Raw genomic sequence first — 72,089 nt, 5'->3', positions numbered from 1 at the left:
CGGATCCGGATATTCGGATATCCGAATTTTCAGATATCCGAATTTTTCGGATCGGATACGGATCCTTACTTTAGGTATCCGAAATTTTCTGATATCCGAAAATTCGGATCGGATAATATCTTATATCCGATAATGAACACCCCTAATCATAACCCATTTAAGGACTTAGATTAGCTAATAGGGTCAAAAGACTCTTTTGTTATAGAATGATGCAAATAGTGGTGGATCATAGTGGGACTAAAATGCTATCCAGTGAAGTTGTTGAAGTTATCAGGCATTTTCTCTCCAATCATTAATCCTCTTCGTTTGTATGTATAATTTTCTCTAGCAGATTCTTAGTTTCTTACTTTTACTTTGTAATTATGTTTTTACACTTGTTTCTAATGAAGCTTGACATTAGTTTTACTGGTCATCCTCAATCATCTGCAAGGCATGTTTACACGCATAATTCGACTTCTTAAAGTCAGGATGCAACCTATAATGTGAATTATATTGATTTTTTCCTTAGTTATGAATTTGTACTGCATATATGTTGAAACGTCAAGTGGCAAGTGGCCAACTTGTTGCAAACTTTAGGTGAAATTTTCGGTGCAACAAGTTGGCAACCGAAATTGTTGAAAAATGGCATGGTAAAATCTCTTAACTAGTTCATGTACTTTAGGGTATTTACTAGATTAGTCCTTAAGCTTCAACTATAAATATCTTAACTCATTTAGCTTCAAGATCATCCCAAATCATTATAGCTTTATCCCAATACTAGAGAATTTAGAGAATTTTCTTGAGAGTTGTTTTCTCTTATTTATCAAGAGATAATTGTTATTGTTTTCTCCTTGTTAGATCGAGAGAAGTTATAATTCCTATTTTCTTATAGTGAAATTCTTCTACCGTTGCCCGTGGTTTTTACCCTATATTATTTAAGGGTTTTCCGCGTAAAATTTGTGTCTTCTTTATGTTCTTCTTTATTTTCTCAAATTATCAGTTGCGATTTTGCTCTATCCGATAATGTATTCCGCAACAATTGGTATCAGAGCCAGATTTTATCGTGTAATATCTACTTACTGTATTTGTGGTTGTCACCAAAAGGTGGATATTCCAACATAAGAAATTAAGAAGGTCTTACTCATTCTTTGAAGGTTCCAGAGAACTATTCATGATAGTGAAATAGTGGGAGCTATCCGTAATAGAAGTTATGACAACGAAATTTGATATTGAAAAGTCCAATGGGAGAAATTTCTCATTGTGGAAATTGAAGATGAAGGCCATCATGAGGAAAGATGGTTGTCTAGCGGCTATTAGTAAAAGGTCGGTAGATTTCACAGATGATAGCAAATGGAACGAGATAGACAGGAATGTTATGATAAACTTTCATCTAGCATTAGCAAATGAAGTATTCTCTAGCATTGAGGAAAAGAAGACAAGTAAGGAGATATGGGATCATCTCACCAAATTGTACGAGGCCACATCGTTGCATAATAAAATTTTCCTTAAGAGGAAATTGTACACTCTCCGGATGCCAGAATCTACTTCAGTGACTGAGCACTTAAACACACTGAACACTTTATTTTATCAGCTTACATCCTTAAGTTGTACAATAGGAGAACAAGAACGTTGTAGCTATTGTTCTACAAGAAGAAAATCGGCGCAAGAACAAGGAATATAGACAAGTAAATCTGCAACAAGCAAAAGCGTTGATAACGATGAGAGGGAGATCAATAGAATGTGGCCAAAACAACAATCACAAACATGGTAGATCAAAGTCGAGAAGCAAAAAGAATTTAAAGTGCTACAACTGTGGAAAAATGGTCACTTGAAGAAGGATTGTTGGAGTCTAGGTAAAAACTTCAATCCACAAGGTAATACCGCAAACACTTCAGATGATGGAGATGCTCTATGTTGTGAAGCGTCAACCACCGTGGAATGTAGAAAGAGATTTGCAGATATATGGCTCATTGATTCAGGAGCAACATATAACATGACCTCAATAAGAGAATGGTTCCATCATTATGAACCTGTCTTAGGAGGATCTGTGTATAGTTACAATGATCATGCCTTAGAGATCGTTAGCATGGAAACCATCAAATTGAAGATGTATGATGGAACAATTAAAGTTGTTCAAGATGTGCGGCATGTGAAAGACCTGAAGAAAAAATTATTATCCTACGGATTGTTGGATAATAATGCAAGCAAGATTAAAACACGGAAAGAAATCATGAAGGTGTTCCGTGGAGCGCTTGTGGTGATGAGAGGCAAAAAGATAGCAGCAAACTTTACATGCTGAAGGGAGAGACTTTGCTAGAAGCAGAAGCCTCTGTTGCCTCATGTAGTTCAGATTCTACAATGCTATGGTATTAGAAACTTGGAAACATGTCAGAACAAGGAATGAAAGTCCATGTGGAGCAAAAGCTACTTCCAGGCTTAACAAATATATCAATTTCTTTGTGTGAGTATTTCATAACAAGTAAGCAGCACCGGTTGAAATTCAACACGTCAAATTCTAGAGGCAAAAGTTTTCTAGAATTGGTTCATTCTGACGTATGGCAAGCATCAGTTACATCCCTAGGTGAAACAAAATACTTTGTCTAATTTATTGATGACTACTCCAGGAGATGTTGAGTGTACTATATTAAGAAGAAGTCAGATGTGTTTTCAACTTTCAAAAAACTTCAAAGCGCGGGTAGAACTTGATTCTGGAAATAAGATCAAGTGTTTCAGAACAGATAATGGAGGAGAATACACAAGTGAAGAATTTGATGACTTTTGCAGGAAAGAATGCATCAAAAGACAGTTCGCAATGGTGAACACTCCTCAACAAAATTGAGTGATAGAACGGATGAACATCACCTTGTTAGAAAGAACAAGAGCAATGTTGAGGGCTACAGGCCTAGAAAATTTATTTTGGGCAGAAGCAATCAATATCGCCTGTTATTTGGTGAATCGAGCTCCATCAACTGCAATAGAGCTAAAGACACTAATGGAGATGTGGACCAGTAAATCAGTTGATTATTCAAACCTCAATGTATTTGGAAGTATTATGTGCGTGATGTACAACTCCCAATAAATTTCAAAGTTAGATCCAAAATCCAATAAATGTAAATTCTTGGGGTATGCTGATGGAGTAAAGGGGTATCGTTTGTAGGATCTCACTGCCCAAAAAGTAATCATCAGTAGGGATGTTATCTTTGTAGAAGATAAACTACAAAGAAAATAAGACGATGATAGCACTGAAAAGTCAGAGACTACACAGATATATGTGGAAAAATAGGTTGAACAAGGAGATTCTTTTGAAGCATAACCAACACATGATGAACAAGAACCAGAGAGTTTGAAGCTCCAAAAACTCGTCAATTAGATTGTGTGAGAAGACATCCCAATTTGCACTCAGATTATGTTATAGAAGGAAATATTGCATACTGCCTTTTAACAGAGGACAGTGAGCCATCAACATACCAAAAGGCAATAAACAACTCAGATGCTTCACTGTGGATGATGGCGATACAAGAAAAAATTGAAGCCCTTCATAAAAATAATACATGGGACCTTGTGTCACTACCACAAGGAAGGAAGCCAATTGGTAACAAATGGGTCTTTAAAATCAAGCGAAATGGTAACGATCAAGTGGAGAGGTATCGTGCAAGACTGGTGGTCAAAGGATATGCTAAAAAAGAAGGTATTGATTTCAAATAAATCTTTTTTCCTATGGTTCGACTAACACCAGTTCGAGTAGTCTTGGAAATGTGTGCTACATTGAACTTACATCTAGAGCAGCTAGATGTTAAAACATCTTTTCTTCATGAAAATCTTGAAGAAGAGATTTACATGCTCTAGCCTGAAGGTTTTGAAGAAAAAGAAAAGAAGAACTTGGTTTACAGATTGAACAAATCTCTGTACAGTCTAAAGCAGACGTCGAGGTATTGGTATAAGAGATTTTATTCCTTTATTATGTGCCTTGGATACAACAGACTTAATGCAGACCCTTGTGTTTATTTCAAGATGTTTGGTGATAACAATTTTGTTATATTACTATTGTATGTGGATGGCATGTTGGTTGCAGGACCCAACAATGATCATATTGAAGAATTGAAGGAACAACTGGCTAGAGAATTTGAAATGAAGAACTTTGGATTAGCAAACAAGATTCTAGGGATGAAAATTCACTGAGACAGAAGTAATAGGAAGATTTGGCTTTCACAAAAGAATTACTTGAATAAGATCTTGTCACGATTCAACATGCAAGATTGTAAGCCAATTTCTACCCCTCTTCCTATTAACTTCAAATTATCCTCCAGTATGAGTCCTAGCATTGAAGAAGAGAGGATGTAGATGTCTCGAGTGTCGTATGCATTGGCAGTGGGAAGTTTAATGTTCGCTATGATATACACAAGACCAGACATTGCACAAGCAGTGAGAGTGGTTAGTCGGTACATGGCAAATCCATGAAAAGAGCATTGAAATTTAGTAAAGAGGATTTTGAGATACATTAAAGGGACCTCAAATGTTGCATTATGTTACGAAGGATCAAACTTACTAATCAATGGGTATATAGATTCTGACTATGTAGGGGATTTGGATAAAAGCAAATCTACTACAGGATATGTGTTCAAAATTGCTGGTGGAGCTATAAGCTGGTTACATCCACAACAGAGGGAGAATATGTAGCAGCTGCACAAGCCAGTAAATGAGCAATTTGGTTGAAGATGCTATTAGAGGAGCTTGGGCACAATCAAGAGTATGTATCTCTGTTTTGAGACAGTCAAAGAACCTTGCATCTAGCAAGGAATCCAACATTTCATTCAAGGACAAAACACATACGAGTTCAGTACCATTTCATTCGTGAAAAAGAAGAAGAAGGGACGGTAGTCATACCAAAGACAACATAGCATATTTCATGAAAAAGGCGATTAATGTTGATAAATTTACTTGGTGTCGATCATGTTATGGCCTGTCAGAAATGTAAGTAACATGAAGGTACAAGGTAGAAAGATTGGTGTGAAGATATGATTATTCCAATCAAATCTTCAAGTGGGAGATTGTTGAAAAGTCAAGTGACAAGTGGCCAAATTGTTGCAAACTTTCGGTGAAATTTTCGGTGCAACAAGTTGGCAACCGAAATTGTTGAAATATGGCATGGTAAAATCTCTCAACTAGTCTATGTACTTTAGGGTATTTACAAGATTGGTCCTTAAACTTCAACTATAAATACCCTAACCCATTTAGCTTCAAGATCATCCTAAATCATTCTAGCTATATCCAAATACTAGAGAATTTAGTGAGTTTTCTTGAGAGTTGTTTTCTCCTTTTTATCAAGAGAGAATTGTTATTGTTTTCTCCTTGTTAGATCGAGAGTTGTAATTCTTATTTTCTCATAGTGAAATTCTTTTACCGTTGCCTGTGGTTTTTACCCTATATTATTTAGGGGTTTTCCACGTAAAATTTGTGTCTTCTTTATCTTAATCTTTATTTTCTCAAATTATCAGTTGCGATTTTGCTCTATCCGATAGCCGTATTCCGCAACAATAAAACCATTTTCATATCTGTCATAATTTAGGGCTAACGAGATTACAATGAAAAAAAATAAACAAAGCCTTTATTCTCTGTTATGCTTCGAAGATCATCATGTTTTAGAGTTTTATTATTTACGAATTTTTTTCTTTAGATTGCAGTTACAAAAAGTGTTTTGCAATTTTAATTTGCAGGTAATTTTGTTAATTCTCTTTTTCTTCGTTTTTATAAATTCCCTTGTTTTGGTGATTGCATTCTATTACATTTATATGTTTTGAATTCCCTTATTTATTTTGGGATCATTTCATTGAACTAATATTATATCTATTTAAGCTCTACTTTCTGAACAAGAGATGACTATTACATAGGGATTTAAAAATCATTTATATTTTTCTTCATCAGTACATAACTATTCAATTTGTACATACTTATATTTATTTTCATGTTTCTTTTCTATTCTTTTGGTATTTATCAGGCTATATGACTATGCGTGCATATTGTGAATTTACACAGCTTGTTAAATAAGTACAATCATCAATTCTTGTGTATGTACAACAATGTATTATTTGTATTTTAAATTATCTAAATAGATATAGATGACAGTGTTGTGCATTCATTTCATGTATCACTCTTTAATGCATTTTATTCTCAGGTGTAGACTATCATGACTTTAATATGTTTGCACTAATCACGTTCTTTGATATATTTTTGTATGATTGTACTTGGCGTGTTGTTTGTATATGAAAGAATGCCTTTTAAGTTGCAATGTCATATGCTTTTATTATCTTCCATAACGATGAGGATGTGTCTCATACTCTAGTTCATGTTGTCACATCATTTCTTTTGTTAATGAGCTGAAATAACATATTCATCCAGTTTAGCATTTTAAAATTTTCAGGCATTATCAAGCATTAGGTTTTATTTTCCCAAATTAGTTATCATCTCTTATAATTTATATGATGTATCATATTTTATAATTGATATGATGTAAATAATGTCAGGTAGATTTAGTTGAGATACATTGTCTCTCTAGAGAAAATCAACATTTTCTAAGAGGTTATCGGTTTGGGACAGTGGTGAATGTAATGCCCCAAATATCAGGTCAGTGACTTTATTAAAAAGATTTAAAATGTGAGGATTTATTTAATTAAATGATAAAAAATGAGAAATGATTTGAAATAGTAGTTTAGACTAAATTGTAACAATGGCTGATTAAAAGGGCATTTTGGTCATTTGGAATAAAATGAATTTAAAATACATATCCTTATTAGGGATTTAATAGGGAAAAAGGGGAAAGGGAAGTTAATTACTCATCTTCTTCTTGTTCACGTGGGTGATACTCTTCTTCATAGAAAAAGGTAACTCTCATTTAATTAGTTTTTCCTTTCGATTATGGTTTGTTATTACAACCTTAAGTGATATGTAAGCTTAAGGAAGGGTTAAATGAGGTTAAAACTATGAGATGGATGAGTTATTAGAGATTAGTGAAAATGGGTTTTTGAAGGATATGTTGGAATATGAGTTTTTAATGATGTTTATTAGTATATTTGATATGTCAAAGAAGTAAATGAGAGATTATAAGCATTAGATATGAATAAAAACATGTATGAAAAAGTGGTGTGATTCTTAGATTAAAATGTTATTAGGAGATTTTAGATGTTTTAAGAAGCTAAATGAAGGAAAGTTAGTAAGGATAAGTAAAGAGGAGTTTAATAGTATTGTTGGGTGTAAACCTAAGGAAATTTGACTAAATTTGGGTAAGAATCGGGTTGAAAAATGGAAAATTTGGGTAAAGGTATCGGTATTGATAGAATAGTACCGATACTATAGGCTTAAATGGGTAGAAATGTGACGAACAGTATCGGTACCGATACAAGTGGTATCGATATTGATGGGGTACCGATACTACAAAGGAAAGTATCAATACCATGGATAATAGAATGTCAAAATGGTATTGATACTGAAAAGGATTATCAGTACCATAGTGTAGTAGTATCGATACTAATAGAAAGGTATCGATACCATAGTATAGAAGTATCGATACCATGGTAGGGGTACCGATACTATTGAGCTTGAAACTATAAGATAGGCTGAAATTGTTATAGAAATGTAAATAATAGTACTTGTGAATATTATTAAAGTATAAATGTTAGGAAATATACTAACATTTGATATTGTATATATCTTTAATGGATGCTTGAGTAGATCAAAATCAAACTCCTGAATCAAGCAAATCGAAAGACAAAAGTGAAGTAGCTGAGTAATCAGATTTGCGTTCTGGATATAATCACGAGGCAAGCCAGGTGAGTACATTTATTGGTATCAGAGCTACAGGTTTAGCCAATTCTCCACCGAAATTGAGTTTTATTGAATTGAGCAAAAGGATTACATGTCATTAAGATTGGCAAAGTTATTGATATGGTGTCAATTAGAGTGTGATTGATGTCACTCTTTATTAACTTGAGTGTTATTCTTATGTATGTCTTAATAGATGTCAGAAACTAAGGACAAATGTAAGAAACTATATGATATTGAAAAGAAGGTCGAAATTAAAATCGACCCAAGAGAATCTGACATGATTTCAGTATCATGTCATAGAAGGGTAGAAGCTATTAACGACGTTTAACGACGTTTCTGCATTTGAGGAATCTATTAACTTGAGCGTTTAACTATGTTTCTTCATTTGAGGAATCTATTAAAAAGTTTGAATGGTTTACAAGAGAAGTTGAATCGGATGAGGATCCAGAGGAGATTTCTGAATCTAGTGATGATTCTGAGATTTCTTCAGGTAAGCTTAAATAATTGAGAAAATTTAAGTGAAGCACTAAATTGTTTAAAGTATTATTAAATTGAGTAAGAGAAAATGAGTAAGCGGTAAATACATTGACCGCTAAAAGCTTATAGAAAGATGAGTTATTAGTGGATCAATTGATTATGAGTTTGTTTAAGAATAAATGTTAAGTTTTATAGACCTAATAGAGTTACTTTTGGAAGGTAATTTGTGAAAATAGATTTTCAATCCATTTTAAACTTCAATGAATTATTATTTAAAAAGCGAGATTAATTCTCGAGAACTGGAAAAAGTGTCAAGTTCGTAATGATAGGAAAAGAAGTAAATTTATTTACTAATGTAATTTTAGCATTAACTGCTATGAAGTTATTGCTACAAAGTTGTCAATTCTTCTTATTAAATGATGTGGATAATTAGACTTTCGTAGTTGAGAGAGAAAATGTTTCAATTGTTTGAGAATATTTTAAATGGATCCGGAAAAGTTACACGAATTTCCTCAAGAAGGAAATGAAAGATTTTTAAAAATAAAAGTATTATATTCAAATTAATCTCGAGTGAGATGATAGTGGTAAACCCTAGTGGGTCATAGTGCAAGTGTGAGCGGGGTAGGTAGTAAACATTTGATAAAGATTCCAGGGGCAATGTTTATCTCGAGTGTGAACATTTGATAGTGCAAGTGTAAGATCATATTGGGTATAGGTTGTTTATCTCCAAAGACGATTAATTCTGAAAAATACAGAGGGTATGGAAATTATAGTTTGTGGTGAGAAAGTAAAATCATCGCTCAAGGTTATATCGATAATGATTGTGAAGAAAATGATGTCAAAATTATATATATATAGTTTTTCTGGCTAATGTGATAGATACTCAATTAATTAAAGTAGAATTGTTTGTTAATTCCACAAAATTGGGAATTTATAGATTTCGTTTCAGATAAATTCTTGTGGTTACCTCCAGATTGAGAGGTAGAAATTTAAGGTTGATGGTTATTAAGGTATTGAACATGGTTTTATGATTTAATAGCTAATGATTTAAGTGAGTCAAGAGAATTAGGGGCTCAATTATAAGAGTTGGTTGATCAAAGTTTTATCAGCCCGAGTATTTCATCTTGGGAAGTAATTGTGTTATTAGAAAAAAGAAAGATAAATTGATATGGTTAGGCATAGATTTTTGGAAGTTAAATAAGACTCTTCGAGAGAAGAACTTGGATGCCAAACTATTCCGTTATTGGAAGGTAAATGGAGGGCATGTGTAATTGATTCCAATGGATCATGGGAAAATAGTTGTTTTTAGAAGAATTGCTTGCAATAACAGTTATTAATCGAATATCAAGATGGTTTTATATGAAGCTTTATATGGGAGAAAGGGTTAAACACCATTAGATTAGTTTGAGTTAAAAGATCGAAATGTAGTTGGCTCTAATCTAATGAAATAAATGGATTATAAAATGAAAGTTGCACAAGATAATTTTTTTTAGATCACTTCCGATTGAGAAAAGTCTTATGTTGATCTAAAGATAAAAGAGATTGAATAGAAAGAAGATGATAAAGGTTTTATGAAAGTATCGCATTAGGAGGAAGTATTGCAGTTTGGACGGAGTCCGAGAATTTTTTAACCTTATGAGATTTTATCAGCTAGCTTTTGCCTCCCAAAATGGACAAGACCTATAATATTTTCATGTGTCATTGCTTATTAATTATCGATCATATTTGAAGTATGAAAAAAGAACCAATGCAGATCTGGACTCAAGAAATCTAGAAACCGTGTAACAAAACGATTACTCTAGTTAAAGTGTTGTGGTAAAAGCATAAAATCTTTAAATTCGAGGACGAATTTTCTTGAGGGGGAGAATTTTAATACCTTAAATATCAGGTAAGTGACTTTATTGACAAGATTTAAAATGTGAGGATTTATTTGATTAAATGATAAAACATGAGAAATGATTTGGAATAGTAGTTTAAACTAAATTGTAACAATGGATGATTAAAAGGGCATTTTGGTCATTTGGAATAAAATGAATTTAAAATTCCTTATTAGGGATTTAATAGGGAAAAAGAGGAAAGGGAAGTTAATTACTCTTCTTCTTTTTTCTTCCCGTGGGTGGTACTCTTCGCCATAGCACAAGGTAAATCTCATTTAATTAGTTTTTCCTTTCGATTATAGTTTGTTATTACAACCTTAAGTGACATATAAGCTTAAGGAAGGGTTAAATGAGGTTAACACTAGTAGATGGATGAGTTATTAGAGATTAGAGAAAATCGGTTTTTGAATGATATGTTGGAATATGAGTTTTTAATGATGTTTATTAGTATATTTGACTTGTCAAATAAGTAAATAAGATATTAGAAGCTTTAGATATGAATAAAAACATGTTAAAAAAAGTGATGTGATTCTTAGATTGAAATGTTTTTGGGAGATTTTAGATGTTTTAAGAAGCTAAATGAAGGAAAGTTAGTAAGGATAAGTAAAGAAGAGTTTAATAGTATTATTGGGTGTAAACCTAAGGAAATTTGACCAAATTTGGGTAAGAATCGGGCTGAAAAATAGAAAATCTGGGTAAGGGTATCGGTACTGATAGAACAGTACCGATATTATAGGCTTAAATGGGTATAAATGTGGCGAACAATATCGATATTGATGCAAGTGATATCGATACTGATGCAAGTGATATCGATACTGATGGGGTATCAATACTACAAAGGAAAGTATCGATACCATGGATAATAGAATGTCAAAATGGTATCGATACTGAAAGGGAGTATCGATACCATAGTGTAGTAGTATCGATACTAATACAAAGGTATCAGTATCATAGTATAGAAGTATCAATACCATGGTAGGGGTATCGATACTATTGAGCATGGAACTATAAGATAGGTTGAAATTGTTATAAAAATGTAAATAATAGTACTTGTGAATATTATTAAAGTATAAAATGTTAGGAAATATACTAACATTTGATATTGTATGTATCTTTAATGGATGCTTGAGTAGATCGAAATCAAACTCTCGAGTCAAGCAAAACGAAAGACAAAAACGAAGTAGCTGAGTAATCAGATTTGCGTTATGGATATAATCACGAGGCAAGCCATGTGAGTACATTTATTGTAATTATTTGAGATGTTTGAGATGAATAAGATTCACAATGATTCAAATTAGAACATTTTAAGTTAATGTATGTTTTATTGTATTTAATATGTTATCATTATATGTATGGAAAGTATATTATGAATGAGTTTTTGAGTATGAACTGCTCTAAAAGCAATTAATAAATGAAATGCATGAAATGATGCATTAAGGCATGAAAGGATGGCCTAAATGAAATGCATGAAAGGATGCATTAAGGCATGAAAGGATGCATTAAGGCATGAAAGGATGCCACAAATGAAATGCATGAAAGGATGCCATAAATGAAATACATGAAAGGATGCATTAAGGCATAAAAGGATGCCATAAATGAAATTAACAAATAATTACTAAAGAAAAATGTATAAGAAAAAAATGTATGTTGGACATACTAAGGATGTTTATGATAATAGTATGAAATAAGTTTGGTTTCAATAATAGGGACTTATCTAATCCTTATGGATTATATGAATTAATTCAAAAACTAAGAAATTCATAATAAGTTTATGAATTTCTATATTGGTAGTGGGTGTGCATGGTTGTGGGTGTGCAACCCATGTAAATTATAGTAATGTTTGGGGAATGATTGTTTTGGCAGTACAGTTGTAAACTATAGAATTTATAATGAAATTAAATAGTTAATTGATAATATGAATAATTACTAGAGTAGGATCTGTTCTAAAATAAAAGATTAATGGCCTAGTTGTGTATTTGACAGAAATGTGTCAATCATGCCAGTTAGATGAAAGGTTAAATACATTTGAGTAAAAGACTAAAAGTCTAACTGTGCCTTTGGCAGAAAGGTGTCAATCATGCCAGTTAGATGAAATGTTAAATACCTTTGGGTAAAAGACTAAATGTCTAATGGTATATTTGGCAGAAAGATGGCAATAATACAAGTTGGATGAAGGACTAATTGCTTACTCGTGCTAATTGATATGAAAGGATATCATAAATGGAAATGTATAACCACACATAATTGGTATGGAAGAATACCATAAATGAATATATATATATATATAAGTGTATAATTGGCATGAAAGGATGCCACAAATGAAAATAAATAACGATATATTAATGGTGTATAAGGTGCCACTCATGATAATTATAAAAGATAAAGGATTAATTGGCACTTTGGTGCAATACATGTGCATTACTTTCTCATTTAACGTACATAAGGCAAATAAAGAATAATTGGGAAGAATATACGAAATGATAGGTAGGTTGGACCTACTAAGAATAAATTTGATGAGTGTATAAAAGAAACTTGGTTGAACTGAGAAGGATTTATTTGATCCTTATGGAATATGCGATTTAATTCGTCATTTAATAGTCATGAGATACGTATGTATAAATTTCAGTTTCTTTATAATATAATGCCTCACTAAGTAAATACTTAACATGTGTTGATTTCACGCGTAGGTAAAAGCAAAGACTAGTTGGATACGGGGTGCAGTAGCAGCTATCATAAATATAAGGTTGACTCTCATCAGTAAAGGTAGGACAATCATTTTTATTTTGAACATTGTTAGCATGTAATCAAAATTAAGAAAAATGCTCTAGAAAGCGTGCAAAGTGAAAATTTTGGTAGTATAGTTCAAAAACTATTTTATGATGGTACTAAAATGTTTTAGTTTAAATTTCAAAACAAAATTTTATGTGATTTAAAATGAAAAACTATTTTAAAAGTGATGTGATATATATATCTCGTATACGGAAAAGTATATGAGTGATGGGCGTTACAGTAAATGTTTTAATAAAGTGTTATTTAATGGTAATAATGAATGATGTTTAAGGATTTGGAAACAGTGATCAACAATTGTGGTTGAGATGTAATAGATCGAGAAAGGTACTTGAAGGCTAGCATGAAAGCTTAAGAATTGTGGCCAAGACATGGCAACTGGTTTTTGGCGGTTTAGAGGGAAAGAATCAAATTGCAAGGATCATATACTTTTAGAACATTAATGTAATTTGTAAAAATATTAGGTTTTATTGTAATTTTTAAATTGTATAGGCCTATATTGTAATTTGTAAAACTTTTGCATCATTGTTATAATTCGTAAATGTTTTGACCATTATTGTAATTTGTAAATGTTTTGGGTAATTAATGTAATTTTTAAACTTTTGGGTAATTAATGTAATTTTTAAAATTTTTGGCTAATTATTGGAATTTATAAAAGTTACGGATAACTGTTATAGTTCATATAAAGTTTGGGTGATGTTATTATTGACTTTTATACTATTCTTTAACGACGATATAAAATGTCACTAACAATGTGACGATAATTCTTTCGTCACTTATAAAATAAAATTATTGTATTATTGGTGACAATATGAACAATCAATAATAAAATTGTATTATTTGGTGATGTAATTTGTTGTCACTTAATACAAATTATAAGGTGACAATATATATTATCGTCACTATAAGCTTGATAATATGTGACGGAAATAAGTACATCATCAGTCTTGGCATTTAGTGACACACCTAGAGTGATGTTCGTCATGACGTCAAATTTTTCGTCACAAAATACAATTAATGACATAAATATAAGTTTTGGTGACAATATTTTAGATGCCACATATAACCAAATTTGTTGTAGTGATTTTTCTATCTTTTCATTATACCACACCTGTGAGCTACAGTGTTAATTTTGCTCAAGCGTGATTTAGGTGAGTGCTAAATTTATGCAAACATATTTGTCTTATGAGGTTTTCTTATTTGTTTTCTTTATTTGTATTTACTCTTTCAAAGAGTGTGTGTTCAAGGTTTTAGGGTATAAACCTTGAAGTGTTTGTAAGGTTACACCTTGTTCTGAAAAGTAAACAAATCTAGTGGATTTAAGAAATCCTTAGTGTGGATGCTAGGATAGTGGATGTAGACTTCGTTTAGAAGTCAAACCACTTTAAATCGATGTGCAAAATTTTCCTATTTTTTGATTATTTCCACAAAATTTCTTAAAAGGTTAATTCACCTCCTCTTGGCTTATTTTGGTTGTTAGTAATAGCTAACAATTGGTATCAGAGTGGTCTCTATTGATGGTCTAACAACCTTGAAAAGGTCTTAGGAGAGGTCTATCAAATTCTACAATCAATCAATAAAGATGTCTTCGACTTCCGATTCGTACTTTATCACTAGGCCACCCTACTTCAATGGACAAAATTATTCCTATTGGAAGAATAGGATGATGTTGGTCATCCAAACCACCAACCTTACAGTTTGGGATGTCATTATTGAAGGTTCTACCATTCCTTTAAGTAATTGATCGTAATGAACAAGTGAAAATAGGAAGTTTGCCCAAATCAATACCAAAACCATGCACATTCTATTTTGTGCTCTTGGTCCGGGAGAATATAGTAGAGTATCTTCATGCTCTAATGCTAATGAGATTTGGGACAAGTTGGAGGTGACTCATGAAGCAATAAGCCAAGTGAAGAAGTCCAAGATTGATATTCTCACTCTCAACTATGAGAACTTCAAGATGAAGCTTGATAAAGAAATAAAGACGATGTTTTATTGGTTCACTTCAATCATAAATGAGTTAAAGAACTTTGGAAAGGTTTATCCCAATTAAGAAGTAGTGAGAAAGATGATTGCCTCATTACCTACATCTTGGGGAGGCAAAACTACAGTCATCGAAGAAGTTAAGGATTTGGAATTGTATACCCTCGATGCGCTCATCGAATTATTACTCACTCACGAGGTGAGACTCCAAAATAAGAAAGAAAGAATAAGATAAGAAAGAAAACAAAAAACAAGTTGGTGTTGTTTTAATATCATCTGCATACAAAGGATGTAATTTCAATGAACATGATAATGAAAAAAATGAAGAGATGGCCAAGCTCTTCAAGAGATTCAAATGATTTATGTCATCCAAATATAAAGGGATGAAGCATGAATCGAAAAAGGAGAAGGATTCCATCATATGCTACAGTTACCAAAAACTGAGACATGTGAAGTATGATTGTCCCTAATTGAAGAAGAAATGATAAAGTAAGCCAAAGAAGAAGGCTTTTGTTGCCACTTCGAGTGACGAGGACATCACCGAAGATGAAGAAGATAAATTAGTCAACCTTTTCCTTATGGCCATCCAAGAAAATCCAAATGTATCTTCTAACTCAAATTAATTAAATTCATATTCTTTTGATGAGTTAAAAGATGCTTACGAAGAATTGATATTGGAATTGTAGACCATGAATTCCAAATATGATAAAATAATTTCTAAATTCAAAAACAAAAATTATTCTCTTTTGAAAATTAAATTGGATTTTGAAAGCAAAAATGAAGTTTTGAAAAAATATTTGGAGCTTTCAAAATTGAAAAATAAAAATTTTGAAAAAGAATTTTTTTATTTGAAAATGAAGATTGATAGCTTAATAAAAAAATTATTTCTCACAATTCATCAAAGTCAATAATGGCAAAATGTTCACATTGTCATTATCATGGTCATAATTCTAATACTTATCCTATAAAGAAAAGAAAATTTTATAGAAAAGATAAGTATGGGTTTTTAAGGGAACTAGAAGCATTGAAACTAATAATCAAGGACCCAAAGCAATTTGGGTGCCAAAAATCAATTAAATGTTTCTTGTAGGTGTGTTGGAGCAATGGTGTGCAAAATCAAGCTATTTGGAGGCTCTAAAACACACTAAGGAATGACACTTGAAAAAAGGGAGACCTAAGAAATCAACCCTAATTCAAGTGGTAACAATTTTTAATTTCATGGAATTCTATGCTTTATATGATTTTATATGTTTATATGCATGATTGAGTGTCCTCATATAGTGCTTAATTTCAATTAGCTATGGGGAGTTATTTTTTTACTTGCATATTTATGGTTTCATATGTTTATGTTGATAATTTTCGGCCTTAATTTTGCAATGTTGGTTATTGGTGTGAAATCATATTCTACAGGTTTTATTTTGATCATATATGTTGATTTTGAGAATATGTTGTTTAATGTAGCAAAATTAAAAATATGCATGTTTAGGATCTTTAGACCATTGTACGTTTGTATGACTTGATTTGGACTTTATTTGTGCAAATTATGGACTAAATTGGTCAATAATAAAAATTTACATAATTTGATATTTCAAATTGACATTCATGCACATTTAGTATCCTTCAAGTCATTAAAATTGAATTCTTATTAATAATATGACTTGGGTTGCATCCAATTAGAGTTTAGTGTCATCCAATTTGTTCATTGGAATAAAAATACAATTTCCAAAAAAGTATTGATTCCTTTGATAAAAGGACTGGTACCTTGCATGTTTTAGAAAAAATGGATCAATCCTTTTGCAAAATGGATCCATACCTTTAAGCCAAATGTGTGGGGAAATGTTGTTTTAAGCTTATTTACACGCATATCTTCCTTTTCACCCTTATTTCAAACCCAAACCTCCTAAACTCCAATTTTAATAAAAAATTCTTCAACTTGAATTCGTTCCTTCAACGTATCATTCTTCATCCTTCGAAGAAATCAATATTTAGGTTAGATTTAAAAAAACTTAACTTTTCAATTTTTAAATTCACTAAAATTGGGTTGAATTAGGTGGTTAGAGAACACATTTTATATTGTTTATTACTTATTTTGTTGCAGGTAGCATTACCCATAACTAAAATCTTTCAAAAATTTCAAATTTTTATCATACACCCACAAGGTGTTTGATAAAAGTCCCCAACAAAAACCACCTTCAAAACCATTCAGCTATAACCTTTTTCCAAGTCCAAAATGTGTTTTTAATTCTTCCTAAATTAGTTTAAACACACATTTTCTTCAAATCTTTCAAAAATGCCAAAAAGAAAAACCATGGCTTCAAAGGGGAAATCCACAAGTAACACTCAATTTTTTTAAAAAAAGTAGGGAAATTTATTTACTTAAAACATGGTAGAAATCATTATGGGAGCAACACTCAAATTGATTGTTGGATTGACCAATGTTTAAATCCACCAAAGCTCGTTAGTGTTTTGACTCATTTTTTTCATACCGATCGATTAAGGAAACCTGAAAAATTGATTTTAACTTTTTAGAAAAATTGGATATTTCTGATTAGTAAAATTTAAAAGACATGAAGCTTTTTTACTTTTCTTAATTTTCATGTCCCTACTTACCCTTCTTTGGTTCAAGTCTTTTACTCAAATTCCCATGTGTCACCTGTTTCTCATGATGACACTACTTATCGAACCATTGTTTCTTAACTTATGGGTCATTCCGTCACCATTTACGTCGACTTCATCGCCCAAACCTTTGACTTCCCCTTTACATGCGATGATAATGAAAAAGGCATTTTCCTCCTAATATGTGCCTTTTAAACAATAAAGCCACCTTTTTTTTCTCTTAATGATCGTTTGCTTCATCTTATCATAACTCATTGCATATGTGCTCATAGCTAGGGCTGTAAATGAGACGAGACTGATCGCGAGCTACTCGAGATCGACTCGATCAAGGCTCAATAAATACTCAGATAGAGCTCAAGCTCGACTCGAGTTCTAAACGAGCAAAAATGAGCTACTTGATATTCAACTCGAAAAGCTCATGAGTAACTCGAAAGTATAATATATTAAGATTTTATTTTTTAAAAAATAAATTATTAATAGTATTAAAATTTATGTGTTGATTTTTTTAAAAATAATATACAATAAAATTTTCATGTATTTAAGGTCCAAGTTCGAGTTTGGTTTAAGAATTTTTTTTTCATTTTGAGCCTTCTCGAATTGTTCACGAGCTTCAGTTCAGGATTTTAAGTTCGATTCGAACTTGAAAATTTTATGCTCATGAGTTTTTAGGTCGAGTCGAGCCCCATTTTAGAGTTTTTGAGTCGAGTCGAGCTCAGCAATTCTCGAGCTTGACTCAGCTCACTCGTGGCACAAAATTTTCCACCGTCCACGAGAGCGACTATTGTGGATATTTTGCATCCAACAATAGTTTGCTAGTATAACTTCAACAATATCGTGAGTATCATCAAATCGAAGGCTTGACTGAACCTTGTCTATGGAATGTATCTCAGTCACTTGTTTGAGCTAGTTGATATCGATACATCTTGCGATCCTAACATATTTTCTTCCGATGAGAGCACCATTGGTCATTGCACTATGGTGAAGATCAACTACATGTAAGAGGCCGAGGGATCCATGCGTTGCGTATGTAGTAGCCATGGAGAGGATATGGATGATGACTACGATGGAGACGAGCATATGGATGATTCAAGTGATGAAGATGTTAGCAAGAAACTCGAGGGAACGACTCACGTAGACCCGGTACCTCATGTGGATTTCTTTCGAGGTTTAGAGGAGAGGATACTTCAATCTATCGGTTCTCTCCAAGCCTATGTCGACTCCTGTTTTGATACCCTTGAGTGTCGTAGGGATGCTTTAGAGGCTCGTATGATCGAGGATTTTGAGCGATCCAGTGTCAGCTTGACGGATTTTCCTTCCCTCATTCATCACAATCTTAGTTCATGCATGCATACCATATTATTTTTACGTCATTACACTTTGCTACATTTATGATGTTTGGATCTTTGATTTTTATTTGGTACTTGAATATTTTTATTTTGTTATTTGGATTTTTTATGACTTTGGTACTTTATACTTTGTATGGATTTATCTATTTATGTTAAATTACTTTGATGCTTCATATACATAATTGTTCCTATGTGTTTAACTGGTTCTATCTTTATTTTATATCCTTTGTTATATGATTGAATTATTTTTGATATAACAAAAAGGGGGAGAAGTATAAAATGAAAAATGATTTTCCAAACTTAAAAATTGGAGCTTAAATTTTTCACAAATTCTCAAATTGTTTTATTATTTTTCAAAGGGGGAGCATTTTCAAAAAAACAATTTTTCCAAAGAATTTTTTATATCAAAAAGGGGGAGATTGTTGAATTAAGATTTTGATATAATAAAAAATTACAAAATTAATTTTAAACTTAATCAATTTTTTCAAAAAAATAATTCAAAGCCCAAATTAACTTGAAAAAAATATGTTTTAAATGTTTTCCAGCTTAGTCAAACCTTTTAAAAAATATAGTCGATCGTTTTCACACTTTAAAGTTAAGTTTCCAAGGATTTTTGGCCCAATGGATTGATCCCTTTGACCAAAGGATCAATCCCCTTGAAAAATGACTGATCTCATGGATTCTAGTAGGTTTTGGATCGATCCCTTCACCAAAAAAATTGATCCCTCGATGAAAGGGTAGATCCCTTTCCATAAAGGATCGATCCCTTTCTTGCAACAATCGAATTATTTGGAAAAGGATCGATCCCTTTCACTAAAGGAATGAAACGATCCCTTGTGCATTAAATGATATTTTTGGTTGTAGGTAACGGCTATAATGATCCCCAATGACTCCAAACTGATATAATTGATGGTGAAGATATAAAATTGAAGGTTAAAGCTTCCTAAAGTCAACAAGAACAATATTGAACAAATATACGAACATCAAAGAAGTCTTGTATGCTTAATTTTTCTATCTTTTCATTGTAACACACTAGTGAGCTACATTGTTAATTTTGCTCAAGTATGATTTGGGTGAGTGTTAAATTTGTGCAAACATATTTGTATTGTGAGGTTTTCTCATTTTTTTGCTTTATTTGTATTTACTCTTTGGGAGAGTGTGTATTCAAGGTTTTGGGGTGTAAATCTTGAAGTGTTTGTAAGGTTACATATTATCCTTAAAGGTAAGCAAATTTAGTGCATTTGAGAAATCCTTAGTGTGGATGATAAGGTAGTGGATGTAGACTTGGTTTAGAAGTCGAATCACTCTAAATCGTTGTGCAAATAATTTTATTTTTCAGTTGCTTACACAAAATTTCTTAAAAGACCAATTCACATTTTATTAGCTTATTTTGGTTGTTCATAAGAGCTTAAAGATTATAAATGATGTTTAGAGGTTGAATTCATGCTTGAATCAAGATGGAAATCAAGAATATATCAACACTTCATATTTGGCCATTGTAGGAAAAATAGGGAAAATATGGAAAAATTTCCCTAATTCTGGAAATGATGTATGAATGATTCTACAAATTTTAAAATGTTGTTTGGCTCAATTTATAAGTTTGTAAAGTGTTGAGGACCAAATCATATGTTAGGAGAAATATGGGACATAAATGGAAATTGACTAGAAGTTGATGTATAATGTTTAAATGAATTGTTGTAATGCTTGAAAATGTTGTTAGGTTCTTGAATTTGAAGTTAAATAGCAAGGGATCATTTTGAATATTTGTAAATATTGAGATTAATTTTAAAAGAATTCATTTTAATGATTGAAATGTAAAATTGGAAACGTCATGTGAACTAGTGATGGATGTGAATAGTAAGGGAATTGAAGTTTCATTTTAAAGTATTAAGGTCAATGTCCATGTTATGAAAAGGAATTAGTATCGAAAAAATCTTTATGAATTTATTTTTAGTATACACTACTTATGTTAGTATGATACTAACATATGATTTGAAATTGTATATGTTATGTAAATGATGTTCATATAGATTGTGATTGAAATCAAATCAAAGCAAGCTTAAAGCTAAGGAAAAAGTTCAAGAGTGAAACTTAAATTGATAAGAAATGTTTGCAAGCTAAGTATACTAGGTGAGTGCATTTTTTTACCTATTTTATATATATGATATGAGGAAGACTTGCGATGAGTCAACCTCGAATGATTTGGAAAGAAAAGAATTTAAATCATATTTTAATCTATTTTCATATTGTTTTACAGAATGTCATTCAGATAATTTTGGATATGAACTGTCAATGCAATTTATATGATAATTTACTAAATGATTTATGAATACTTTCGGGTATGAATTGTTCAATGTACCTTTTTATGATATATTGATATGTTGGTATCTATGAATACTTTTGATAAATGAATAATGTGTGTTTCTGATAAAAAAACCATTGTATGTGCATTAATAGTCTTAGGTACAATTGGCATGCCATGAGGTGAAGTTATATAGAACATATTTGTATTTCCTACGAGGTACACTCGTGTACATTTTATACGACACCTATGGTGCAAATTAGGGGTGTAAACGAGCCGAGTCGAGCTCGAGTAGTGCTGAGCTCGACTCGATTTGAAAACTCTGAAATAAAGCTCGATTCGACTCGAAAACTTGCGAGCTTAAAATTTTCAAGCTCGACTCGAACTCGTAATCTTGAACTGAAGCTCGTGAGCAGCTCGAAAAGGCTCGAAATGAAGAAAAAAATTCTTAAACTTAACTCGATTGAAGCCTCAAATTCAAACTCGAACCTGAACCTTAAATACATGAAAATCTTATTGTATTTTTAAAAAAAAATCAATATATAAATGTAAATATTATTAATAACTTTTTTTTAAAAAAATAAAATCTTAATATATTATGTTTTCGAGCTGCTCACGAGCTTTTCGAGTCGAATATCAAGTAGCTCGTTTCGGCTCATTAAGAACTCGAGTCGAGTCCATTCGATTTGAGTATTTATCTAGCCTTGATCGAGTCGATCTCGAGTAACTCGCGATCTATCTCGTCTCATTTACAGCCCTAGTGCAAATTATCTGCTACGCACTTTCAAGTGCAATTTATCAATGAGACACTTTCGAGTGCATATTGCGCACATTCGACAAGACTCACGTACCTTACATTCTCATTAATAAACATTGGGTTATGATTTAAATGAATTGAAATTGAAAAGTGTAGGTGACCGATTCAGATGAAAGTAAACCTTTTAATGATTATTATACGGTAACGTGTGATTTGTTTATAATATATATATATATATATATATATATATATATATAGAATTTTCATTCCAGCAAAACATTTTGTAAAAATGCCGTTATTAACTATTAAAAGGCGACATTTTTAAAATAAACACCACAATAGTCATGCACTTTAGTGGTATTTTTGTAATAAATATTATAATAGTCATGCACTTTAGCAGCTTTTTGGATGAACGTCGAAATAATCATGTACTTTGGTGGCTTTTTTTAATAAACGCCGCAATAATCATGAACTTCAGCGAAGATTTTAGTAAATGAGCAATAGCCATGCATTTTAGTGACGTTTCTGGAATAAACGTTGCGATAATCATGCACTTTATCGATATTTTTTTAATAAACGTTGCAATAATCATGCACTTTAACGACGTTTTTTAATAAACGTCAATATAATCATGCACCTAGCCGCGTTTTTATAATAAACACCGCGTACACTCCTTTTAACCCACTGGTTCCAAATCCCTAATTTTTCATTCCCATTTTTTTCTAATTTTCCTCTAATGCCCAACCATCACAGTGAAGCCACCACCGTGCAGCCATCACCACAACTGCAACATCAATCTGCCGTCGTTGATTTTCGGTCACCAATATGTACGTCTTTCTTCTGCTTCGCACTCTGAAAACCCAAATCAATGTCGGCCTCCCTTGTTCCTGAGGCTATTTTCTATTTGGGGGGAAGCCGAAGCCAACGGTTATCTTTCAAATTACATGTTCAAGAAAGAAAGAGATTCAAAAAAAAAAATTGATCGATAATGAAACAGCACAAGGATTTAACGCCGAAGCGAAGAAAATCAAGCAAAAGGGAAACACCAACGGCGGACAAGGTAGTGACCGTACTTTCATCGACGGAGAAAGATACGAACTTAAAGAAACCGACGCGAAGGGGGAGAACAAGGACGATCTGGTGGATGAGAGTCATTTGAGATCTATTTTTTGTTTGAAAAAGATCGTCGTCATGAAGCGCGTTAAGGAGACCGATGATTGCTTTATTCTTGATTTTAACCCTTTCAATCCCGTTGACGTTGCCAAGCTCTCCGCCGCCAATGACGGCGATGTTGATGAAGAACTCTCCGTGGTCGCCGAGCGTGGCCAGGTTTTTGTTATTTAAACTCAATTTTTCGCTAATATATTTGCTGAGGAAATTCACACTTTTTAAAAAGTAAAACTTCCTTGGAATTGGACCAAAGGCTTCAAAATTAGTTTAATTCAGCTCACTGGGTATTGTTATTTTCCCGGAAAATTGACACTGAAGGAATCAAAATAGAATTTTGATTTAACTTCAATTCATTGTACAGAGGAAATTCACAGTTTTTAGACTTGAATTGAACTAGAAGTTGAAAATTAATTTAATCTAATTCTGTTATTTTAATTGGGTTATGAGAAGTTATGATTGCATTTCTTAGCTCGAGTTGCTTTTACTTTTTTAAAATAAAATATGTTTAGGCATTTCCCCCCAAGTAGAATTTTGTTTATGGGTTTGTCGTATGCATTTTTTTTTATGAGAATAGTTCTCAAGTCTTTTTGTGATTATGTTGATTTCATAAGCTTTTGAAACTAAACTTCTAAAATAATTTTAAGCCTGCTCCTCACTTTACTACTAGAACATCCTAATGCTTTTATATGATTTTTTCCCCAGGAAACATGCAACTTCAAAAACAGAGAAAAGTCCCAAATTTGGCATTTGATTCCAGTTCATGCCTTAATGATACTAGAGACCAGGATCATGTGCGCTGGTTTCTTTGTTTCCGTGATTTTACAATACGATTTACAGTTAGATACTCTGCAGCTTTAGATTCTCCTGAGTATTTATTTAATGCAAAATATAGTTCTGGTTGTCATAGTTAATGTTTGATTTCGATTGGAGATCGTAGAAGAAAACAACTGGAACCCCAATGAAGAAGTTAGCACGAGAGATGTCAAAAGAAAATGAATCTACAAAACAATTATCAAGTGTTACAGCGAGATTAATGGGCCTTGATGGGTTACCACCTCAACAGTATGGCCACAAGCAGCAGAAACAGTCTGAGTATTAGTCAAGGGAAAGTTCAAAAGGATGGTTCATTCTATAGTCAGTAGTCTTCTAGGTAAAACTCGAAGGAGGAGCCAGAGTTTAAAGTCGTTTTTGAAGATTTAGATGCATCTAAAATTGAGAGTGGTTATTACTCTTCACAAGGAACTGCAAACTCGAAGCTTTCTGATGCTGAGGTTCCTTTATCCAACAGAAGATTATAAAGGCTAAACGTCTTTCAAATGATGAAAAGCTGTTGGATTCCGAGGAATTCAATTATGCCCTTGTGGTGCTAAACTCAAACACGGATCTTCTGCTGAAATTCCTTGAGCAACCAGATTTGGTAGTGTTATTTTCCTTGAAATTGTACCAAAAAACAACCATCTTTAGTTTTTTTGTTATTTTAATTATGTTCTTGAAGTTGTTTTAGGTGGCCTGCAGAGATTATCCACATTCAAGGAATCTTTATCTGCAATTTCCATTTGATACGACACCTCTAACAGACACTGTGATTTGGTATGCAAAAAGATAATTATTTACTTGTTGGCGAATTAGCTTCTGGGATGATTGGGATTGAGATGAGAGGAAATTGTAATGAATTTTGTTTGGATTTGATGCAGTGTTACTGTTATGTTTGCGATTCGGCTGCTCCATGTGAGTGTTGGACAACATATTGCCATACGGCAGAGCATGCGGCGGACTGCGATCACAAAGGCTTGTGAAGATTCGGCCTAGAACGCTGTGAACAAACTCTCCGGAAATCCAATCTGAAACTCATGCTTAGAGTTGGGTTTTTACTAATCAAACAGTTGAATTTGTTGCTTCAAAAGAGTACATGATTATTTGAAATTTATAAATTCGTAAATTTCCAATTGATACATGTTTATTTCTATTTTATTTAACTCTGGTTACATCTCTTTCTCGTTTATTCTTAAATGCTTTCGTAGAAATTTTTAATGCACACATCTTTGGATAATGTACGGATAACATGATTACTTAACATTTGGTTAAAGCATATTTTAGCGGCATTTTGTGAGTAAAATTGTCACGATAAGTCATGACTTTTAATGGCATTTGGGTGAAAAATGCCACTATACATTATTACTATTAGTCGTGTTTATTTTAAAATGCCGCTAATTGACCTAATCTATTGCGGCGTTTGTAGAATAAACGCTGCTAAAAAGCATAACATTTAGCGGCGTTTATTTTAAAATGCAAACTTTTACCGTGTTTGTTTAAGTGGCGCTTTTTACGGCATTTGTTTTTGTGCCAGAAATGCTTTTAATAACTAAAAAACGTCGTCAAAAACCTGTTTTGTTGTAGTGTTGATACATATCGATATTTTACTTTAGTATTGTTAATGTCTCACTAAGTGTATACTTAGCGTGTGATGATTTCACGTGTAGGTAAAAAAGAAAGCAAGTGAAGTAAGGAGCTAAGCTTGACATTAAACATAAAAAACTATTTGTCGATACCAATAATGACATTATATGTTGTTTGAATTCTAGTTGACATGTATACTTATAATAAATGCATGTAGTATTTTACTATGGATTAAATATGATTTGATATGTATATAATGTTTAGATGGTTTTTAATAGTTTAGATAGTAACGAATGTGTAGCTATAAAAATGGGTTTTAGTTTTATATAATCGGTAAAAATTTATTTTACTAGCATAAAGATGAATTTTTATTTAGGCAGTTTTTAGATAATTTGACTAATTATACGTAACAGTATTAAAATGTCATATTGTTACCTAAAATTGAATATGAAAAATATTTTTAAATATTACTTTTTGATTTTATACGATTAAATAGTTTTTGGTTAATTGATTGTTTGATGATTGATGTAAAAAACAAAATTTTATTAAACTTCCAATAAGGATTATTTGAAATTGTCATGTGACATCTCTAACTCATATTCGGTGATGGATATGAGTAAGGGATGTTATACGAGATGGTAATTGGTGATGGGTGATGATGGTTGCCCTGTTAGTTTGGGTTAAACACTAAATTATATAAGTTAAAAAATTTAATTCTAATCAAATTAAACTACATAAATTAATTATTATTTTAATTAAAAAAAAATATAATTTAATCATAATTCTATTAAAATTAAAATTAAATATTTAACTAATTTTAAATAAACCATTATATTTTTATATAATAAAGACAATTTTATTAATTAATTAATTAATTAATTTTAAATAAACCATTGTACATTTTTACATAATAAAGACAATTTTATTAGTGATGTGTTTTAATATGTCTCTTTAGAAGTGGTATACGACGTACACTATAAATTCATCCATCATATAATTATGTTGTAATTTTCAAACACAAATTTATTTCGATGAGATATGTAGATAATTCAAGGGTAAACTAATTTATAAGAGTGTTTTTTCTTATTAATTCAGGGTAAGTACAAGTTAGTGTCCGTTCAAAGATCTCTCAATCATTTGATATTGAACGCTCATATCCTGATATTCAAAGTGTTCGAACCCAAGATCTAAAGAAATAACAACAACCCCTCTACCATCAAGGTTGTGTAGTTTGAGCTCTATAAGAGTGGTCTTATTCTGACTATTAAACTAAAATTTCTATTAGTTAGATCATTTAACTATTCAAATGATAAAAATCTAGACACCGACTGTTTAACAATTTAAAGACTTTATGAGTAGTTTACACATTTTATCAGTTTGGCGTGATTACAAGGTAATATTTGTCCTAAAGACTCTCAACTATTTAGTAATGAACTTTCAAACACATCTATAAACATCATACTTGAACTCAAGACCTTTAAATATAATAATAACACTTTTATCTAATCAGATCGATCGGTTCATGTAGTTTATCCATATTTTAAATTGTCAAAAGTTCTGCAACTATGAACAATAATGGGCATGGTTCGAGTTGGGTTTAGTTTTCGGTCAACTCGACTTGACACCCAACCCTACTTGACCGAAATATGCATCCTCACCTAAAATCTGACTTGATCTGTTTTTTGAGATAAAACTCAAGCCTAACCTGACCCAAAATAATATAAAGATCTAATTGTTTAAAATAATATAGAAAGAGATATTATTGTAATATCCCTAAATATATGATATATATAATTATATTATTTTTTTTAAATTAAATTGTGTCGGATATTTTCAACTTAAATCCAAACCCGACTTAAACTCATCTTTAAAGATCTCGACACAATAAAATCACATAAGATCGAAACTCTCGAGATCGGGTTTGTGCTCATTCCTAAGTATGAATAAAATGCGGGGGGTCTAAACATTTTCTTAATAGTCTAAACACTTTGTATTTTCTATTTCCAACCTATATGCGCTGTTTTTCTATTTCCGATGGTATGCAATATAATCAAAGCCCAAAAGCCCATAAACTCGAGTAAGCCCCCTCAAAAACTAAAACCCTAACTCGAACAATCTCCGCTTATATGATCCTAACCCTAGCCGCTTCGGTTTTCTCCTTCCACCAGTTATCTATATCCCTCGATAACCCTAATCAAAGGAAAATGGCAGAAAGAGGCGGAGGTGAACGCGGCACTTTCAGGCGTGGCTTTGGTGGTGGAAGAGGCGACCGTGGTCCAAGAGGCAGGCGCCGCGGCCGCAAGGAAGAAGAGGAGAAATGGGTGCCGGTGACGAAACTCGGCCGCTTGGTCAGAGCCGGCAAAATCACATCCCTCGAACAAATATACCTCCATTCTCTCCCCATCAAAGAGTACCAAATTATAGATCAACTTGTCGGCCCTTCACTTAAAGACGAGGTCATGAAGATCACTCCAGTCCAGAAACAAACTCGCGCCGGTCAGCGCACGCGCTTCAAGGCCTTCGTTGTCGTCGGCGATGGAAACGGACACGTTGGACTCGGCGTCAAGTGCAGCAAAGAAGTTGCGACGGCTATAAGAGGGGCGATAATATTGGCCAAGTTATCGGTGATACCGGTAAGAAGAGGTTACTGGGGAAATAAGATCGGGAAACCCCATACAGTGCCTTGCAAGGTTACCGGAAAATGTGGTTCCGTCACGGTGAGGATGGTACCGGCTCCGAGAGGTGCTGGTATCGTTGCTGCTAGGGTTCCCAAAAAGGTGCTTCAGTTTGCTGGTATTGAGGATGTCTTCACTTCTTCAAGGGGTTCAACCAAAACTCTTGGAAACTTTGTTAAGGTATTTTCTTTTTCTCCCCAATATTTCTTAATCCGATTCGGTTTTGTTGTAACTTGACATTGTTTATGGGTTTATTTAGATCTATTTGTATATGTTTTTTTAGAATGTTTTACTATCAGTTTTTTGGATTGTTGATTTGGGTCATTGAAATATCCCAAGGTTTATGTTAAATTAATTAGTTGAATAAAATTTTGATCGAGGATAGATGGTGACAGATGCATATTTTATTTCTTTGCATCTTTTGAATGTGTTTTTGCATTTGTGTATGCATATAAATGTATTCAAATAATCTTTAGGAGACCTAAACATGATAATAAACTTAAGGAGTATCGGTTTATCTACTAAATATGCATTTTTTATGATCCCAAATCTGTTGTAGATCAAACTTTTAAGAAGCAGGGAGTCTGCTGTGTTGTAAACTTCTTGTAGCATCTACAAAATGTGTGTTTTTGTATTCATTGAACTAAGCTTAAGATCTATGAACATGATTGCAAACATTAAAGAATAGTTCAGTTTATCGATTGCAAACACTAAAGAATAGTTCAGTTCAACAAATTATGCTATTTTTATGATCTCTTTTAAGTACATCTATGAAATATGTGATTTAGAGAATCCTGATTACCTGTTGTTCTTGCCAATGTAAAATTACAGGCCACCTTCGAGTGTCTTCTGAAAACATACGGTTTCTTGACCCCGGATTTCTGGAGAGAGACTCGCTTCACAAGGTCTCCTTTCCAAGAGTATACCGATCTGCTGGGAAAGCCATCAAAGACTCTTGTACTTGAGGATGTCGAGAGGGTTGATATCTAATAAGGACATCGACAATGTCATTCGCTTCGGGTAGTAATATGAAGTTCCATTTTAGGTGGCTACTTTCACTTGTGTTTTTGGTTGTCATAAGTCAGTAATGGTTCAGTTTTGTTGCTTTTGTGTCTGGATTCTGTTTAAGATTTGTGGTTTATATATGATGAATTAAAGACTTGTTTTTTTATTTGCTGCTTGCTTGTGAAATCATATTCCATGATATACCACTAGTAGATGGGGTTGAGTCTAAAATTTGAACCTGGCATTGAAAAATCCGATCCCTCTCGTAGATTTTATTGCTAAAAAATTTGCAACTGATGAACTCGTTTTATGTGTAGTATAGGTTAGTCAAATCCATTTTTTAATCAAATGGATTAACACTTCATTTTTTTTTCATATTTTGATTGATTAAACTAATTGATTCGATGTTTTTATTCTATGAACAACTCGGTCCTCTAATTTCATGAAAGTAAATCTTGAGGTTTGGAAATTATTTATTTGTAAATTATATTTTTTAATAATTTTGGTAAAAATCAGCTACATTTATTTGATTATCTCGTTTTTTTAATTAAAAGAGAAAATATAAACATAATTTCTTTTAGGCTTAATTGTACTATTGTACCCCTAACCTATGCATTCTGTATTGAGTTGACTTTTAAAGTATTTTTTGAAATGTTTAACCCCTTAAAGCGTATTTTTAGAACGTTTTGCCCTAATATCATTTTAATCGTTAACTCTTTTTAGTTACTAAATTATTTTAATATTTTAATTTTAGTCACTCAACTATTTATTTTTTAAAGTCATTTTTAAATTAATTTTTTTCTGTTTTACTCACCTGATTCGAATTATTTTATTTTTAAAATTTATAATGTAAAAAATCATTTATATTACATAATTTTTTATTCACCCTATCTCTCAGTTTTATTGGAAATTGTTCTGTAAATTCATTATATGTTAGATTCATTTTAAAGATTGCAGGCAATGAACACCCATTTACAGTTTGCCACGTTACGAAGTCTTGTGGGTTCTCTTCAGAATCTGTTTTATCGGTTTCTAGAAGAATATTCTTTGAATCTTCCGAAAGGGCCGACTCTGTGCCTTAATTCCAATTTCATTTTTTACAAGTATCCTAGGTGTATGATCTTTTCCGAGCATATTTAGTGAGATAGTCGGTTACTAAAATTATACAATTAAGCTCTTGTGGTAAAAATGCAACACGAAGATTTAACAAAATTCAATAAAATAACCTTTAACCATTAAATTATTTAACAAAAATAATATGTTATAAGTTTAAATAAACATTACTTATTATTATAAATTAAATTTACGTGTCAAATAAAAAATATGCTATATAAATAAATTACTATATACAGTAAAATATGCCCATGATCATTTATTTATTTATTTACCCCTTTTATTTTTATTATCGATCTTTCAATTTTGTCAATCAAATCATCTAACTATTTAAATGTTGTCAATCAAATCATTTGCAGTTAATATTTGACGAAAGTGTTCACGATGGACAGTTAAAAAATTTGTATATTTACATATTTGGTCATCGTTATTCACCACGTGATAGATTTTTTTAATTTTAATTAATTTCATTTTTTCCTCAAAAGATGACACGTGTCACCATCTAATTGCGTGAAAAACAGGGGTGTTCAAAGGGTTAATTCGGTCACCGACCGAACCGAATTTTTATTAACCAAATTAACCGAACTTTTTTCTTTGACCTTTAACCAAAACGAACCGAAATTTCTTTTGAAAATATTAATCGAACCGAATAAAATTCGGTTATTATGTTGCTTAACCTAATTAACTGAATTTTTAATACTTTCTTTAATTAGATTAATTTGAATATAATACAAGTATTTTTTTTTTATTTGGATTAAAATTTAATTAGATACTGATAATTTAATGAGACAAGTATAATTAAAAAATAATTAGGTCTCAATTTTTAATGGATTTGAGTTTAAAATATGTATTAAATACATAATATATTTAATATTTAGTAATTTTGATTAATTCAGTTAATTAACCGATTTTGAATCGAAATAATCGTTAATCGAATATTAAAAAAATATTCATCGATTCTTGATTGAACTAATTCGGTAACCGATCGAATTAATCGAATTAATTCAGTTCGATCGATTAATTCGATTAAAACCGAAAAATCAGAAATAAATGAAAGAATGAATGCACGGTGAAATCAAGCATGGGGGCTTGTAGATTGATTAATGCGGGGGTAAACCACGGGGTCAAACCCAAATTTTGGTGATGAGAGACAACATTTATTTTATAGCTTATTTTAGTTAGTGGCAGTGAAAAAGAAACTAAAGTAATAAAAAAAGTATTTCAACAAAAGATTAAAGAGAGGTTTTAGCATACTTCAACCATCAAACCAATTCTCATATTTAATAAATTATTACATCCATTTGTATATATATCTTTCATTTTACTTAATGACAGAAAAAATAAAAATTTAAATAATTAAAATATAAATTTCTAGATAATGAAATAGGAGAAAAAAAAGCTTTTTAAAAAACATATATACGTAACATTTTTTTAAAAATATAAAATTGTTACTGTAGACACTAATTTTGTTTGTGCCTGATTATTAGGCTTGAATCCAATTACCAATCCAAAAAACTCAAGTCAAATCCGTCCAAAAGCGCGCACACACGTATCGCAACCATTTTCCCAAACCCCTGAAAATCCGACAAAAATCTTATTTATAATCATTAAAGTTGTGTCTACAATAGAGAAATAAATGCGTATTTATAGTGTTCAAGGTTAGAATTGAAAAGTCACAATAATTGTCGAAACGGTTTTCCGAAATAAAGGAAGGGGTCTTGTATCGAATGACCTTTTAATGATAAAAGGTGTTCGAGGAGTCCCCAATATTTTATTGTTAAGATGTGATTGGGCACTCAAAAAATATTTATTATTTTTAAAAAATTATTTTAATTAAAATAACAAATTTACGGTATGCGTTACAAAAATTTGAGTTCGGGAGTCAATTACGTATGAGGAAGGATTAGCACCCCACAGTGCCCTAAATTGGTACCTAGCCGATTAATTAGTTGTATTTGTAATACAATTTAAGAATTCAAATCTAATTTAATTTAAGATCCCCTACAAGTATTATTCTTTTGAATTTCAGGACGAAATATAATAATATTTAATTATTTCTTATTGAGAAAGATCGACCTTCTATACCTAAGAGCAGCCGATTCATGCTCCAATCGAAATAAGAAAATATTAAAATTACATTCTAAATTTCATTAATAATTCAAGATAAAAACACCCAAAATAATTTTAAGAGAGAAAACGATAATATCTAATTATTTCCAATCGAAAATAAATGACATTTCATTTCTTAAAGCAATCATTTATTACTTCAATCGAAATGAAGAGATATTACTATTTCATATTAGAATTCAATATTGATTCGAGTGAAAACGATAATATCTAATGATTTCATGTCGAGAATATATGACCTCTCATACCTTAAAGCGATCATTTATTGTTCCAATCGAAATGAAGAGATATCATTGTTCCATCTTAAAAATCAATATTGATTCAAGAGAAAACTGTAATATCGAATTATTTCCAATCGAGAATAAAGGACCTTTCATGCCTTAATGCAGTCATTTATTACTCCAACCGAAATGAAAAGATATTACTATTCTCAATATCGATTCGAGTGTTGCTATTTTGAAAGCTCGTTGGAAAACACATGAAAAACTAAATCACATTAGAAGCATATCCCAAGCAAATACAATTAATTATTTATTTTACCAATATTTTATGGGAATAAGAATGTTCAATTATTTAAATACCTAGAAATGAAACCTTAGATTCAATCTAACAGTCTTTTCTCGGTGAATTTAATTAAAAGAACACGATCTTCTTCCTAATCCCTAAATTTTAAAATAGATTCAATTTAATTCGTGTCACTAAATTTTAATTGGACTTATCATCTTGCTCGAAAGACTTATAGATGTCTCGAAGGATTTAATCATGCTTGAAAGCCTTATTGATGGCCCAAAGGATTACTAAGTAAGAAACTTTGGAAATCGTTTTCTTACTTTTTAACTTATAAAATAACTTAATGGTCGGGCAACATGTCCTACTTCAAAGTAATGCTTCCTTTATGGATTGGGCCCACCATGTTCTTCAGGTTCTGCCTCCTTAAATATGATTCCTTGCATTTGAGGTTTGAATTCTAGCTTCAACTTGTTGGGATTTTAATACCATTAATCTTTTATTTTCATTGGAATATCTATAAAAACCATACGTTTATGCGTGAAATGCGAATGCAATGCAATGCAATGCTTTTTCTTTTATGTAAATAATGTTCTCATGCAAGCATAAATGCTTATTCAATTTTCCTTTGACTCCAAAGTGGGGAACTAGGTCTTCTTCCACTTGATCACTCCTCTCTCGGGTTTATATAAATATAAGTGTAGCAACTTATGATTTCAAGCTTGCATTTTTGGAAGACCTATCTAATCATCTTATGTCTTTGTGTCTTCTTTGCTGATTCCAAAGAGTTGCTCATCTTATGTCTTTGTGTTCTATTGAATTCTTGATGTGGTCCGTAATATGATCTTGATGCCCCTTTCTGTCGTTGACTCAATCGCGCTATCAGAGTTGTTTTTCCAGGACTTTACCGTTAATTGATGATCGACTGATTTTCTTTAGAAGGTAAGCTCTTCTCAAATTCATGGTTTTCCTTGGCACCCTAAGTTGTGAGACTTGAGACTCATTCTTAATGTTGTTTCGGTTTGAGCCTTGTTATCTCCATGTGATCTGGGTTTTTGATAATGCCCCAAAGTGGGTATTTTCATGACTTATCCCTATTTGGGTGCCAAATTTTCATCCTTGACTGATCTCACTTTTGCATTTGTGCTATGAGTTGGGATATGTGTCCCTTTCAAATAAAAAGATCATCTGCTTCTTGACAGGTTACCGACAACGTCACGAGGAAGTGTTACAAGTTTTATCCTACCATCCTTTTGATCTCTCAGACCATTTACTTTGAAGAATGTGGAATGCTTCATCATTCTGGGATCATTTATTCTTTTTCTCCAATAGGGGCAGAATGGGTCTCACCAGCTTCAAGGATCGTTTATTCTGGGATCCTTTATGCTTCGAGTATTTATCGAACCTTGATCGAGTCGATGTCGAGTAGCTCGCGATCTGTCTCGTCTCATTTACAGCCCTGTTCAAAACCTTCCTTCTACATGCACCTAGAATTTGCCCAAGGTTGCCACGAATGATGATTCTTGACCATGCAACTTTTGATGCAAATAATACATGGGCGTAAAAATTGATCTTTACAACTAACTGAGGAGGAGCTCACCATCGAACCATGGGGGAGTCGAGAGTATTTCCCAATCAAGCGTTGGCAGTGGAAAAATCGTTGCATTGGGAATGAATCAAGGTAAGAATATCTTCATTTCTTAACATTTTTCCTTGATATAAATGTACATTATGGGCATACCACAAGGCCCATATTGACACCTAAATCTCTGCATGTTTAGTACTGATATTGTTAGAAAATAGCCGCCTCAGCCACTCCTCCAAATTAGATTGCGAAATCACCCCTGATCATGAATAATTTAAATCCCTCCATACTGATTTTGCAAGGACGCCATCCCTGACCACATGTAAACCCGATTCCACTTCCATAGCACATCTCGTGCATATTGGACTCTGAATCAAACACCTAAAGTGTAAATTCTGAGTAGTTGGAATGAAATTCATGGAAAAACGCCATGCTTGATTTTAATCTTCAATTGACATGAGGTAGCCCATATAGCATTATAAATCATTTTCTCCGACTACAAGATGTTTACCTCCGAAAACAGAAGTCGGTATCCTCTTCTAACAGTGTAAACCCAGATCTCTCCCCACTCCATACTCTACAATCTTCCTATCCACTGCTTGCTAAAGGAATTTCCAAAATTTGATTAGCTTCCACTGCCACAAACACCTCCATAATTAACTTTTCCTTCCAGCCTCTCTGCCTCTCATCAATTAGATTGGCCACCATATTTATCAATCGCACAGGGGAGGAAAGCACTCTGTGAGGCACCCGATTGGGTAGCCAACAGTCATTCCAAATTGAGATGGCTTCTCCGGACCCCACCTTCCACCGTATCCATTTTTGAAGCAAACCCTTTACACTCTAAATACTTCTCCATGTACATGATGGGGAAGAACCAAGAGCCGAACTGAGAAAATCTCCCGAAGAATAATATTTTTCTCTTAAAACACGGCCAACCAGCGAAGTAGGATTAGTTAATAAATGCCACCCCTGCTTTGCAAGTAAAGCAAAGTTAAACTTCCCCATATCCCAGAATTCGAGACCCCCATCCTCCTTATGCTGACAAAGGGCTTCCCACGTGCACCAATGAATGCTCTATTCGTTTCTGATTTTTGCCACCAAAACTTCTCCATGATCCTTTCAATTTCCAAGCAAAGGCTTCTTGGTAACAAGAAACAAGTCATAGCGAAGAGGGGAATCGCTTGAAGAACCGATTTAATGAATACCTTCTTACCCCCTTGAGAGAGAGCACGAACACTCCAACTGCTAATATGGTTGTGAAATTTATCCAGCAAATAACCGAACGCGCCTCTTTTATTTCTCCCAACAATAGCAGGCAACCTCAAGTATTTTTCCGGGTTGGATGAACTAAATACCTTTAGAATTCTTTGAACATCATTTCTATTTGTATCAATAACATTAGAACTAAAGAAAACCCCTGACTTATCAAAATTGATTACCTGGCCTGAATACCAACCATACTCTCTGAGTATCTCCTTTGTTCTGAGCGCCACCTGAGCATTCGCTTCTCCAAATATTAAGCTATCATCTGCAAATAAAAAAAAAGTGCGAGATTATCAACACATACCGGTTAATCCTTTCTACTGTGAGAACCCCATTTGAAATCGCCTGCCTCAATAGAGATGGGAGCCCCTCACTGCAAAATAAAAATAATTATGGGCTCAACGGCTCTCCATGTCGAAGGCCCCGCTGAGGAGCAAACCTATCTCCTGGGAACCCATTAATAACCACAGAATAAGTAACAGAACAAAAACAGTTTCGAATCATATCAATCCACCCTTGAGAGAAACCCATTTTTTGCATAACAGACGACACGAAGCTCCACTCGACTCTGTCATAGGCCTTACACATATCTAATTTCAGAGCAAAATAATCTTTTCGACCCTCACATTTCTTAAAAAAAAGAATGGATAATTTCATAAGCCACAATTATATTGTCAGAGATAAGCCTTCCTAGAACAAATGCACTTTGTGCTTCTTCCATACAATCCCCAAGTATTCATTACATACGAATAACTAGCATCTTCGATATTACCTTGCACAACACATTGCACAAGTTAATTGGCCTGAACTGGCTCAACTTTGTCGTCTTATCCACCTTGGGAATTAACACAATATGCGTGTGATTTACCATACTAACATTCTGCTACCTTGACAACACCCAACACAAAATACAACAATCTCTTCTCCAATCAAATGTCAGAATCTCTGATGAAATATTGCTCCTAGACCATCTTCCCCTACAGCCTTTAAAGTGTTCATAGATTTAACCGCTGTAGTGACATCATCCTAAGTAAAGGGTTTTAATAACAAAGTATTAATGTCGGTTGTAATATTTTCGGGAATGCCATCCAAAACACCATCTCCCACTGGCTCAGCCGAAGATACGAACAAATCTTGAAAATAATTCTTAGCGTATTCCCCAATACCATGATCAGTATCCACTGTGTTCCCCTCATCCGATTCAAGAAAATCAATTTTGTTACGACGTTTGCGCTGAGAAGCAAACCTATGAGAAACTCCGTGTTGTTATCGTCATTCTTCAACCAATTAGCCCTTGCCGTCTGTCCCATTAGAGTTCTGACTTATCGGCTTCTAAATTCATTTGGAATTTGGTATCCACCATCTCCCCCAAAATGATATTAGATCTTATTATTATATATTTCTCTTTACTATATAGCAACAAAAATTTTCAAAAAATTATTATTATTATTGTTACTTTTGAAATAATCTTAGTTGATTATAATATAATATTTATTCATAATAATTTTTTTTCACTATTGATAATGTACACACTCTACAATTATAGCTATAATTTAGAGATAACAATCTTCTTCTAAATCAATGAAGTTGTTTGATGACAAAATAAAAACAAGGCTAAAAAATTCACCAAAACATGAACTAACATTCAATGGCCAAAAATCCGTAAGATTAGCATATAATATACAAATTTTCATGGTTGGATCCCCTGTTTTTTCTCTGAGAATTTCTTTCCTTGCAAATAAAAAAAAAATCTAAAACAGACACTAATGTTAGTTATTAGTTAAGATTACGGTTTCAATTTTGAACAAACACGTTTCCTTTTGTCAAAAATAGAAGATCACACATGTTTTTCCTCATGCTTTCATCTTCTCTTTTTCCTTGGCCTTTGGAAAAGTTTATGTTCGTATTGCCCAACTTGCCCAAACACAAAGGTTTGATCTTTGACACATTCATCTTTCATTTCACTATTTGCTTCTTCTTTTAGTTTGAGCTTTGGGTATCAAAGGATTGCATTTGTTCTGAATATTGGTTTGAGCTTTTAGCATGTAATTTACAAATGGGCTGTTCTTCGCTTTCTTTATGAATGTTTGGTTGCCGAGAAAATTTGTTTGCTCTTCATCCATATGTTGGAAAGAATTGCCTGAAATGTTTCTATTTCTTTTGTGTTCTCTGCAATGTTTCTAAATAATTGCATTTAGATGATAGGGTTATTATCATGACTCAATTATCATTCCTTTTTGTTATTTCTGTTGAAAAAAATGATCGTAGACGTTAAAATTTTTTTGGGGGGTTGTTTTGTTTTGGCATGCTTTAATGTTGTCAAGAAGAAATGAAGGTTTTTTCTTCTTTGGTGATGACACTGTAACTAGGGATTTAAGTGGCGGCAGCTCCTGCTATATATAACGGTAGCAGAGCTGTTCTCAACCATTATTACATAACCATGATACCCACAATTACCGTAATAACATTATGATAAATGTAATGTAACCTAACACGCAATGACAGCCATAATTTAAATCCTTGATTATAACAATAATTTGGTTAAATGGTCAAACCTTGACTTCATTGTTTTCTGGCAATATTATAACTGGATACGAGTACCTTTAGGGGCTCATACATGATTTTATTTTATTTTTAAATCTAATATACTCGTACAAGACGATCCGACCGTAGTCCGAATAACATAGTTCTCTTTGTTAGCTGAAAGCCTCTTGCATCAGTGATCATGCTATTGATTGTTTTACTCCTTTTCTTCAGGTCTTCTTTGTGTCTTCCTTTTATGGCAATGCCAGCGCCCATGAAATCTTTCTGGTCTGCTGCAGGGTTGTAAGTCCTGAAGATGGCTGATGCACTATTTGACATCCCGGTTTCCGAAGGATAGAAACGTTCATTCAATGAGGTACTCCACCAGGAAGGTGATCATGCCGAGCGGTGGACTAACAGTTTTTTCGCGTTACCTCCGATCTTCACAGGGTTCTTGTCATGATATTTGCAAACATGGAACAAATATTTCTCCTGCAACAGAGTCAAAGACCCCAAGGAGTCCTATGCGTAAAATAGTTGTACCGAAACCAGGAGCAGGCCGGAATTTGGAAAGAATCTCGGAAAGTAATTTGGTGGATAGGAGAAACAAAATGGGAATTAGTGTTAAGGTTTCTTCGGATTTCAAAGTGCAGGAACCTGATGATTATGTTGCCATCAAGGTTGCAGAAACACAAGGACACCATGTGGAAAATGTTGAAGATGATTTAACTGATACGAAGAACTCCGCTGCTAGTGTCACGACTTCGAATGATGCTGAGCTGCAGAAACCAGAGTATCCCAGTCTTAAGCCCTCTCCGGAGGATCTGGTTGAAATCGAAGCTATGTCAGTGGAAAGTAAAGCCAAAGATGAAGAAAATGCTGAAACTAAATCACCGAACGGAGAAAAGAGTCAACAAGTTTGTGTGAAGACGTCTTCTGATTCCGAAGGCCAGAAACCTGTCAAGCTTGATTGCATTGAAGATGGAGTATCATCTTGGACTAATAAAGATTCCGTCTTACCGGATCAAGTTCTATTATCTCGAAAGGAAACCGACTATGCAAAAGATTCAAAGCTGAATCCCCAATCGAAGCCATTGTCTCTCATAAAACAGACACGTCCGAGTGGCAGACATAACTCCGAAGGCCCGAAAAGGAAGGAAGCAAACATTATTCCCACAACTTCTTTAGGCGTTTCTGGTGGAAGAAATAAAGGTGAAACGACAATAAGCAAAGGAATAAGGTCCTCTGTGATTGCTAATAAGAAAAGTGTAGTGCTACCATCTGTTTCTTTGTCCTCAAAAGAATCCAGTACCGGAATTTCGAGCATGGATGCCAAGAAAAAGAAGTTGAGAGTAGTTTATCATTTGAAGAAGCAGGAGAATGAAAAGAAAATTAAGCTCGAGAAGCTGCACGGTACGATTGCTGAAAGGTCGAGTGATCTAAAGGGAAATTCTCATCTTCTGGATCTAGAGAATGTTAAGAAATTCAATTCGGAGCAAGCCAAGTCCGCAAATGTTGCCGAGACGACTCCATACCCGATTGAGTCAAATCCTGTGAACAAGCCAGCAGAATCTGATCAAAATAATGTCGTGTCCATGAGGCCATATTCATCATCCAAGGACAAGAGCATGAAACACAGTCACAACAAAATTCCAATAAGCCGAATGCCTCGTTCATACGAGAAGAAAAAGATGATATACAGGCCAAAGGGGATTCAAGCCAGCGGATTCCCTCCGTCTTTATCCTCGTCTCTGGTTAGGAAAAGCTCGAGAACAACTCCAAATGGATTGAAAATCACTCAGCCATCTTTAACTTCCTTACCATTATCGGCATCCCTCGAATCTTTCCATAATGATACCTCAACCGAAAATGATAAAACACTTGCAGAAAGGAAAAAAGGTAGCTCGAAACTGATGTACAACGCTAAACCTAAAAGGGCATTTATCATCACCTCGAATAATAAGCATTTTCCAGGCAAAAAGTTGCATTTCCAGAGAGCAAAGGTGAGGGAAGTTCCGGTTGAGGATCGCACTGCAAGGAGACTTGCATTCAAGAAAAGAGAGCCTGTTGACAACAGATCAAACGATGATAACTGGAAAGGCAAAGTCGAGGACTGTACTCCAAGGAGACTCAAGTTCAGGCAAAGAGTAAATCCTGGCAACATAAATGGTGATAACCAAAACAGCAAAGTCGAGGAGTTCACGCCAAAGAGACTCAAGTTGAGGCAAAAGGTGATCGATGAAAATCGAAAAGGTGATAATCGGAACAGTAGAGTCGAGGAGTTCACGCCAAAGAAACTCAAGTTCAGGGAAAGAGTAATCGTTGACGATCTAAATGGTGATAACCAAGACAATAGAGTCGAGGAGTTTACGCCAAAGAGACTCAAGTTCAGGCAAAGATTGATCGTTGACAATCGGAATGGAGATAACCGAAACGGTAATGCCAAGGAGTTTACTCCGAGGAGGCTCAAGTTCAGGCAAAGAGTAATAGTTGACAATCGAAATGGTGATAACCGAAACAGTGGAACCACGGAGCTTTCGACAAGTACCCTAGAGTTCAGGAAAAAAATAATTGTTGACAACATGAATGCTGATAATCAAAATGGTAGAGGTGAGGACTCTGCTCCAATGAAACTTATTTTCAGGCCAAAAGTGGTTGATGATAAGAAAACCGGCACTAGCAAAAACAACTCCGGAGGAAAACAAGCCGGTACTGGAATTGATAACGACACTCAAATCGAATCTGAACAAATTTCTTTGAGACACAGAGATGCAAATGAGAAGAAAGGTTCAGGAATTTTGTACAACAATATCATTGAACAGACTGCAAGCAAGCTTGCAGAGACTAAGGCAAGTAAGGTGAAGGCTTTAGTCAGCGCTTTCGAAACCGTCATCTCTCATCTCGATATCGGAATCTCGGAAACAAACGATGGAAACTAAGCAACTGAAGGTAATTTATCATGTACTGTACATATACAAATGTGCAAAGAAAAATACAAAGGTGGAGATAGAAGAACAAACTTGTATTATGTTTTCTTTGTTCTGAGCTTGTATACTGAGCTTAAAGATTGTTTTGTTTTTGTGTTCATCTTTGTTTTTTACATCTAAGATCCAGTTCGATTGGTAGAATTGTCTTAGATGGATTTAACCATATGGTAGTGATCAAACTTTATTCAGGCTCTGGTGCGAGTACAAATATGGGTATTTTATATGGCATTGTCATGGAAATCATATTCATTCTTTCCAAGGTTTTCTTCAAGAATTCTTGAAAATTTGATGCATCATCATCATGTAATGCTGAAATTAGAAAACAAGTTCCAACAAGCATGCAGCAAATGATCCTCAGTTTATGGGATGTGCAATCCGGTAATATTTGATTATACCCGTATTTTGTTCTTTTGGAGAGGAGTGAGCTAAACTCAACTCAACTAGAAAAAAATTTAAATCAAGCTATAAAATATAACTGATTTTTTTTTTAGTAATTAATGGATTAGTTTTCAAGTTTGAGTTGAGTCCTTGACTCTATATGATACATATATATATATATCACATATGAAAAAATATATATATTACATATATTATAGAAAACCATTTAAATTGAAACTAAATTATATTATAATATTATAAATATTTACAGTTAAAATTAAAAAAAACTTGAACAACTCGACTCAAATCAACTTTAATTTTATAAACTCAATTTGATTTAAAAAATCAAATAAATTTTGAGCTATAAAATAAGACTCGTCAATTCAAATAATTCGATTTTTTTTTAATTTAACTCGATCGAACTCTCACTCCTACTAATTCATTGTTTGGCATGGGTGGATTACTTGATGTCTATGTAGTTTGATTAATTTGTGCCCAATTCAATGCTGCCAACAAAACCAAAAAAAAATCAGTTTCAATTTCTAAACACATATATAAAGAAAGTTAAAACAGTATAAAGTGCACAAATGATCCCTTAACTATAGAGGTGTTGCTTTGTTGAGTCCCTAACTATTAAAAGTTACAAAATAGTCATCTAACTATTCATATATTTCAAAATTGTCATTTTTTCGTTAAAAAATTGACGTTCGTCTAAGTTGGAGGTTAATCTATCAACTAGGATATTATAAATCCAATCTCAGAACCGTTTGAGCTATATTTTGTGGATCAACTATTCATTTACATTATATCTTCGAGCCAATTCTTAAAAGAAACAGTGGTGCCAGTAAACATCATTAAAATATGATTTTATAACACCAGTAGATTAACGTCAGCTCAGACGGTCGTCATTTTTAACAGAAAATGACGAGTTTGGAACACATGTATAGTTTGGTAACCATTTTGTAACTTTTAATAGTCAAAGGACTCAACAAAACATTGTCTTAAAATCGAGGTAGGAGTTCTTAATGAGTTGAGTAGCAATCGAGACCTTAACAAGTTTATTCAAGCATGGTCTAACTCGACTCGATAAGTTTGTGAGCAATTCATTAATTTTTTTTATAAGTGGCAAATGGGTCATTCGGATCGGGTTTGGATCATTTATGTTTAGATTTAATTCAGGTCGGGTCGGGTTAGGTCATTTCGGGTTTTGGTTTTATCCTGGTCAGGTTCGGGTCAGAACGGGTTGTTTCGGGTTTCGATTTTATTCGGGTCTATAGTAAGTCTGGTCAGGTTCGGGTCGGATAGGTTCATTTTGGTTTTTGATTGTATTCAGGTCTATAGTAAGTCATTCGGTATCGGGTCTGGTCAATATCGGATCGATTGATTTTGGGTTGGATCAATATTCGACCAATTATTTTTTGTTTGAGTCAACATTGGATCTTCAAGTCAATTAAAATTGAGTTAGGTATAAGTCAAATAAAGTATATATAGAATTATTGATATATTTTTTTAAGAATATATGTTTTTTAATTCTTATTATTTGTGTTCAATTTCATTTAAATTCAATTATCATTTATGGATTATAATTTAGTTCAAACTCGATCTATAAGATATGTTAGAGTTTGTGATGTTTTTTATTGATCCGGATTGAAAAGTTTATAGTACGATCTATTCGATTAAAAAAATAAAATTTTTTTAATTATAAATTTTATTATCTATTAAAATTTTAAATTAGATATTTAACTTTTAATTATAAATATAATATTTTTATTAAAGTTAAAAAGTAATAATAATATACTATTCATGTTTGAAAAAAATATTATTCTAAATATATTTATAAATGATATTATATTAATATATCGTCGATAATATTTTAATTATAAATTATAAATAAAAATAGATATCTTTATATTTTAAAAATAAGTTATTTGTATAGTATAAAAATAAGTTTTTTGTATAGTATAAAAATAAGTTATTTTTATATTAACTTTAAATAACTATATTTTTTCATATACAAAAGAATTAAAATAATTTGTAAATTAATATAATAGTTTTAGAGAGTTATTTTAGGGGTTCCAAAGTAAAATATTAAATTAATAATGAATTGCGTCATATGTCCCCAAACTATGACTATCATTTCATATTAGTCCTTAAACTTTTAAATATTCAATTTCATCCCAAAACTATGAGTCTCATTCTAAATTGATCCATAAATTTTTAGATCTTTCAATTTTATCCCCAAATTCATCCAAATATGTAATCCATTTCAACCATAGTTTAACCTAATTTTTTTCAAACATATAATAATATAACTTGCCTAGTGATTTTATTAACAAGAGACATGATTAGAATATTCGAATAATTTAGAATAAAATTGAAATATTCAAAAAGTTTGAGGACCAATTTAGGATGAAAATCATAACCTAGGGATGAAAATGAAATGTTCAAAAGTTTGAGGATTAATTTAGAATAATAGTCATATTTTAAGGATGAAATTGAAATGTTTAAAAATTTAGGGACAAATTTGAAATTAGGATAATAGAAATGGGACATATGATGCAATTAACTCATTAATAATTCATAATTTGATTTAAAAAAATTGAAGTTATTTTAGTATTTTTTATACATTTTAACTCAATTATCGGGTTAAAATCGGGTCAATGTTTGGTTCATATCGAGTTTGGAAAAATTAAATTTGGGTTAGTTTTGGTTCAGGTTATTTTCGGTTTTGTTACTTTTTGTTCGAGTTACTTTCGGTTTGGCTAAAATTTGGATTAGTTTCGGTTCAGTTCGATTACTTTTGGTTTGGATAAAATTCGGATCGGATTAGGTTCGATTTGGTTTTTTGGATTTCTGGTCAAATTTGGATCATCGTGCTCGGGACTATTTCGGGTCTTGGTTTGGGTCATTTTTGTAAGGTATACTTTTTAGTAATTATCTTAAAAAAATATTTCATTAAAAGGTAATTAATAATTCCTAATTTTTTAATAGATAATAAGAAATATTCTATATTATTAATTAATAATTACTACTAATTTATTAATTTTATAATAAAAAACAAAAAAAACATATTAAATTATTAATTTTATAATAAACAACAAAAAACATATTAAATTATTAATTTATTAGATTTTATATATAAATAAAACTAAAGTAAAAATATGAGTGAGCATAATGAGCAATAAGTCGAGTCAAGTTGAGCAATAATTTTTTCTAATGAACATGAGTCAAACAAAAGTTTATTGAGCTTAATGAGTAATGAGTTGAGTCGAGCATCAAAATTTTTTAACGAGCATGAGTTAACGTGATCGACTTGCTCAATAGCATCATAGTTGAGAGACCATTTTATAAATTTTAATAATTGGATAATTCAAAAAATAACATCCTATAATCGAAACATCTTTATATACTTCTTTTTTTTTCCATTCCGGTTCCCGAGGCTTTGGCTTGACTAACATCATTTATATACTTTAACAAAAAATGAATACGCTCTTTATCTCCTCCGGTTTTTTATGAATTATTTTGTACGCAAATTTTGAATTTTATTAGGAAAAAAAGCATCTTAGACCCTTGTAATACCATTTTGATGCTGGTTATCGATCACATGCTCTCTTTCTCTTTTTTTTATTTTTATAATAAAAACAATTCTGGATTTATAATAAGTTTATCTCTGTCTTTATAATACGTTTATCTTTATTTTTGTGGTACATTTTATCGTTTTTTCCTCTGTAGTTTGGTCTTTCTTTTATTTATGTTTTATCAGGGTTAATTAAAATGACACGTATTTGAAATCTTGTTAATCATCCATGCTATGGGCCTTCATATTAAGTTTGGAAGTGCGATTTTATGTTCGTGGATATACTCACAATGCTTGATTCTAATTTGCAGTTCTCGATAGTTTTTCAATATCTTAATTCTCTTTTGTGGTTCGTTTTACTGGTGTAATCAGATTTGTTCTTATCTGTTTTTGTTCGAGGTTTTTGGTTAGATTTTTAATATTTTCCATGTATGATATTTATATGATCTGAAGTGACTGGTTTCAATGTTATAGGAAAATGTCCAAATTATGTATTTAGTTTATGATGATAGCCGTAAACTCTTTATTTTTGGGAACATTTACCTTTTAACTTTTTATTTTTTAGTTAAAATAGATTTTATTAGATAAAAATTGTTAATTGACTAACAGTCAATTCATATTGATAATGTAATATTTTTATATGTGTTTAATTAACGTCACCCAAATTATTGATGTGACATGTGTCACATAATTAAAATTGACTATGTGAGATGTGTCATGTCACCCAAAATAATAACGTAATATACCACATCATTAAAAATAATAATATAATATGTGTTATGTCATCAAAAAATAATGTGATGTCTCACGGTAGCAATATGCGTTAACTATTAATTAATTAATGATTTCATTCCAACAAAATTTGTTACCAAAAATTAAAACATAACCTGCTCTAAAAAACAGAATATGTATAAAGTGAACATTTAGACAAATGTTGGAGAATATTTTTATCATCATGTCAAGAAAATTCTAATTTTAGGTTATGTTAAATTTTGCATTAATTACTAATACATTATATGTATATTACTATATTTAATTTTTTGACAGATGTCATTTGTTGATTGATTACAAAATTGTTTAAAAATGGAAAAATTATCTATTTTTAAGTCTGTTGAGTTAATCGATTGACGAATATGGCCAAGAGGGGGGTGAATTGGCAATTAAAATTTTGATGGAAGCTTTTGCAGAAAATTGAAAGAAATTTGCACATCGATTTAGAGTGGTTCGACTTTCTCAACCAAAGTCTACGTCCACTACCTTAACTATCCACACTAAGGATTTTCCACAAATTCACTAATTTGTCTTTCTTTTGAGGACAAAGAGTAACCTTACAAACCCTCAAGAATTATACCCCAAATTCTTGAGAACACTATCTCCCAAAGAGAACAATACAAATTTGCAAACTTACAAGGAAATCCTCACAAGGTAGATTGTTTGCACAATTCTAGAACAAAGAAAAGAACACTCAAGAATGAATACAATTGAGCACAATAAGTGTTCTTGAAAGCAAAATGAATATTGAATGAAAAATAGGCTTCAAATGCTCAAACTTGAGGTTTGATGCTTTCTCTTTGATTCTCTCTTGATTCTAGTTGCTTGATGTTTCTTCTTATTGATCAATGGCTTCTAAGCTTGCTTAAACACACCCTGAATCACTTATGAACGTTGGGGATCATTAATGAAGTTTTTGGAGCCGTTTAAGTGTGAAAACAATTAATATTTCTGCTTGGAGCGTGGGGGGAATCGGTACCCCTAATGGGGAATCGGTTCCCTAGGTGTAAAATTCAAATATTTCGTCCGTTGAACAGTGGGGGGAATCGGTACCCCCTGTGGGGAATCGGTTCCCTCCGAGCATACTGGAATTCTCGAAGCCAAACCATTCAGGGGGAATCGGTTCCCTCTGAGCAATCTGGAATTTTTGGCTTTGAAATGGTTCGAAATATTTTGTAAAATCGTTTTGAAATTATTTTAAGATTACAACTTAATTTTACACTTGAGTAAGGATTTAAAATGAACTTTGAAATACTTTGAGTAATATTTTGATATTCGATTTAAAATATCGAATATGCTTAGAAAAAATCTTTTTCAAAATTAAAATTCTTTTAATTTAATTTGTTATATCGAAACATCAAAATGTTTTCAACAATCTCCCCCTTTTTGATATAACAAATCATTTTAAGATTTTCTAATTTCAAAATGAATTTTGATTTTGAAAAATACTACTCCCCCTTACTTTAACACTACTCCTCTTCAAAAACTCCCCTTTAAATTTAATAACATTTCTCCCCCTTTTTGTTAAATCAAAAAGATTTGTAAAAGAATTTAAACAAGGTTTTGAAATCATTTAGCCAGTTGATTATATATATAGTTTAAGCTGCTAAGATCACAATCAAGAGAAACGTTAGCCATTAGTTTCATAATCAATATTCATAAACAATGTGACATGGCAAAATTGGTCATATATCTAACATGATGTAAATGATGCAATAATGAAGAAATTTAACCACACCAAATATATAAGTTCAAACATCTATAATCCATCAAATAAGTTCAAATATCCAACAAAAAGAAAACAATCCAAAAACATTCAAAATGTTTAAACAATAAGCTTTAAGTTCAAAGTACTAAAGCAAAACACAGAATCAAGCATCCGTAGGAGGATCGGGAGGAGGAAAACGAGCTCGCATAGCGGCCATTTCATGAGTGAGTTCATTAATACGAGCATTGGTTGCTTCATTGTTTGCACGCATCTCCCGAAGAATTTCCAATTGTTGAGTTCCCATTGTGGATAAATGGGACTCTATAGAAGAAAAGCGCGAATCTATGGTAGCATATCGGAAATCGAATGTCTCCATAAAAGATTGAAAATATGGAGGCATTTGATTAGTTTGTTGTTCTTGATCCTCGGGCTGCTCAGGATCATCTTTGGCTTCATCGATATCTCGCATTAATTGTTCAAGCTCGGGATCGTCGTCATCTGTTGGAGGAGCTTGAGAAGAGCTAGCTCCCGGAGTATTTTCAAAAGATCAAACCCATTCATCGGTGTCCTTATTCTTTTTCCATCCCGCTCTCGTTAAGGAAAGAAGATTAATTTGTTTCTTGATAGGAAAGATGGCATCTAGACCTACTCTAAGCCCGACTTTAGAAAATATATTACTTATAATGCAACCATACACTAGAGAGGAACAAAGTTTCTTATTTGGCACTAAGTTTACGGTTTCAACGATTTCAGCAAAAATAATCTCAAGAATATTTATTTTAATACTGTGTTGGAAACAATGTAACCACCAAAGATCTAAAGCATGAAGAGTATAGTAACGACCTTCGGATGGTCGAAACCACCAAGAAATCAGTAGATGAAGAAAACGATCATGAAGATCTAAGACACTCGTACTATCCCTTCTTTTGTACCGAGAACCTAAAAGCTGTTTTTCATTTGATATACCATCATTATATAATCCTAATTCATTAGCTATGTAAGCCGAGTCAAGATGGATGAATTGTCCTAGGAGATAGTGTAACCCTCTAGACCCAGTCTATGCGTTTCGACTAAGTCTAGTGAATCACATTCATGATTCTTAAAGATATTGTTCCGAAACCATTATTCAATCATGGTAAAATCACATTATAAATGATTTTTATGAAATTATAATAATTTATACTATAAAAATACAACTCATAAATATAATGAAAAAAAAACAAATTAATTTAAACATGTATTAAAAATCCAAATTTACGATAAACTAAATATAAATAGCAAAGGAGTAATCATTATAAAATCCAATATTTTAAAATAAGGTCCATGTCACCAAAATAAAGTCAACTTGAAAGATAAAAACATTACAATCAGATATACTTCAAGAGATATGTTGATCCTCCAAGTGCTCAATCAGGTGAATCTAACCAACAATATCTGAAAGGGGAAAACATTTTCGAAAAGTGAGCTAGGCTCAGTGTGTCCCAACATTACTATAAAATCATGATAGGTACACTAAACAAATCATAGTCCAGTAAATCTCATAAAAATTATACTGCAGTAAATCCCATAAAAGAGTTACCCTAAGGGAACATCTTAGGGCATGAGAGCCTACCCAAGATAGATTTCGGGGCCGTGGGGCCTACCTAAGAATACATCTTAGGGCCCTATGGGCCTACCCGAGAATGATCTCAGGGCCGCAGAGCCTACCTAAGAGTCACATTAGGTCCGTAAAATTTTCCAACTTGATTAGAGCTGTACTTTATAAATTCGTATTCCAAAAATTTAATTGCACCGTGACATAAATTCCATAAATCCATAAACATGGTAATCATATACCATTTCAAAACAAAAATCAGATAGCAGTCATAATCCATAAATCATCACATTAAATCGGTGCATCAATAAAACAGTAACCAAAGAATTCAGTGTACCACATATTAAAAAAATAGTTCAGTAATAAATAGGGAACACACCTCGATAATAGGTTCAAGTAGTAGATCTACTGATTGCTGGTCTCACCACGCTCTGCTACAGTTTTCGAACCTAATTTATAATAACACTATATTACTAATGGGTAACATAATTAATCTCTAAAATCATAAAATTTACGTGTCTTACGGGTGAATACTGGCACACGTGGTTTAATTGATCTAGAAGAGCTGGGTCGAGCTGTCAAACGATCCAGAGAGTCTCTTGTACCTTCAAACAATAATAATTTATCAACCCCAAGTCTTACTTAATTGATCAAAGCTAAAATTCTTAAGTATATAAGCATTTTCCGGGTTTGACTATCAATTTGGAGGATTTTGAGTCTGAATTTGACCAAACGGATTGTGGAATCGGAATCAGGACGTCGAAAAACATAAAGTATGACTTTTCGAAAATTCAAATTCTTGGTCAAAATCAAAGTCAACGGGTTTGACTGATGATTTGGAGGCCTTCGGGTTCGAATTTGGCGAAACGGACTTCGGAAACAGATTCGACACGTCGAAAAATGTCAGAATAGGTATACTCGAACAAAATCAAAGGTCGTTTAATGGTCATTTAAAGCCGGTCAAAGTTATGGTCAAAGGGGTTCAATAGTCCACATTCGAAAGTTCCCAGAATGTCACCTTTTTCAAAATAATTCCCAGAATGTCACTTTTTTCAAAATAATTACGAAAATAGCATCCTTTTAAAATTAATTACAAATCTAGCAACCTTCTAAAAATATTTACAAAACTAACACCCAAACCGGTCAACCACTGTTTTGAAGCTCCCCGGTTTCCAAGAATTATTTTAAGCAATCTTGAGATACTTACAAAGATCGATTCAAAATTTTGAACGGTGGAGAGCTCGATTTCAACAAATCCGAAACTTTGACCGCTTCACCCCTCAACTCGCCGGCGACGATGGAGAAACGGTGAACACCGATGTACTCGGAACGATGCAAGGAACACAATGGTGCGGGAGGTGTCAAAAACGGATCAACGATCGGAGATGAATTTATGATTTTCTCGGCGGTGGTGCTAAAAAAACGTTGAGACTTTGACTCGAAATTTACGGCGTTTGACAGCGTTTCGCTATAATTGGTTTACTGGGATTTGTTCACGAGTCGAAGATGAACACGATGGTGGTTTCAATTTGACGATCGGAGGTCGTACGACTTCGAAATCGAACTTGAAAGTAGGGGTGTAGGAGGAGGAAAACTTAGTAAATTAAGCATTTGTGTTTTCTGATTGAAATCAGAAAACACGTTTAATAGACAAGTCTACCGACACTTCCTGGGTAAATTCAGGGCTTGGTCCCTGAATTTCCTTCACTTCTAAAATGGCCTACAAGTTTTGAAAACTTTTAATTTAATCCCCAAATTTTTCCAAGTTACACAATTATAATAATATTTTTTTCATTTTTTTCAGGGTTGTTACAATTCTCCCCCTCTACAAGAAATTTCGTCTTCGAAATTTACCTTATTAGAAAAGTTGAGGAAACTGAGTCTCCATTGACTCCAATGTCTCGCAAGTAGCTTCTGAGGGGCCTTGGTTACTCCATTGAACTTTGACCATTGGAATACGCCTATTCCGAAGAACTCGCTCATCTCTTTCTAAGATCTGAATGGGCTCCTCCTCATATGACAAATTAGGTCTCAACTCTACCTTTTCAACCTGAATGATGTGACCTAGATCTGGACGATATCACCTCAACATTGATATATGAAAGACATCATTAATACGACTGAGCTGGGGAGGCAACTCAAGCTGATATGCGACAGGTCCTATCTTCTTCAAAATACGAAATGGTCCAATAAATCTTGGACTCAATTTACCCTTACGCCTGAATCTCAATATTTTCTTCCAGGGTGATACTTTTAAAAAGACCTGATCTCCAACTTCAAACTGAATATCTTTCCTCCTTTGATCTACATAAGACTTCTGTCTATCAATTGCTTCTTTCAGACGGTCACGAATCAATCTAACTGTGTCCTCCGTCTCGTGTACTAACTCAGGTCCCAAAGTCTCCCGGTCACGCAACTCAATCCAACATATCGGAGTGCGACATTTACGCCCATAGAGTGCTTCGTAGGGTGCCATACGAATGCTGGTCTGATAACTGTTATTGTAAGCAAATTCAGCCAATGGAAAAAAGTTCTCCCAGCTACCATGAAAATCAATTACGCAGCCCCGCAACATATCCTCCAGAATCTGAATCACTCTCTCAGATTGACCATCAGTTTGTGGGTGAAAGGATGTACTATAATCCAATCTTATTCCCAAAGCCGCATGTAGCGCCTTCCAAAATCTTGAAGTAAATCTCGGATCTCGATCAGAAATAATAGACAATGGAACACCATACAATCTGACAATCTCTGAAATATACAATCTTGCCAGCTTGTCCAAAGTATAATTTACTCACACAGGAATGAAGTGAGCTGACTTTGTAAGTCTGTCAACAATCACCCAAACTGAATCCTTTTTCGAATGAGTCATTGGTAAGCCAGTAACAAAATCCATAGTAATACGCTCCCATTTTCAATCAGGAATCTTGATAGGCTGTAACAAACCTGATGGATGTTGATGTTCTGCTTTAACTTGCTGACAAGTCAAACACCTAGCCACAAAATCTGAGATGTCCTTCTTCATACCGACCCAATGATATCTCTCTCTCAAATTCCGGTACATCTTATCTCCACCGGGGTGCATAGCATATGGACTACTGTGAGCCTCATTAAGAATAATCTGCCTCAACTCAGCATCATCAGGCACACAATATCGATCCTTAAAGCATAAAACTTCATCCTGATCAAGGGCGTAATCTGAGCTTGTCCCCTGCTCTACTTGCTCAAAGATGGAAAACAATGAGCTATCTAGAGATTGTTTAGCCTTAATCTCATCAACCAATATCGGTTTAACTTACAATTCGTCTAACAGAGTGCCATCGTCATATAAATTCATCTTGGCCATTAAAGACCTCAGCTCCGATACCGCCTTTCGACTCAAAACATCCGCCACAATGTTAGCTTTACCAGGGTGATAATCAATCACACAATCATAATTCTTTAGAAGCTCTAGCCAGCGTCGTTGTCTCAAATTAAGCTCCTTCTGGGTCATAAGATACTTTAAGCTCTTATGATCAGTGAAAATATAACACTTCTCTCCGTAAAGATAGTGTCTCCAAATCTTCAAGGCAAAAATCACTGCTACTAACTCCAAATCATGAGTTTGATAATTACACTCATGTGGTCGCAGTTGACGGGACGCATAAGACACCACCTTACATTCCTGCATTAGAACACATCCAAGTCCTGAATGTGAAGCATCACTATACACTGTAAAATCCTTCCCGGACTCTGATTGAATCAACACTGGTGGTTGAGTCAAAACCGCCTTTAATTTCTCAAAGCTCTCCTATTGTGCCTCTCCCCAATCAAACGGCACATTCTTCCTTAACATCTTTGTCAAAGGAGCAGCAATGATCGAGAAACCCTCAACAAAACGTCGATAATATCCAGCCAAGCCCAAGAAACTACGGATCTAAGAGACGTTCTTGGGTCGTTTCCAATTCACAATAGCCTCGATCTTGCTTGGATCAACCTGAATACCTCGTGCAGAAATAATGTGCCCAAAAAATGACACTTTTTGAAGCCAAAACTCACACTTGCTTAGTTTGCCATATAGACGATGCTCTCTCAAGGTTCGTAGAACGATCTTCAAATGCTCGTCATGCTCTACTTCCATTCGAGAATATACCAGAATATCATCAATAAAGACAACCACAAATTGATCCAAATATGTCCGGAACACCCGATTCATCAAATCCATAAAAGCTACGGGAGCGTTCGTCAAACCAAAAGGCATTACTAAGAATTATTAATGACCATATCTAGTGTGAATGGCTATTTTTGCAACATCGGACCCCTTAACTTTCAATTGGTAATACCCCGAACGAAGATCAATCTTAGAGAATACAGTAGCTCCTCGCAACTGATCAAATAAGTCGTCAATCCTGGGTAATGGGTACTTATTCTTGACTGTCAACTTGTTCAACTTCCGATAGTCAATACATAGCCTTAACGACCCATCTTTCTTTTTCACAAACAAAACTGGAGCTCCCCAGGGTGAGGTACTATGCCAAATAAATCCTCGATCAAATAATTCTTGTAATTGGACCTTCAACTCCTTAAGTTCCCTTTGGAGCCATGTGATATGGTGCCATATAAATAGGTGAAGATCCCTGATAAGTCTCAATCTCGAACTCTACCTCTCTATCAGGAGGTAACCCAGGCAACTCCTCTGGAAAAACATCAGGAAACTCGCTAACTGTACGAATTTCCTCGATCGTGGACAAGGAACCTTTAGTGTTCAAAATACAGGCAATGAAAGTCTTATACCCTTCCTGATCATACGATCAATTTCCATAGCTGAAACAATATTGGAGGGATAGCCACGCCGTTCACCAATTAACACAACAGTCCGACCATCTGAAGTCTTCAGAGTAGCTCTCTTGTATTCGCAATCCAGATTTACCTTGTGTTTATTCAACCAATCCATCCCAAGAATTATATCGAACTCCTCTAAAGGAAGCTCCATAAGATCAGAGAGAAAAATTTCTCCCTGAACCTCCAGAGGACAACGCCGAAATATTTTATTCACTAATAATGCCTGTCCTACTGGACTCGTAACCGTAACAGTATTATCAGTGTTCTCGATCGGAATCTAAAGGTTTCGAGATACTGAGCTCGATACATAAGAGTGGGTGGAGCCATTGTCCAGTAATGCAAAGTATGGAATAGAATAAATAGTAAATATACCTACAATAACCTCAGGCTCATCTTTGTCATCCCGACGTCTAGTGGCATAAACCAAAGCTGGCTGTCTAGCCTCAGAAACTGTTGGCCCTCTATTCTGTTGAGGTCGGGCACTACTGTCTGTCCTGGACGCTGAACCATAAGCCTTTACTTGGCTACGATCTCTAATTGGTGTCTGTACTGTAGTCTGTGAACGCACAGGAGTCTGGGTAGTGGTCTGCTCAGACGAAGCTAGCTGAGGATAATCCCTCCAAAAATGACCACTAGATCCATAATGGAAACATACTCCGGTCTTCCTATAACACTCTCTTGTGTGCCGTTTTCCACAAAAGTCACAATGACGCACTTGAAACGGAACCGAAGAACCACATCTACTAACAGCTGAAGGTGATGATACTACAGGCCTGAAGCGTGTATTGCTCCTCTGAGGGGCTGAAGTACAAGTCCTCTTACCGGACTGTGTGGATGATTCAGTAAGCCCAAAAGATTTCCTAGATCGCTCCTGATCAACACGCTCTCTACCAGAAGCTAAAGCCTACATCTCCTCAGCATCCTTGGCTCTGCTCAACAGTACATCAAAACTCTCATCTTGAAGGGCTACCACCTGTCTACGTAGCTCATATCTGAGTCCGAGGGCAAATTTACGGCATCGATCTCTCTCGGTAGGCACCAGACTGATTCCATATTTTAACAATTTTAAGAACTCTATCTCATACTCTGAAACAGTCATATCACCCTGAACCAAGTCCTAAAACTGTTGTCGTCTCTGGACTAAGTAACGCTCCCCTAAGAATCGACTCCAAAAGAGCTCCTTAAAGAAATCCCATGTCAACCGATCGGTAGGAACACTACTGGTCACTGACTCCCACCAGGTGTGGGCATTGCCATCTAACATCGCTACTGCCCCCAAATATCTCTTAATTGGGTCCAAACCCAACTGATCCATGCGTCTTTCTGTATCTTGGAGCCAATCTTCTGCTTCACTAGGAATTCCTCCAAGCTGTCCTCCAAAAGTCCTGACCCCATTGGCGATCAGAGTTTGAGAAATAGGCACCTCGGATCCAGCACCAGCAGCTCTGACCGCTCCTTGAATCAACTGTAAAATTGTCTACCAAAATTCTCATCAAATGCAACTCTGGTAGAATCAATCTCACTATCGGTTGCTCCCCTGATCGGTGTAGTCATGCCAATCCCAACCGCAGGAGGTAAATTTGTTGGGGTCGTAGGAGCAGAATCACTTCTCAGAGGTGGGGGATCTACTCGAATCTCATCGATTGGGTCTACAAATCTAGCCATTCGACCTCGTTCACGGCTAGTTCGACGTCCACGTCTAGCACTCATTTTGATAGATCTCTAGTTTACTATAGAAGATAAAACTTAGGGTTAGATAAGCACTTGGAGTATCTAACACAATTAAAACCGTAAAAACTTTGAGACATGGCCTTAGCAACTTATTTTGTAAAATATTTCAAAACCGTATTTTCAATTTGGACTCACACACAGTCCGAGGTTTAAAAACCAAAAGCTCTCATACCAATTAAATGTAACCCCCTAGACCCGGTCTATGCGTTTCGACTAAGTCTAGTGAACCATATTCATGATTCTTAAATATATTGTTCCGAAACCATTATTCAATCATGGTAAAATCACGTTATAAATGATGTTTATGAAATTATAATAATTTATACTATAAAAATACAACTAATAAATATAATGAAAAAAACCAAATTAATTTAAACATGTCTTAAAAATCCAAATTTACGATAAACCAAATATAAATAGCAAAGGAGTAATCATTATAAAATCCAATACTTTAAAATAAGGTCCATGTCACCAAAATAAAGTCAACTTGAAAGATAAAAACATTACAATCAGATATACTTCAAGAGATATGTTGATCCTCCAAGTGCTCAATCAGGTGAATCTAACCAACAGTATCTGAAAGGGGAAAACATTTTCGAAAAGTGAGCTAGGCTCAGTGTGTCCCAACATTACTATAAAATCATGATAGGTACACTAAACAAATCATAGTCCAGTAAATCTCATAAAAATTATACTGCAGTAAATCCCATAAAAGAGTTACCCTAAGGGAACATCTTAGGGCCTGAGAGCCTACCCAAGATAGATTTTGGGGCCGTGGGGCCTACCTAAGAATACATCTTAGGGCCGCAGGGCCTACTCGAGAATGATCTCAGGGCCGCAGAGCCTACCTAAGAGTCATATTAGGTCCGTAAAATTTTCTAGCTTGATCAGAGTTGTACTTTATATTTCATATTCCAAAAATTTAATTACACCGTGACATAAATTCCATAAATCCATAAACGTGGTAATCATATACCATTTCAAAACAAAAATCAGATAGCAGTCATAATCCATAAATCATCACATTAAATCGGTGCATCAATAAAACAGTAACCAAAGAATTCAGTGTACCACATATTAAAAAAATAGTTCAGTAATAAATAGGGAACACACCTCGATAATAGGTTCAAGTAGTAGATCTACTGATTGATGGTCTCACCACGCTCTGCTACAGCTTTCAAACCTAATTTATAATAACACTATATTACTAATGGGTAACATAATTAATCTCTAAAATCATAAAATTTACGTGTCTTATGGGTGAATACTGGCACACATGGTTTAATTGATCTAGAAGAGCTGGGTCAAGCTGTCGAACGATCCAGAGAGTCTCTTATACCTTCAAACAATAATAATTTATCAACCCCAAGTCTTACTTAATTGATCAAAGCTAAAATTCTTAAGTATATAAGCATTTTCCGGGTTTGACTATCAATTTGGAGGATTTTGAGTCTGAATTTGACCAAACGGATTGTGGAATCGGAATCAGGACGTCGAAAAACATAAAGTATGACTTTTCAAAAATTCAAATTCTTGGTCAAAATCAAAGTCAATGGGTTTGACTGATGATTTGGAGGTCTTCGGGTTCGAATTTGGCAAAACGGACTTCGGAAACGGATTCGGCACGTCGAAAAATGTCAGAATAGGTATACTCGAACAAAATCAAAGGTCGTTTAATGGTCATTTAAAGCCGGTCAAAGTTATGGTCAAAGGGGTTCAATAGTCCACATTCGAAAATTCCCAGAATGTCACCTTTTCCAAAATAATTCCCAGAATGTCACTTTTTTTAAAATAATTACGAAAATAGCACCCTTTTAAAATTAATTACAGAAATAATTAATTACAAATCTAGCCACCTTCTAAAAATATTTACAAAACTAACACCCAAACCGGTCAACCACTGTTTTGAAGCTCCCCGATGTCCTAATAATTCCTGAAAAATTTCCAAAAATTATTTTAAGCGATCTTGAGATACTTACAAGCTCGGTTCAAAATTTTGAACGGTGGAGAGCTCGATTTCAACAAATCCGAAACTTTGACCGCTTAACCCCTTAACTCGCCGGCGACGATGGAGAAACGGTGAACACCGGTGGACTTGGAACGATGCAAGGAACACGATGGTGCGGGAGGTGTCGAAAACGGATCAACGATCGGAGATGAATTTATGATTTTCGGTGGTGCTAAAAAAAGTCGAGACTTTGACTCGAAATTCACGGCGTTTGACAGCGTTTCGCTATAATTGGTTTACTGGGCTTTGTTCACAAGTCGAAGATGAACACGATGGTGCTTTCAATTTGACGATCGGAGGGTGTACGTCTTCGGAATCAAACTTGAAAGTAGGGGTGCGAGAGGAGGAAAACTTAGTAAATTAAGCACTTGTCTTTTCTGATTGAAATCAGAAAACACGTTTAATAGACAAGTCTACCGACACTTCCTGGGTAAATTCAGGGCTTGGTCCCTGAATTTCCTTCACTTCTAAAATTGCCTACAAGTTTTGAAAACTTTTAATTTAATCCCCAAATTTTGCCAAATTACACAATTATAATAATATTTTTTCATTTTTTTCAGGGTTGTTACAGATAGGAACGAACTGCTATGGTTTTGGTTTGAGCTCGGTTTTTAACACACACGGCATTAGAATAGAATACGCGAACAAGTTGATGGTAAACTATAGGTTCAAGGTCACAAAGTTTATCAAATTTCCACTCTTGTAAAAGAGGAAGATATCTAAAATTGATATCTATCATAGCTTGACGAGAAGGGATACTTTCTTCTCTAATTTTGTAAGAGTCAAAATATTGATAATACCAAAAATGATGATTTCTAGGACCAGGATGATTGAAGCACGAGTTTTGGATAGTCATATTAGGATCAATGGGATTAGGATTAGGAATTGGAATTTCAGGAATAGGAGGAGGATTTGGAGGTGGATTTGGTTGACAGTTTGAGCGACTAGATGATGACCTAGCACGTTTAGGATTGGACATTGTTTAGGAAATCAGAATAGAATGGATAACCTGCAATTTAGAAAACACATGTATGCAATTCAATTAATCCCAAAACTCAATTGAGTTATCAATATTTCAAGGTTCTCTAAACCAATCCTAATGGGCAAAGTTTTTGAAAACTATTGAAAAATAAGGTTTTGAAAATCAGTATATGTATAGTTTTCATAACAACAACATAATTCAATCAAAACACAATAATTTGAAAAACAATTTTTTTTTATTTCAAAAATTTCAAAGAATTTTGGAAAATTCTTGTGTTTTTGATAAAATTAGTTGTAAAATCAAGTTTCTAATCACTAAACAATCAATGCTCGATCACCATTTCTATCTAGAACTAATTGAAACTAGTCTTATGTTCAAAATCAATGAAATAGAGAGTTTAGAAAAATTTACTTTGAAAGATGAGATTGAGTGGATTTTGATGTTGTTTGCACGATTTTAATGATGCTAGCAGGTTTAGGATTTGAAATATGATGAAATTCCGACTAAAAATCAATGTTATGAAGCAAAGAGGAGATAGGGAGAGAGAGAGAGGAAGAGAACGACGTGAATGAAGAAATATTGAGGGTTTAAGGAAAAATTAGGGTGTTCTGCCCGTAAAAACCATAACCCCAGGGGGGTATTGATTCCCCTAGGGGGAATCAGTTCCCTCATGAGGGTATCAATTCCCTCTGCACCAAAATGCTAAAATCTTATTTTAAACATACAAAATGCTAAATTAACTTTATCTAGTTGTATTGGTAACTCATATATTGAAAATTAATCATGTTCAAACAATCAAATTAATATTTAAACTATATTTGAACATAAAGTTAATTTTCATCAAGAATAATAAACTCCTCCTAACTAATAGCAATGAATGCAATCAAAAATTACTATTATAAGCGTTTTTCATTTAGTCTTAAAAGTGCTAAAATTATTTTAAACACTAAGTGAAGATAGGTTGGTCAAACCTAATTCTCTCCTAAGTGTCCAAAATATTTCCTTGTCTAAAGGTTTTGTAAAGATATCTGCTAATTGGTGCAAAGTATCAACAAATTCTAGAACTACATCTTCCTTAGCGACATGGTTTCTAATGAAGTGATGTCTTATTTCAATGTGCTTAGTTCTAGAGTGTTGGATGAGATTTTTAGTGAGACAAATAGCACTAGTATTGTCACACTTGATATGAATGGTACCTACTTCAATTCCATAATCAAAAAGTTGTTGTTTCATCCATAAAACTTGTGCACAACAACTACCAGCTGAAATGTATTCGGCTTCAGTAGTAGATAATGCAACACAATTTTGTTTCTTTGAAAACCAAGAAATCAACATATTTCCAAGGAATTGGCAAGTATCAGAGGTGTTTTTCCTATCTAATTTGCATCCTCCATAATCCGCATCAGAAAAGGCATGCAAGCTAAAACTAGAGTCTCTAGGATACCAAAGTCCTAAACTAGGAGTGTCCTTAAGGTATCTAAAGATTCTCTTAACAGCTAGTAAATGTGATTCCTTAGGGCATGATTGAAATCTAGCACATAAGCAAACACTAAACATAATGTCTGGTCTACTTGCAGTTAGATAAAGTAGAGATCCAATCATTGACCTATATAATTTAACATCTACACATTTACCTATATAATTTAACATCTACACATTTACCTCCTTCATCCAAGTCAAGCTTTGTAGAAGAGCTCATTGGTGTGTCATGAGGTTTCCCATTTTCCAGTCCAAACTTCTTGAGCATATCTTTGACGTACTTAGCTTGATTGATGAAGATGCCATCTTTTCTTTGCTTGATTTGGAGTCCCAAGAAAAATGAGAGCTCCCCCATCATGCTCATTTCGAATTCGCTTTGCATTAGCTTAGAAAATTCTTGGCAAAGAACATCATTAGTAGAACCAAATATTATATCATCAACATAAATTTGAACTACTAATAAATCTTTACCTTTATGCTTTAAAAAGAATGTAGTGTCAACCTTCCCTTTTGAAAAACCTTTTTCAATTAAAAAATTTGACAGTCTTTCATACCAAGCTCTAGGAGCTTGTTTTAAACCATAAAGTGCTTTTGTCAATTTAAGAACATGATCCAAAAATTTTGAATCTTCAAAACCTGGAGGTTGTTCCACATACACTTCTTCTTTTATAAAATCATTTAAAAATGCACTTTTAACATCCATTTGATATAGTTTAAATTCATGAAAACATGCAAATGCTAATAACATTCTAATTTCTTCCATCCTAGCTACGGGAGCGTATGTTTCATCATAGTCTATGCCCTCTTCTTGAGTATACCCTTGAGCAACAAGTCTAGCCTTGTTTCTCACTATATTACCACTCTCATCAAGCTTATTCCTAAATACCCATCTAGTACCTAAAGTAGATTTATTACTAGGCCTTTCAACTAATGTCCATACTTTACTTCTCTCAAATTGATTTAATTCTTCTTGCATGGCCATAATCCAATGTTCATCTTTTAATGCTTCTTTAATATTCTTAGGCTCTATGCATGAAATAAATACAACATAATTACAAATATTTCTAAGAGAAGATCAAGTTGTTACCCCTTTGGATGGATCACCTATAATCTAACCATCCTTGACATAGTTGTACTCTCTTGGATAAGATACTTCCCTTTCTTCAATGGTTGGATTCTCAAGAGGATCATGAGTTACCTTATCTTTTGTTTTTTCCTTTGATGATGGTTCTTCAATGTCATGTCTAACTTCATTTGTATTTATAATACCTACATCATCATTCACACAAGAATCCTTCCTCGGAAGGGGATTATCATAAAAAACAACGTGTATAGACTCTTCTACAACTAAAGTTATTTTATTAAATACTCGATAACATTTAGAATTTAAGGAATAACCCATAAAAATTCCTTCATCACTTTTAGCATCAAATTTGCCAAGGTTTTCTTTACCGTTGTTCAAAACAAAACATTTACATCCAAAAGGATGAAAATAGCTAATGTTAGGCTTTTTATTTTTGAAAATTTCATATGGAGTTTTCTTTAAAATTGGCCTAATCATTACTCGATTTACAGTATAACAAGCGGTATTTGTGGCTTCCGCCCAAAAATATTTTGGCAAATTATTTTCAAAAAGCATGGTTCTAGCCATCTCTTATAAAGTTCGATTTTTCCTCTCAACAACTCCATTTTGTTGAGGGGTTCTAGGTGCTGAAAAATTATGGGTAATACCATTAGAATTAAAAAACTCAATAAATCCAAGATTTTCAAATTCAGTGCCATGATCACTCCTAACACTAGTTATAGAGTAACCTTTTTCATTTTGGATTATTTTTGAAAATGTGATGAAATGTTCTAATACTTCATCTTTAGTGCTTAAAAATAGAACCCAAGTATATCTAGAATAGTCATCTACCAAGACAAATGCATATTGTTTTCCACCCAACCTAGTAGTCCTAGTTGGCCCAAAAAGATCTATATGGATCAATTGTAATGCTCTACTTGTTGATACGTCATTAATGGATTTAAAAGAAACTCAATTTTGTTTTCCTTTAGCACAAGCATCACAGATTTTATCATTATCAAATTTTAGTTTAGGCAGCCCTCGAACCAATTCTCCTTGAACTAACCGTTGCAAAACACTCATGCTAGCATGTCCTAGTCTCATATGCCATAACCAACTATCATGCTCATCCTTTGCAACTAGGCATAAATTAGTCATTTCTATAGAGTCTAAATGCACCATGTATATATTTCCTATTCTATGACCAACAAGCATAATCATATTAGATGCAATGCCAATGACTTTACAACCATTAGTTTCAAATATGACATTGAATCCCTTATCACATAATTGACTAATACTCAAGAGATTATGCTTTAATCCATTCACATATAAAACATTCTTAATTTGTATGGAAGAGGTATTACCAATAGTACCAATACCTTCAATGTGACCTTTTGAATCATCACCAAAAGTCACTTCTCCTCCATTTTTGGCATTAAGCTCAATGATCCAGCTTTTGTCTCCGGTCATGTGTCTTGAGCATCCACTATCAAGGTATCATGGATTTGGATTTGTTTCTCGTGCCTTGTAGCAATTCTCCTTTTCCTACAAACATAGATTAATTTCTATTTTTTGGTACCCAAATTCTTTTGGGTCTATATCCATTAGTTTCCAAAATCCTAGTCCCCTTAGGTATCCATTTGTGTAGGATATCCTTATCTTTAGTAGTAATGAGCTCTTTAGGAACCCATATACTTCTAACGATGTTTCCATTAGAGGTTCTTTGGGGACCTCTATGATTTTAGTTTTTAAAACTTTTTCTAACAAAGTTGGATTTTGAATTTTCTCCATTTTCAAAACGTTTTGTTCCAACTTTATAAAAAGAAGTTTTAAGATCATCAATTTTCTTTTGATGATCATCATTGACCTTTGAAAGTAAATTTTGCAAATCCAAAATTTTCTTTTCAAACTCTTCTAGTTTGATTTGCAAATCTTTGATTTTACTTTCAAGATCGTTGTTGGTTTTGGATATGAGTTTATTTTCATTTTTTAATTTTGAAACATCATTTTTATATTTTAAAAACAATTTCTCATAATCCGAAGCCAACCCATTATATTCCTCTAATAGCTCATCATAGGATATATCATCAAAATCAGATGAGTTAGAGGTTACCTTAGAATCTTCCCCGAATGCCATCAAGCACAAGTTTGCTACTTTTTGTTCTTCTTCATTGGAACCTTCTTCATCGCTCCATGTAGCCACATGAGCCTTGTGCTTATTCTTTGATTGACCCTTTCTCTTCAATTGTGGGCAATCATATTTGACATACCCCGGCTTTTTGCATTCATATCAAATGATCGGGTCCTTCTCTTTTGGTTCATTTTTGAGGCCTTCATTTCGTTTGAATTTTCTCCCTCGGTAAGGTCTCATCATTTTTCTGAACCGTTTGGCAAACAATGCCATTTCCTCATCATCGTCATCTTCATCCTAATCACTCTCATCTTTTTTGGATTTGAGAGCAACTCCAATGTTTTTATTCTTCTCATTCTCCTTTGGTGTCTCTTCAATCTTATCAAGGTCTACCTCATCTTCAAGCATCATTTCATGAGTGAGGAGTGAAGCTCTTCAAGGGTTAAGGACGTTAGGTCCTTAGACCCGATGATTGCCGCCTTCTTTGATTGCCACGATTTTGGAAGGGACTAGACTAACTTCCTCACAAGCTTTTCATTTGAAATGATCTCTCCATATGATTTGAGACCATTGACAATCGTTGAAAATCTATCTGTCATAGCTTTGATTTCTTCATTTGGTCTCATCCTAAAATTTTCATAGATATGCGTTATAATACTAATTTTAGATTTATTTACCTCATCGATACCTTCATGAGTGACTTGAAGTTTGTCCCATATTTCTTTGGTGGTTGTACAAGATGAAACTCTTTCGTATTCATCTGGTCCAACAGCACAAAATATGATATGGATGGCTTTGGAGTTGAGCTGGAACATTTTTGTCTCTCCTTTACTCCACAATCTTGGATGAGTGAGAGGCTTGATGTATCCTTCTTCTACGACATTCCATGCTCCCATGTCACTTGCTTGAATGAAGTACATCATCCTATTTTTTCAATAGGCATAGTTAGCCCCATTGAAGAAAGGAGGCTTGTTGACGGGCATCGAATCGAGACCGGAGTCGAAGTTTAAAGTAGAGGCCATTGATGACTTTGATTATCGATATAACTCTTCCCAAATCGACTCAAGAGGCGATTAAACCTTCAAATGAGTTAGGCTCTGATACCAATTGTTGAGTTAATCAATTGACGGATATGGCCAAGAGGGGGTGAATTGGCAATTAAAATTTTGATGGAAGCTTTTGCAGAAAATTGAAAGAAATTTGCACAACGATTTAGAGTGGTTTGACTTTCTCAACCAAAGTCTATGTCCAATACCTTAGCTATCCACACTAAGGATTTTCCATAAATTCACTAATTTGTCTTTCTTTTGAGGACAAAGAGTAACCTTACAAACCCTCAAGAATTATACCCCAAATTCTTGAGAACACTCTCTCCCAAAGAGAACAATACAAATTTACAAACTTACAAGGAAATCCTCACAAGGTAGATTGTTTGCATAATTCTAGAACAAAGAAAAGAACACTCAAGAATGAATACAATTGAGCACAATAAGTGTTCTTGAAAGCAAAATGAATATTGAATGAAAAATAGGCTTGAAATGCTCAAACTTGAGGTTTGATGCTTTCTCTTTGATTCTCTCTTGATTCTAGTTACTTGATGTTTCTTGTTATTGATCAATGGCTTCTAAGCTTGCTTAAATACACCTTGAATCACTTCTGAACGTTGGAGATCATTAATGAAGTTTTTGGAGTCGTTTAAGTGTGAAAACAATTAATATTTCTGCTTGGAGCATGGGGGAATCGGTTCCCTAGGTGTAAAATTCAAATATTTCGACCGTTGAACAGTGGGGGGAATCGGTACCCCTGGGGGAATCGGTTCCCTCCGAGCATACTGGAATTCTCGGAGCCAAACCATTTAGGGGGGAATCGGTACCCCCTTGGGAGGGAATCGGTTCCCTCTGAGGAATCTGGAATTTTTTGGCATTGAAATGGTTCGAAATATTTTGTAAAATCGTTTTGAAATTATTTTAAGATTAAAACTTAATTTTACACTTGAGTAAGGATTTAAAATGAACTTTGAAATACTTTGAGTAATATTTTGATATTCGATTTAATATATCGAATATGCTTAGAAAAAATCTTTTTCAAAATTAAAATTCTTTTAATTTAATTTGTTATATCGAAACATCAAAATGTTTTCAACAAAGTCTAATGCATACAAAGTCTAATGCATACTTTTTATGGACATTTTCATCTTTTTATTTTTTTTTATAAATAGTATTGAAACATAAAAATATATCATTTGAAATTTGAACACGTGTTTAAAAAAATTATAATTAAATATTTTATCATTTCACCAATAATCATTTGATAATTTAATTTCTTTCAAATATAAATTCTTTTTGCAAATATTTGTTCTTTAGTAATAACGTTTATTTCTGGATTATCTAATTGAGGTTGATATTCGAGTTGGAAAAGCAAGCAAAAATTATAAATAAATAAATAAAAATTGTAAATGTATAAGACTATCATAGTGATTTAATTTTTACCAAAAAATATTTTTTCTCACTTTTTTAATAAATTTTATTAATTTATTTTTTTACTCATAAATTTAGTATGTCAAAATTTTATTTTTTTTAAGTGCATGATTTAGTTTGATGTTTTTAGCTCAGTTGAAAAAAGTATATAAAATACTAACAATTACTTGATCTAGTGAGACAAAATATTAATCTCTTAAACAATTTTAAGGGTTCGAATTCTAATGTTTTCGAATGAAACAAATTGGTTTAGAAGAGTTGTCATTGCCTCTATAATATCCTATATATATTAGTCAATTGATAAATTAGATCCCGATAATTATATTGAAAAAAATATTATAAAATTAAAAAAAAATTATAGATTCACAAAGTTGTAATAGTAATTCAATTTTATTGGTACATTAATAATTTTTAATTAATAATTTTTTAGTAACTGTTATCGGGTAAAGGCGTGTAAGGAGGCTTGTTTTGTGGTGGAATTGCAATGGTGTTATTCATGGTAAATAACAATATTTTTTTATTAAGTTAGAGAGATTACAAATGATGATCATGTATTCAAATCACGGTTCCGGTCTCATTTTCGATCGTGTCGTATTTATTGCGATTGCGGTCATAGCGAGAGCTATTGTGGTGATTGCAGATATCACAGTCATACAATAACGATCGCGGATGGCACCATTACTGCTATGACTGTTTAAATACCTGGTGATGTCATCTATTTAAATCCCTGGTGATGGTATCTATTTTAAAGACTACTAATCATTTGACAATAAACGTTTAAATATCTCATAGTCGTTAGTGCTCAAACCCATAACCTCTAAGAATAACCACTAAAGTCATTTGATTCGTAAAATAACAATATTTTCAAATCCAAAAGAATTTATATTATATGTAAAGTCTACAATTACTATATGTTCTACCTACAATGATGATTTATGATTAAAATTTTATTTCATTTTCTCTGGTTATCTGCAGACAGCCTGTTGAATCTAAACTACTATCTTGTCTCAATCTTCATAGTGTTCTGCATTGTCAACAGTCAGAAACGGTATTCGTCTCCGTTGGACGAATATGTAAACATTAGTACGCAACACATACTCGCATGTATCATTCATCCGAATCCGAGTAACACAAATTTTAATTTAACGTAACACATACTTGTATATTTGTATTAAACACATACTCGCATGTAACAGTAAATCCAAATCCGGGTAACACAAATTTTAATCTAATGTAACGCATATTTGTATATTTGCATTAAACACATACTCACATGTAATGCTCATTTGAATCTAAGTATCATAACTTTTAATTTAACGTAACACATACTTGTATATTTGCATTAAACACATACTCGCATCTAACACTAAATTCAAATCTGGGTAACATAATTTTTAATCTAATGTAACTCATATTTGTATAATTGCATTAAACACATACTCGCATGTAACGCTCACTCAAATCCAAACATAATTTTTAATTTAATGTAACACACACTTCTATATTTGCAATAAACACATACTCGCATCTAACATTCAATCCAATCCAAATCCGAGTAACATAATTTTTAATCTAATGTAACACATTTGTGTATCTGCATTAAAAACGTACCGGAATGTAACGCTCATCCGAATCCGAGTAACATAATTTTTAATCGTGGGTTTTCGGCATCTTGTCGCTTCCACAAACAACAAATTTAAGCTTGTCATACCTGTGATCATGAAGGTTAGATGAATCATCTTGGATTAAAAGAAGGGGGAAAAACTCTAGTCCCCGGGAAAAGAGAGCAAATTGTAAAATAAGCGAAGTAGACACTTGCCATTCTGCATAATCGCCTGGTGCTATTGGTACTATTGCAGCAGATTGAGAACCAACTCTTTCGAATTCCTTTGGTTTATGTTTGATTGGCCTATCCTTGGATTTTTCACCTGTTTTCCATTACTTCTCCATTAGCTTCTCAGAAAATGAAAGTCTGTAAATAAAAAGTATATATAAAGTGTGGGAAAGTTACCTGAGCTTTTAGTTTTTTTAAGTGAGAATTGGGTGGTTATTACATTTGTATGAAACAAACCATTTCTTCCGTTGTCTTTCTTGAGCTTCTTTGTTTTGGCTTCTTCCACTGATTGAACAGCGAATGCGGCGGCTGCCACCGCTGCTTCGTGTGCGCCTTGTTTCGGCCGACCATCTTCACTGTGCCGGCCGGAAAACTGCTTCTGGAACCAGTTTTGTTTTCTGAAGAAAATTAGTACAACACAAATGTTAATACGGATAATATAAACAATGACTAATTTCTGTAAACAATCTTTAGAACGGATGAGTAAAAGCTTTCCGTTGGCACTTGAATAAGATTTACAAATTATAGAAAGAAAACAATTGTCAGATGCACACGTACCTGCTTTGCTTGATTAGATTTTCCATTGTCAGACAAACTCTATGCTGAGAACTCCTCTTGTGTGTGCTTTATTTTTTTCTCTCTTTTTTTAAGAAGTATGCGATATGAAAAGAAACCCGCTAAGAACAGGTATTTATAGCGTCTTACAGGGAAAAGGGGAAGTGAATTAAGTCAAATTCACATGCGGATTTCATGAATGCTAAGTTGACTTTCTTGCTTGCTTGCATTATGCACATCTTTTATATGAAATCTTCCTTAAAAAGAAATTAAAATATTTATAATATCGACTAACAATCAGTTGATCTAGTAGAATAAGACACTAAGTTCTTTAAGCAATTGTTAACAGTTTAAATCTTGGCGCTTGTGTATGAAGTAAATTGGGTAGAGTCGTCCCCATAATAGGCCTTTTCTAAATTCAAACAGAAATAATCGACCAATAAATCAGATACTAATAGTTAAAAAAAATATTAATAATGTCGGACTTATATTTATATCTATCACTAACTCATGTGATTGGAGCTTGAATTAAACAAATATAAAGAAAGAAAACGGAAAGAAGGGACCAAATTCATATTCTCTTTCTTTAGCAGCTGTAAATATTCCTTTAGCCTCCATTACCGTTCAATAAAAAGGCATGTAAAACGACAATGAATGGAATCTAGGGGCATACTTGAAAAATAAAATCAAATCCCACATCGTTACTTCTCGTTAAACATGGTTGAAAATCAGTGAACGGATACCATCATCTCACAGAAGTGCTTTTTCTTATTTAAATGCTATATAGTTTGAAACGACTGCTGCGTGTTGTTGTTTTTTAGAAAATAATCTAACCAATTATGGTGAATTTTAGGATTTAGGTAGAATCATATAATGACAAATTTTATGAAAGCGAAGAATCTCCCGTGAGAAAAAAGCTTCTACTTTCCAGCTGTTTAAATTCCATGTTCAAATACTTATTGTTTTTAGGGTAAAGTATACAAACGGTCCCTATAAGATATTGTTTTGTTGAGTCCCCAATTATTAAAAGTTAGAAAAGGTCTTCCAACTTTAGGACATTGCTTTGTTGAGTCCAAGACTACTAACAATTATAAAAGAGTTACTCAACTTTTCATATGCTCCAAACACGTCCTTTTCTATTAAAAAATTAATGACAATATGAGATGGACGTTAATCTATTCAATGTGATATGATAACATATGATCATAAAATCTCAAACAACTATCATATCTCAGTCAATAGGTTAAAGTTCAATTCAGAATGTCGTCAAATTTTTAAACAAAAATGATGAATTTAGAACATATAAATAGTTGGGGGACTATTTTGTAGCTTTTAATAGCAAGGGGACTCGAAAAAGCAATATCTAATAGTTAGGGGACCATTTGTATACTTTACCCTTTTTTATATTACTTTATGACTTTCACCCATCTTTATATCTACAATTGACAACAAACTCTATGAAAAAGAGAGTAAAATTTAAGTAGAGGCTCATACTCTATTTAGGTTAATTAAACAATCTAGGGTAAATGAGCTAAGTAGAGCTCAAGTATTATTGAGCTCGACTCGACTAAAAAAATTAATTTTGAGCTAGACTCGACTTGAAAACTCGTGAGCTTAAAATTATCAAATTCGACTCAAACTCGAAATCAAAAAGTCAAAGATCTAATTAAACTTGAAACATTTTTAGGCTTAGCTCGATTGAAGCTCAAACTCGAGTTCAGTTTAAGCTCGAATTTGAACCTTTAGTATAAGAAAGTCTTATATTGTATTTTAAAAAAACATATAAATGCTAATATTATTAATAATTTAATTTAAAAAATAAAAAATTAATATATTATTTTTTTGAGTTGCTCGCGAGCTTTTCAAGTCCGATATCAAGTAGCTTGCTTCAATCCGTTAAGAATTCGAGTCAAGTTTGAGTTCAAGTCGAGTCCATTCGATTCAAGTGTTGATTGAGAAATGATCAAGTCGAACTCGAGTAGCTTGTGATACGTCTCGTCTCATTTATAGCCCTAGGATAAACTGCACCAATAAACACCAAATTATTATCGTTTTTATAATTTAGTTAGGGGTGTAAATGAACAGAGTGTTTGATAAACTATTTGTGAATCGCACGTATAAGGTTCATTTATGTTTATTTATTAAGCTAAATAAACAAGCATGAATAAAACATTTATGTTCTTTTAATAAATGATTGAACATGAACAAAGGTGTGTTTGATTTATTTATGTTCACAAACAAGCTCGTTTATATGTTCATGAAAAAGCTCGTTTATAACCTCATTTATAACCTTGTTTATATGTTCATAAACAAGCTTGTTTAGAAGTCGTTTAATTTTCTTATATTTTAAATATAAGTGAAGGTACATACTAAATTGAATACATGGTAAAATTTAGAGTTTAAACTATTAATCCTAATAATTATAAGCACCAATAGTGTAAGTTTACCATTTCCCCTAAATTGTAACTCAAAAATTCTTTTTCCTTATCCTCTCTTTTCCTTTCCAACTATTCATTTCTTACAAGTTTCCTTTCCCCCTTTTCTTAATGAGATTTATCCCCTAAATTACCATATATGCTAAGATTTATCAAATCCTAAGCTTTCGTTCATGTCTGTACAAGATTTCTAATAACCCCGTAAAAAGGTTGTATTTTTTGTGCCTTTTTAATTAGTTTATTGTTTGTTATAAATCCCATGTCATAGCATTTAGATTGCAGTTAGGTCATATTGTTGCATTTGGTGGTAAAGTCTTGTTGCATCATAAATTTATTGAAAATTGATGCTGCTGAGGAAAAGGTCTTGATTTTTGTGTTGTTGTGCAAGTAATGAAAGCTTAAAGAGAAACTGTGGCCGCTGTAGCATGCTGAAGAAATTAATGTTGTAGCATTCTGTAGATAGAACGCTAAAAGACTTGCCGCAATGAAAGATGGCTAACAAACCTGGAGCAGAAAAGACAAAATAACAAAAATATCTTCGCTTATCTGTCTGGGCACACGTAACTCACCACCCTTGCTGTATATTTTGGGACTAACTACCACAATAACCGCCCCCTTCACGTGAGAATGATACCATCTAGGGTACAAAGGAAATTTGGGCCCAAAACCTTAGAAATATTCCCTCTATAAATACTTAAGGTGTCATACATTTTAGAAAGACTTTTGGAAAAACCTTGGGATGTGACCTAGAGAAAGGCGGTTGCTCACTTTCATCTTCTTCTTCCTTTTCATCCTTTTTTCATGGTGTTCTCCATAGCCAAGCTTTATGGGAGGTAGCAGCTAGACCTCGATAGAGGCTAGTTTGCTAAGGCGGTGCATGGTGGTGGAGCTATGTCATGGCAACATATTTGGTGTTGGATTTGTGTTAGAGGATTTTATTTTGTGTTAATGGATAAATAAATGTTTTTATATTTTGAATGTTGGTTTGCTCACTATTTTTACCTTTATGCGTTGTAGCATTGTAAGAGCTTTTGAGAGATTATCGTTTGTTGTAGCGTAATATGCTTAGTCTTGAAGAGCTTTTGAGAGATTTACATTTTCTAAGTATATATACCTAGCAACGAGAGAGCTAGGTTAGATCTATGTGAGCAAGGGAGCCAAACCGGGATGGGAAAGTTCTAACCTGCCTTAAAGATAAGGAGAGGGTTCAATTCAACTAAAAGGGATATGACTTAGTTGATAGGC

The 72,089-nt window shown here is 33.3% G+C and overlaps 3 protein-coding genes and 1 long non-coding RNA gene across 6 annotated transcripts; 2 read left to right on the top strand and 2 right to left on the bottom strand.

Annotated features, from left to right (window-relative positions):
- The first annotated feature begins 22,635 nt into the window (after positions 1-22,635).
- LOC120139477 lies at positions 22,636-24,958 on the top strand. The gene is made up of 4 exons (XR_005517645.1): positions 22,636-23,271; positions 23,815-24,529; positions 24,617-24,702; positions 24,807-24,958. It is a non-coding gene; the product is annotated as an uncharacterized LOC120139477 (long non-coding RNA).
- A 2,687-nt stretch (positions 24,959-27,645) lies between these two features.
- Positions 27,646-34,228, top strand: LOC120142771 (40S ribosomal protein S2-2-like). Of its 2 annotated transcripts, XM_039157285.1 has the most exons (3): positions 27,646-28,364; positions 29,016-29,177; positions 34,200-34,228. In XM_039157285.1, exons 1-2 carry the CDS (start codon positions 27,714-27,716, stop codon positions 29,172-29,174), a joined length of 810 nt encoding a protein of 269 aa, XP_039013216.1. In that variant the 5' UTR covers positions 27,646-27,713; the 3' UTR covers positions 29,175-29,177; positions 34,200-34,228. The 2 variants fall into 2 exon arrangements, with proteins under 2 accessions (XP_039013216.1, XP_039013212.1); XM_039157281.1 differs by lacking the exon at positions 34,200-34,228 and having other exon boundaries at positions 29,016-29,355.
- Positions 34,229-35,477: 1,249 nt separating this feature from the next.
- LOC120140518 lies at positions 35,478-38,649 on the bottom strand. The gene is made up of 3 exons (XM_039155493.1): positions 38,437-38,649; positions 36,227-36,233; positions 35,478-36,052 (listed from the first exon to the last, which is right to left on the bottom strand). Exons 1-3 carry the CDS (start codon positions 38,647-38,649, stop codon positions 35,478-35,480), a joined length of 795 nt encoding a protein of 264 aa, XP_039011424.1.
- Positions 38,650-66,961: 28,312 nt separating this feature from the next.
- Positions 66,962-68,515, bottom strand: LOC120139462. 2 transcript variants are annotated; one of them, XM_039154671.1, is made up of 5 exons: positions 68,413-68,515; positions 68,032-68,252; positions 67,840-67,948; positions 67,632-67,731; positions 66,962-67,044 (listed from the first exon to the last, which is right to left on the bottom strand). In XM_039154671.1, the coding sequence occupies exons 1-4, from the start codon at positions 68,436-68,438 to the stop codon at positions 67,671-67,673; spliced, it is 417 nt and encodes a 138-aa protein (XP_039010602.1). In that variant the 5' UTR covers positions 68,439-68,515; the 3' UTR covers positions 66,962-67,044; positions 67,632-67,670. The 2 variants fall into 2 exon arrangements, with proteins under 2 accessions (XP_039010602.1, XP_039010597.1); XM_039154666.1 differs by lacking the exon at positions 66,962-67,044 and having other exon boundaries at positions 67,387-67,731.
- Between the last annotated feature and the right edge of the window lie 3,574 nt (positions 68,516-72,089).

This window comes from Hibiscus syriacus, unplaced genomic scaffold (assembly GCF_006381635.1).
Source record: "Hibiscus syriacus cultivar Baekdansim isolate YM2019G1 unplaced genomic scaffold, ASM638163v2 tig00002237_pilon, whole genome shotgun sequence".
Taxonomy (NCBI): Eukaryota; Viridiplantae; Streptophyta; class Magnoliopsida; order Malvales; family Malvaceae; genus Hibiscus; species Hibiscus syriacus.
The sequence above is the reverse complement of the archived record's forward strand: the minus strand, read 5'-3'. Positions and strand labels throughout refer to the sequence as shown.

Bases quoted from the DNA above. Each gene is read 5' to 3' on its own strand.
- LOC120142771 (XM_039157285.1), top strand. From the start codon at position 27,714: ATGGCAGAAAGAGGCGGAGGTGAACGCGGCACTTTCAGGCGTGGCTTT. The intron at 28,365-29,015 runs GTATTTTCTTTT...GTAAAATTACAG, and splicing joins CTCTTGGAAACTTTGTTAAG to GCCACCTTCGAGTGTCTTCT.
- LOC120140518 (XM_039155493.1), bottom strand. From the start codon at position 38,649: ATGTCAAATAGTGCATCAGCCATCTTCAGGACTTACAACCCTGCAGCA.
- LOC120139462 (XM_039154671.1), bottom strand. From the start codon at position 68,438: ATGGAAAATCTAATCAAGCAAAGCAG. The intron at 68,253-68,412 runs GTACGTGTGCAT...AATTTTCTTCAG, and splicing joins AATCTAATCAAGCAAAGCAG to AAAACAAAACTGGTTCCAGA. The intron at 67,949-68,031 runs GTAACTTTCCCA...AATGGAAAACAG, and splicing joins TAAAAAAACTAAAAGCTCAG to GTGAAAAATCCAAGGATAGG.